The following is a 72,089-nucleotide window of genomic DNA, read 5'->3' as shown; positions in this document are numbered from 1 at the left end:
AGCGATTTTAGTTATCAGAATTGGGTCATATCCCCTTTTGAATGGTATGACATGCCATTACATTTATATACACTAAACTCATTATAATTTGACAAATAATAGCTTTGCAATTATGTTCATTCTTTATGGGATGTCGTCTGCTTTGGCAGTATTGGTCCATATAGTGACGTCATTAAAACGTCGATATTTTCCGGCGAATCTCTCGTATATCCCTGCTGCTATGGAGGTGGTTGTATTTGTATTTTTATTAATCACCCGATGTGTAGGTGACCTAAAACTTATACGATGGCCATCTGTTAGCTTACCAGTGTCTAGTGATACATTAGTTGACATATTTGTGATTTTCTTTGAATTTCACCTTTTAAAAAAGAAGTTTTGGAACCATTTAAGGCTAGTCAGCAACATTTGTACTTGCAAGCCATTAATCTACATTTGCCACTCTTTGTTGGTTTGTCCAGTTCCATTTGACACGTCATTACGCTGTTATGCACTCCGAATGTCAGTTCATCTCAAATACACGTACACACACTTTTGCCTTGCCTTGATTTGGACTCCGTAAAGATGAACGTACATATCGCCACAAAATCGACGACCATAAACATCCCCATGATACGGAATATGGTTGGGTAAGACCTAAACGTGTCATACAGGAAACCTGAAAGGAAAAATAATTTAAAACAAGAAGAAAAAAGTCAGTCCATTTTGGTGTTTAGTTTGGTTATCAATCTCGACAAAGCAAAATCTTGAATTACCCGGTACGGATCCTAAACATGTTTGGCAAAAGTTCTCTGAAGCAAAAAAACAGTAATGACTTAAGCTACACTATTGCCATTTTAAGAGAAGGTAGAGTTCTGGGTTGAGTTCTGGGAAGAGGTGAAACATAATTTGTGAGCGTTGTCTGGAAAGATGAGCGATAGTAAATTTACGAGTTAAATCTGAGTACATGAGCTTGTGTCCAAACCTTAACAAAAGTGAATCGCTTCTAAATAAAGAGTATGAAGAAAGGTCATGGTGGTAAGGGTATTCGTATATAAACAACACCACATCCCGCAAGTATTTGGAGGGCCCGTTTTTGAACGAATTTTAATTTATTGGTCTTATTACGGGTAATTGAAGTGTCCAAGGCAGGGAAAGCATTTTCAAGGATGTGTTATTATGTAAGTAGTGTAAACAGTTACCATATCCGTCAGGCATGCCTTTGATTTCTTGAAGATACATAGTGTGTACAGTCTTTGAGATGCCTTCGTTACAATATATGAGATTTCTAAATCCCATATTATATTTTTTCAAATTCTGACTGCAAGTAGTTTGAGACTTTGAAACAAATTCTCATTATTAGCAACACATCAAAGCATTACTGATAAACAGAAAACAATATTTTCATACCTCAGACAACTGCACGGACAACCTTGACAGCTAAGAAATCAATTTACGGACAACCACCCCCTGCTTTGTCATTTGTCTGAGGAGGGTAAAACAATTACAAATCTAACTCAGAGTGGGGGCAGTCGTGGAGTAGTCCTTTAGTGGGGACTTTTAGATTGAGTGGACGAGAACACGACGAACGCCGACTGATTATGCGTGTCAACGTACTTAACTGCCCATGATGACTACAATTAGAAATCTTTTAGATTTCTCTCGACGATATACATGCATGCAGGAAATAACACTATGAACATGACGGACCAAGAAAGAGGACAAAATATACAGTTCCTCATTCTACCCTCAACAATTGCGTTGGTAGACAAAAGAAAATCCCTTCACTGCTATTATGTAAAAATGTATAGAACAGGTGAATATATATGCATGTGATACCTGTTCTACAAATTTTTACATCATAGCAGCGAAGGGATGTTCCTTTGTCTACCTGAGGAAGTGTATATTTTTGCGCACGCGGCATACAAGTACCGTACTAGATATAGGAAAACCAAGGTTGACGCATTCTCGATCGCCGACTGAGACGACGTGACGCATGCGCAGTGCCTTAAAATGACGTCACACGTTGCAGTCAAAGCTGTCGACGTGCAAATCTAAAAGTCCCTAATGTTAATGGTATGTACGTACCTGTAAGAACTCCAGATAGAAGAAGGGAGCACCCACTTTGCACCATCAAGTACGCCATTGCTTTGGCGAAATTCTCCTTTTTCACTTTCAGGGACACAACACCGTATACACTGGAAATGGTATTGTAGAAGCCGAAGCCAGTGACGAAAGAACATATCATCAAATACATCAGAGAGGAACTAATGGGGTAAGCGAGGAGTCCGGCCGCTGCTATTCCGATGTTAGCTGCAAGCATTTGCGGTGTTGACAGCGGATACTTGAAGAGAACTGCTATGAGTACCGCCCGACCGGTAATACCACCAACAGATCCAATCATAACAAGATACACAGCTTGTTCAACAGACATTCCCACAGATACGCCGTAGGAGACTGAAAAGTATGCCCAACTGGTGTAGCTTATTTCGTATATGAATCTGCACGGAAGCAGCAGGTACATGAAAACGCGTTCGTTCTTTAAAAAACTAGCATTGATTGCTGATCGAAGATATTCCCGGATAGCGGTTAATTTCGATGACACACGACTCTTTTCTTCGCTTAATGTCTTTGCCTTCATATTGGCCCGACTTGGTGATTTCCTCTTTCCAATCAATGGCTGGGCCCTCGAATCCGGTTCTGAATTTGAGTAATTCTCATCGTTTTCACAAATACCTTCATCGTTATCCTTTATGTCAATTTCTTGAGTTACATCATTCTCGTCACTTTCACAAGCGCAAACATCGCTTCCATCTTGAAGCGGGTTAAGTTCTTGGTCATCGTTTTCGTCCCTTTTGTTTAAATCGCCGCCTATTGTTTCAGAGCGGCTCTGTTGACGTGGAGGGCGCATGATGATTCCAATCGGTACGCCATGAAATAATAATGCGCTTAGAAACAATAAGGCACCTCTTGTTCCATAGGCGTTAAGACACATCACGGTAAGATAAGGTAAGAGGAAACTTCCTAATTGACTACCCACGTGTGTAACAGTCTCGGCGAATCCATACTTGTCCCCGAAATGTTGTTCGAGAGTTATGCTTGAAAGCTGACGTAACGAGGATGAGAAAAAGCCTGGAGAGAACCAACAAATAAAACGCATTAATAAAACATCATTTTTTCTCTAGGTTACATGACGGGGTGATGTCTTTAAAATATCTTTAAAATCTGACATAGCGGATGTGCGAAAATGGCTGATAAGACCACAACTTTTCCTCAGTATTTAAAATTTTCCGGGCCTTGTGTTTTCCGATCGTGTTTTTAAATTATTCATGCATATCATGACAGGGGTGATGTCTTAACTCATATCCTGCCATAAGGCTGCATGCACGCTACTGGTATAGTGTTTGGTACATGCGAGCAAGCCATTGCTTCGGTGCTTCATGCATGTTTGCACGCATTCGTAATAGCAGTTATTGTTTATGCTCACTGTAGTGTGCTGTGTGTTTCGCTTACGTTATTCATAGAACCATCCGTTAATCAGATTTTCTTCAGATAAACTTGGCACGGGACGATTTGGGGTTTGGTACAATGGGGATTAGCCCTGTGGCATGATAAGATTTAAAAAATAGAGGACACATGATATTAATAAGGTGAGCTTAAATATGTTACCATTAACGTGTCTTGAATTTAAACAAGAGCAAACGTGTCATGAAGTAGAAATGAATTTTCTTTCATTTTTTCATGATACACTTTTTTTCAGTTTTCAAAGTTAATACCCCTTTATATCTGAAGGTGAATTTCTACTCCAAAACGAAGGAATTCCGAATATGCTCAAATTTCGTTGAACAAAACAACACAACGAATTGAAAATTAATTCCTTTTATGTTTGAACTATCATGTTTTTTTTCCTAAGAATAAAAAATACAGGAGAGCCTTAATTTTCAAAGGATAAAACATCTTTTAACAGAAGAACGCAAAAAACGTACCTCCTTATTTCTATCGAAGCCGTAATCACTATTTCCCTTTATTGAACTTTAAATAAACTTGATTACAACCTACCCTAATCATGTTCATTCTTCAGCTCCGCTCAACATGATTCGATCGCGGTCACTTCATGAGGGATACTCTCTCTCAATGCAGATTACTGGAAATCCATTTTTTTAGGCGTCACTTGCGCACAATTGTAGTTAAAATAACACTTTTCAAAGATGATACCACTTATCTACGCGTGCATTTTCACTCAAAAACAAAGTGATTTCTAATCCGCTCCTGAAAAGGATGGATTTCCACGTAGAGGGTAGGCCCTAAATACTAGTAAATGTATAAAGTTAGACGTAAAGAAGAACGAGCAGCTGGGGTAACCACTTTATGCCGAAAATTGATGCCGTGCGGAGCGGGACTCCCGCCTGAGAATCGTTGAGCGTAGATTTCCTCTACAAAATGGATTCATTTCTAATCAACTCCTAAAAGAGTGGATTTTTACTACGATTCATGAAGAAGAGTAAGGCCTAAATACCAAATTACCTGTGAAGAGGAAAGAGCAGCCGAGGAAAGCCGCTGTTTGGATGAAAAATGCTGCCATGAGTGAGATCGCCGCAATTAAACCACCAAACGTTGCTACCAGACGAGGGTTGAACTTCTGGAACAAGTAATTGCTGATCGGACCTGGATGAGAAAAGTTAAACTAATGATAGAAAGCGGTCTTCACCCCTTAATGCACTACTTTACCATTACAAAGACCTTCGAATAATCAACTGAAAATGTATATTGGATAGAAATCACGTTTAAATTTACGTAATACGTCGTTTTATTGTTTGCACTTTTACACAATTTGGTGGGTAAGTATCGCCAAACGTGTTAGATCTAAACTATCGGCTAGGTCGAACAATCAGGTATTAACTGTATTTATTTCCGCATCTATAATGGAATCATGTACCTTGAGCTTGGTACGTTGAACTCGTTGTTTTAAAACTCTTTTACAAGAGATAACATAGAAGTTAAAGACCGTCAATACTACTGGGCCAGAAGGGATTAGACCACCCAGCCAGGTCACTGACGTGTGGCTATCTCATCAACTCAGCTCTCAACTAACATAAGAAAAAGAGAATCATGGGGGACCAACAGGCACCGATTGGGGATGTTTTCTACACAGAGGGAGCAAGTAGCTACACGTAGGACAGTGGGGCTTTAATGTAGAAAATAACATTGGTCTAGAGGTCTTTTAATTATTGTTTATCTCTATATTTATACGTGAAATACATTAGATATATATTTCCTTCGTTTTTCCTATTTGGTTCCCGTGATCACTACAAAAGGATTCTGCGAATCTACAACTTTTGGTAGTAAACCAAACACAGTGATCCGCATCGAGGGTTGAAGTTGCCTTTTTTTTCTTCAGTGTAAATACTATCACATTTGTGTGCTGTATAGGGTTCAACACGCCTCGCGGCTTCAACCCTCGAGGCGGATCACTGTGTAAACACAGTATACAGAGTGAGTCTAAAAAAAGTTTACACCTAGAAAATTGCTAATTATTTAAAAAAATCATCGATGAACATTAAACTGTTATATGTCTTATGAAAGAATGTTTTATCCCAAATCATGAGGTACCATTTTTGTGTGGTATGTGTTCATGCTTGGATGAACAGGAGACATTGTTTGCGAGAGTGCAAAAATCAAATTGCGCCAAAGTTGCCTATGTGATGTTTGAATAAAACAATTGGGATTTGGGAATCAATTCGGTCTCTGCATGTCCAAATAACTCACCTAACAAAATTAATCATGTCACACATATCAAATATCGAATATCAAATATCAATGAACATTTGTGCGCGTGTGTGTGGGTGTGTGTGACTTTGCCCTTTCACTCCGCTAATCCCAACATAATACATACTGAAGGCAGCATCCCTTTGGCGCAAGTCGATTTTTGTACAATCGCAAACAATGCCACCTGTTCATCCAAGCGTGAACACATACCACACAAAAATGGTACTAAATTAGTTGGGATAAAACACTCTTTCATAAGATGTATAATAATTTACTGTTCATAGATGATTTTTTAAATAATTAGCCATTTTCTAGGTGTAAACTTTTTTTTGACTGACACGGTATATGAATAAAGTAGCTTTTCATGAAAACTTCAGTGACAAAGGCTCGAACAAAAGGTAGTGCGCATGAGGAAATTAGAGGAATGCCCTAATACTTGACAGTCAGATAAGAGAAGTAAATGACATGTTATATGATTGAAATTTGTATTCTTCTGCCGGTTCATACTTTTTCATTTTGTATATACTTATGTTTTCGTAAGTTATAGAAATTCTACAAATTCATCATTATTTTCCTCTTCTTCCTCCACCTCTTTTTCTTCTTCTCCTTCTTCCTTTTCTTCTTGTACTTAAAATGTCTGTAAATAATTATTAGTATTTTAAGTTATTAATTTTATACATGCCTGTAAGGGACCCCACTGGAAATAAGCTCTCGAGCTTTCGTGGGTTATCCTGTTCAAGCTGACTTATTTCTGATCTGTTATTATTGTATATTGTTGTATGTTGGAAGCTTGTCGAATAAAAATCAATCAATCAATCAATCAATCAATCAATTGATGATGCTCACTATAAAATACGCGCTATAGCTGAATGCGCTATCAAACACAACACGTGATTGGCTGAGGGTAAATTTTGAGAGTGATTCGGATTGGATAATCAATGAAAAATGGGCGTGTCGGGTGCGTAACCTATAAAATATAAAATATTCTTAACACAGTTTCAGTAAAGAGATTGTTAACTATGGGGCTTAACATAAATAGAAAATAGAAAACTTCGGCCCGCAGTTTAACTGATGACCCGACTATTCCTGTCTCCCTCAATACTACCTTCCTCTCTCTCTCTATCCCCATATATCTATCTATCTTTGTATTACTTCTCCCCTGTGTCTTTCTCTCTAGTCCGTCCTTTTCTTGTTACTCATCTCTGTCTCTCTTTCTCTCTTAAATATTGTATGAAGGCTTCCTCTTTTATCTCTCACTCTCCCATGGATCCTGCTCTTACTCTCTCTCTTTCTCTCCATCTCTGTTATATCTCTACCATCTTTTATTTCTCTTACATCAACTACTTACAAGCTAGGTAGTACATTCCGGCCTCCAGTGTGATAACGAACCCAACTGTTGTGTGGTCCAGGTCCAGCTGGTAGGCCAAAGATGGAAGAAGGACAGACAGTGATCTTGGAATGCCAGGATGAAGGGTATGGATGATAAACTTTGCAAAGGCCACAGTATAGCGCCATTTATCTTGGTCCTCCGACGCCTCTGATGCCGCCATTCTGGATCAAGTAAGAGTCCTTACCTATAGGAAAAATGTTATACTCTGTAAGTCCCGTGTTCTACAAATATTTAACCATGTTAAAAGTAGTAAAATACTATACATTACAAACTTGGAAAATACAAAATAAAAAAGATATACGAAAAGGTGAGAATAAATTACAACTTTCAAAATATCAACTATATCTTTATAAAGGCATTGTTTAACAATACCAATTCTGAGATGTCTGTAATATGGTGTTATATTGAAGCCCTAAACCTTTAAAATGATCATGAAGTGCCTCAAAAAGTAAAAATCTTTGAGTGACCGGTTTTACCATACTCTTTTCCCCCCCAATAGACTAGTGTTATAAAAACGTTGGGAAAACGGTTTTTAGAATACATCCCCTGCTATTCTGTCATTGGTGACATCACAGTATAGGATAAGGCATCATTTGACAATCTCGCAGGTTCTGTTCAAATTTAATTAAATTTCAAGGTCATATACAGTTAACAATTAAAGCTCATTGCTCAACTATCATCACCTCGATATCAGGATTCAGGCTTGCAATTTCACAATCAATTTATACACATTCTTCACTCCCTGTGAAGTTTTCCAGCCAGTCGACATTTTGCAGACGCTCACATTTAATGCTGAGGAAATTAAGATGACTTTGGCATCCCACCGTTTACCCTTAAACAACTGGATGGAAGAAGCAATAAAGTAATAGAGACAACTGTGTCATCAGCGCCATCAACAAACAAAATGAATTTAAATATACAGTTCAAATAATTACTCACCTAAGATTAGAACCATACACCAAGCACGTTTATGTTCTCTTACCTTTTGCTTCAGAACAAACCTAGTTAATCCATAGACACAAGTGCATACGTAATATCTTTATGAATAAAATTGTGCAGTCCAATGCAGAGTCCGATAATATATTATCACGAAGCACAAAGCAGGAATAATAGGTCCTAAAAAGACTATACCGCAGTCACACCACCAAATCGACTTTGAACCGACCTTTTTTTACCATTTGTGGTAAGTTCAAATTTTTGATTGGTCTGTTATCAATCTCGAACGTGTCGGTCTCGTATGAATGACTGAGGTAAAAGCAATCGAATGGTGAATATTTGTTTGTAGAATTGTTTGTATTGAACTCTGTCAAAGACCCTATTCACGCATGATCAACGTCAAGGCCATGGCGAAACAGGAAACGTATTGTGAACAAAAGATAACAAAGAATAAGAACGAAAGATAACAAAGGATAAGAACACCCCCACAAGCTTAGTTATTTGCTTATTTTACTATAACCTTTTGAAACTGCGCTGGAATTGCAAGAGTGGTTATAGCAGGCGCGTACGCAGGATTTTTCAAGGGGGGGGGGGTTTAACATTTATAAATCGGGCCGAAAATTTCGCAACGACTCGGTCAGCCGCTGAATAAGCAGGGGGGGGGGGGGGGGCGGGGGTAAGAGGACAGTTTTTTTTTGGCCTCGAAATTTGAAAATTTGACATTTTGTTCCGTTGGGGGGGGGGGGTAAGGTCACCTTTTTTAGGTCAGCCATGTGAATATATTTTTTTATTTGTTATATATAATTTAAAAAAAAATACAAAGGGGGGGGGGGTTAGGGGGTTATGGGAGGGAGGTTTACACACATAACAATACTAAAGGGGGGGTTTAACCCCCTGACCCCCCCCCCCCCCCCCCCGTGTACGCGCCTGGGTTATAGTATGGGGGAATGGGAGGGCGGGGAAGGGGGTGGGCCTAAAATATCTTTCGAACCGCCGTGAAATGCACATTCGTATCGAGAGATTGAGATCTCTCTTGAGATATAAGATAACAAGGGCAAGCAATTGCATGGGCTTTTAATCTTAAAAATCAATTTAAATCAGTTGTAAAAATCTCTTGTATCTCCAATCTTGCTGCAGTTAATTGCATCTTACCATGTATTGTATCTATCTTTAACCTAAAGTTGATCGTCACTTACTATTGTTAAGTTACGATTGACAGAGGTACGATTGCTTATTCTGGAATATAAATAATTAATCTGGATTATTCTGGAATTCGCATTGATATCGTGGATAGGCGGTATTGAACTCCTTCGATCGAAACTTATTACAAAGGTTCTCCTGGAGAAAAAAAAAATCTGATCAAAACGCTTATATCTAAATAAAAACATAATTTAATTAAACATGCTATAGGTCATTATTGATAACTCAAATTTTTGTCACATTGCAAGTCATTTTTGCTATTCGTATTCTTTGATTTCTTTATTGAAAATACTACATTATTTTGTTTCTACTCCACCATAGAACACATATAGCTACGTATTTATTTTATTTATTTATTTATTCATACATATTTATACAGGTACACAAGATCAGAAATAAATTTGTTTTACATATTGGACCTGGTATTAAAGGCATAGTATAAAAAGTAGTAACAATGAGAATTCAGTATTCAGAATTCAAGTATAACAAAGTAAAATACAGAATAAATACAAAGTAATACAAAATATGGTAACATAACAATTCAAGTCCATAACAAAAATTATTATAAATATGAATGGTGGCTACATATAACAATATCAAGTAGAAGTTAAAAGAACAAAAATAAAGTCATATATGGAAATGCAAGGTTTCAGCTTAGGGGTTGGGGTCATTACAATGGATTCGATTTTGATTTTTTGTACAATAATTTGAAAATATCCAGAGACTGAGCATTTTGAAAGTTATTTGGTAATAGATTCCAGATTTTAGCACCGGAATATTTTAAAGACTGACAATAGAGTTTAATGTTTGGTTTAGGCGGCACAACATGTAGGGAATTGGCATTACGTGTATTCAATCCATGTCTGTCGAAATACATTTCAATTTCATTGCATAAACGGGATGGTGCAAGACCGTGGACACATTGGTACCTTAGTGTAGATAGAAAATAATCACGTCGATCCTCAATTGTTTGCCAAGACAGATTTTTCATCAGATCAAGACCAGAGATATTAGTATAATCATGATTACTTGTTACATGACGAGCTGCCCTTTTTTGGAGTCTCAATAGGGGTAATTTTAATTTATTAGGACAGTTACCCCAAACTGAGACACCATAATCAAGACAAGGTTGAATAGTAGATTTATATATCGTATTCAAAAGTGTCATGTTTACGAATTTTCCTAATTTTCCAAGGCAATAAATCTTGTATGCAACTGACTTACATAACTGTCTTAAATAATCATTCCATTTCAGGTTTTCATGAATAATAATACCTAAGTACCTAATAGAATGGACTTGTTCAATGAGTTCATGGTCAATGTAAATATTTAGACATTCTGATGACTTAGTCGTAATTAACATTGTTTTGGTTTTACTTCTATTTATCTTAAGACGGTTCCTTTTATACCAACTATTTAAAACATTCACTGTATTTTGTAAATTAAGAGTAACATCATGAATATTATCACCAGTAACATAGATTACTACATCGTCAGCATAGATAGAGCATACTGCATTATTAAGACCTTCATATATATCATTGATAAATAATAAGAAGAGGACAGGGGCAAGTACACTACCCTGTGGAACCCCAACTAATAATTCCTTTATAGCTGAGTTCTTACCCTTGGAACAAACTAGTTGTTTTTTTCTAGTAATATAATTTGAAAACCATTTCAACTCTTTATCATATATGCCATATTTCTCTAGTTTAAATAAGATCATATGATCAACGCAGTCAAAGCATTTGGATATGTCAAGAAAGCATGACCCAACAAATTCCTTATTATTAAGGGATTCATGAAAATCGTCAATTACACGGTGTAGGCAGGTAATTGTAGAATGATGAGGGAGAAATGCATACTGGTCTACATTAATCATATCGTGTTCTTTTAGATAGTTAAGTCATTGTAACTGAACTTCCTCCTCTATCATTTTAGATACGTGGCAAACTACGGAAATCGGGCAATAATTAGTGATGTCATCTTTATTACCTTTTCCTTTATATACAGGGGTAGTGCGGGCGATCTTCCAGCCACTAGGTATAACACCTGACTTGAGGCTAGCATTAAAAATCGAACATAAAGATTCGGATATGAGGGGAGCTGCCAGCCTGAGTAATTTGGTGTCGAAATCTAAAATATCAAGATGACTAATGTTATCGAGACAATTTAGATAGTTCAAAATTTTGGAGGCTTGAATTTCTTGAATTTCAAAAGTATGAATACATTTAGGGTGTTTCCAATCTATATTATTTTTGTGAACAAAACTGTTCGAAATTTCTTTGCCAATATTAATGAAGTAATCATTGGTATCATTGCAGTCAAGGTTGCAGCTTTCTGTTTGATTATTCTGGTTTGTTACCTTTTGCAATTCTTTCCAAAGTTTTTTTCGAGTCTGCTTTGTACTTATTTGTGATATCATTAAAATGGTTATGTTTATTTTTATTTATAAGACCAGTAATACGATTTCTTAATTTGCGATATTCTTTAAGAATTTCATTTGATTGCAAGGAATCAGATTTAGCTTTTAAATAATCTCTTTTATAAATCATCTTGACAATATCAGGTGTAATCCAGGGACATGTTTTATTTTTTACTCTGGTCGATTTCACTGGAGCACATTTATTACAAATATTAATAAAGGCATCTTTCCATTCATTCCAAGCATCAATTACTGATCGATGCTGGCAGTTACTTTTACTGAGAGCATCTGAATTTCTTGTACATCTACCATTCGCTAAACACACGAACACACACGCATACACACACGCACATACGCACGCACACTCACACACACACACACACGCACCCTCACACATACATTACAATCACAAGCTCATACACAAAGATCGTATGAAAACATTTTCATTTAAATTTTACCTTAAGTTTTTTCTTTTGAGGCCGCCATCCAAGTCATTCATCGCACTTTTTCCTCAGAAAGTACATTGTATAAAGATTTACGTGAAAAAGAACGAGCAGCTATTATTAAAGGGAAGCCACTTTGGGCTGAAATTGCTTCCGTGAGCGGGACTCCCGCCTGAAAGTTAACTACCAATCATTGAGAGTAAATTTCCACTACAAAATGGAGTCATAAAAGAGTGATTTATACTCTCACGGCAAGTGCAATAAAAGAGTAAATAGGCGCTAAATATCAAATTACCTTTCAAGAAAAAAGAACAGCCAAGGAAACACGTTTTGGGGCTGAAAAATGCTGTCATGAGTGAGATTGACGCCAAGTATGCCGCTAAATAAAACGATGCTAACAGATGAGAATTGAACATCTGAAACACATTGCCGATCGGACCTAGATTACTTTAATAAAGGCAGTTTTACTCTCTAAAGCAAGGCTCCCACTTAGCCGACTTGGAGCCTCGAGAAGTGGCGAGCTGGTGCGAGCTTGAACACTGGTAAACTCGCGTGAAATTTACTTATGCTAGGAGTCCACTGGGCCAGCGCCAGTTGGTGCCAGTTCGCGCCAAAGATTATGTGATTGGCGCGTAGTGGCTCGCTGTGGCGCCGAATTAATGTACGCTCGGCATGTATCGCCAAGTGGAATAAACTGGGTGCCATATGTCGTGCTCCAAATGCCACCCGGCTTGCTCCAAAATGTTGCGCCAGTTTGCGCCAGTTCGCACCATTACACGACCATTTATTTCCAAAATTCACCCTGTTGGCGCCATTCGCGCCAATAGACGGTTACTTTGCGCCACTTGGTGATTAGTTTGTGCCAAAGGTCGCCAAATTGGTTTGAACTTGCCGCCGCTTGGCGCTACTTGCCGACTATATAAATACCGGCCATCGGCTACCTGGTTCAGACCCTCCTCAGATCAGCTGCTGTATGAACAACATCTCTACTAATGCCACCCGGCTTGCTCCAAAATGTTGCGCCAGTTTGCGCCAGTTCGCGCCATTACATTCCAGTGGATTCCAATAGGCGGATTGTTTGCGCCAGAGGGCGATATGTTCGTGCCATTTGGTGCCACTAATTAGGGGACACTTGGCGCTGATTGCTCGATGCAAGTGGCGCGACGAAAATTTCAAACATTTTGAAAATTTCTTGCCGCCACATTCAAATTTGGTGCCGTTACGGGCCACCACGAGCCAGTTGGGAGGCAGTTTGAGCCACTACACGCCACTAGGCACCTTATTGGCGACACTAGGTGCCACAGTAAATTGCATTGGCGCAAACTGGCACCAACTGGCGCCGGCCCAGTGGACTCCTAGCATAACGACGCAACATCGAGTTTCCTACGATGGATGGACGAGTGAACCGAGCGCATTACGAATCACGCGAGCTCGGTATGAGTTGCGATAACCTGTGTACGACTTGTACAGATCTACCAACGAGTTATCAAGATCTTCTAACGAGGGATTAGAGTTTTCTACGAGTCAAACGCGATTCTGGAGAGGAAAATGCATCATTTTGGCCTGGGGCGGCCAAGCGACATCCAAAGTGGGGGGGGGGGGGGGGACACCAACAAAAAAGGCACTTTTTGGAGAGAAAAACAAAGGGAATTCTCAAATCTTAAATATAATTGTTATTGTACGTTTTATTATACCCCTATATTGTGATTGAAATATCAGGAATTATTTCAATATATTGTTTCACTTTGCACACAGTACAAAATATTGCATAAGAATCATAGTTCGCAGTTGGGTGTGATGGAAAATCAATTTGCGAACGAGGAAAAAAATAAAGATTTGTGAGGTTGCAGTGCGAAAAATAATTTCTTAAAAAGAGGAAAAAACCCAATCCTGATTGGGTTTTAAGCACATTCTCATAACGGAAGACTGAAAATACCTTTGATAAGTAAAATAAGTTCATCATCAATAAATGAGTGAGTGAGCGTAGCGCCCGATCTTTATATAGTGGGAGGTGATGTTAGTCGCTTGAAATTAGGGGCGCGTTGAATGTTGAGAGGCAAAGGGGACGCTTATCAGAAAAGAAAAGAAGCTCGTGTCAAAGTACAAAGAGTAATTATCAGAGGTGAAAGTGTTGCACTTTTTACACCTTTAAAAAGAGGCACTCACTAGATATTAAAAAGGGCACTTATGAACATTGGAAATAGGCATTTGTCGACGGAAACGGGGCCCCGATCTGATTGTGACAGGGACATTTATAAGGTGTAAAGGGGCACGTATCATTGTTAAAAGAGAAATTATCAGAGGTGAAAAGGGGCATGTATCGCACCTTGAAAGGGACGATGACCAGATATGAAAAGGGGCACTTATGGGAATGAAAAACTTACGGACACTTAAATGTGCATTAGTTGAAAGAAAGAGGGTACCGACCAGATTTTAATAGGGGCATTTATCGGAAGTGAAGGGGCACTTATCAGTGGTCCATTGGAGAACAAAGCCATTAGGTTGATGGACTATCTAACCGTTTCATCATTCTATTACAGTTATATAAGTCTTTGATTTAGTTATATTGTGTTTTTTTATGATGATTCTCGGAAATAAAACAAACAAAACTTAGCTGGTGGGAAAAGGAGTAACTTCTCGTACCTAAAAAGGATCATTTACCAAACAAGAAAAGGGGCATTCATGAGAAGGGGAAGGGGCTCTTTTTAATAGGGGTAAATTATCATTAGGAATAGGAGCACTTATTAGAAAGGAAAACTTACGGACACTTAAATGTGCATTAGTTGAAAGAAAGAGGGTACCGACCAGATTTTAAAAGGGGCATTTATCGGAAGTGAAAGGGGCACTTATTAGTGCTCCGTGGAAGAACAGAGCCATTAGGTTGATGTACTATATAACCGTTTTATCGTTCTATTATAGTTATATAAGTCTTTGATTTAATTCTATTGTGTTATTGTTTTTTATGATGATTCTCGGAAATAAAACAAACAAAACTTATCTGAAGGGAAAAAGAGTAACTTCTCGTACCTGCAAAGGATCATTTACCAAACAAGAAAAGGGGCATTCATGAGAAGGGGAAGGGGCTCTTGTTAATAGGGGTAAATTATCATTAGGAATAGGGGCACTTATTAGAAAGGAAAAGGGGCACTTTTCAAAATAAAAGGGGCACTTATGTCAAGGAGGGGCAATATGCCAAGGATATTGGATTTGAGAACATGGTCTAACTTGAGTTATGTGAATGAAAAGGGGCACTTGTCAACGGAATGGCATAATTATAGTTTATTTAATCATTTTTCTAGGCAATAATACAAATACTTTTGATATCAAACGTCAATGTTATGAAAAGAATACTTTCATTTCTCTTTTTATCTTCGTATATTGTCTTAATGACTCTTTAAAGGTACATGTATGCAATTCGTACTTTTCAATGTAGGCTACATGTACTTTTACATCTTCCTATCTTACTTCTATTCTGTATGTTTCTCCTGTCCGTTTTCTAATTTGCGCTGCCCGAGCAATCTTACCAATTTTAAGCCATGGGGCTGCGACTCATGTTTTTAATAAACCTTGAATTGAATTGAATTGTGAAAGGGGAGCCTTCTAAAGTTGCGACTGTGCCCGGACGCGACTTTACGTTTTACACTGTAGTTCCGTCATTTTCACGATAAGTGAGTAAAACCGGGCTGCAGCAAAGACTACATGTACAACTGGGCGTTGTGGCGTGCGCCTGTAATCCAAGCTGCGTCACTATGGACATGCGGAAGATAGCTTTGCGCATGCGCCACTACTGTTATATTTTTCGGCACGCAGAGATTATTCTTCATTATTATTATTTTATTTCATTCATTTATATCCTGTATGTCATAACAATTGACATAATGTGAACATCAGATATATGGACTTACAATCAAGAGTCACATTTCACCCCACCACCTTCACTCTCACTCCCTTCAAATTTCCTTTCTTGTAATATATTTCCATACTTCTTTCTTTCTTTCTTTCCTTTTTTTTCTTAATTTTTATATATCACTCAAATAATTTGTTTATTTAATGTTATTTTGTACATATTGCTTTTTTAATGTACTTTCGATTTGCTTGTTTGAATATGTATTATTCAAATGCTGTTATGTAAATTATTCTAATGTATTTGTAATGGACTCCGATACCCACAATGGGTTGTCGATAAGTAAATAAATAAACTTTCAAACTAAACTTTCAAACAGTAAATATGATCAGTTTACGGATAATATATAAAAGGAGCACAATAATCACACAGAGCTAAGACGAAATAATTACTTCCTTATTGTTGTTTTGGGGCTTGCATGGGAAGGGGGAGGGGAGTGGGGGTGGCAATAGCAGCCCATCTAACCAAAATATAAAGAATAATAAAGGGGAGATCGACCCCACCCTAAATACGAAGCCGTTTTTTTTTTCTCCAGTTTTCTTGTGTGTGTGTGTGTAGATATCGACGCTGTATACCCAACTAGCTGCTCAAAAGAAAAGAAAAAAAAAATAAGATAAAAAAATATACAAAAAAAACCCCTAGAAAATTACTATTCTGCATTTGGAGGGGTGCATGGTGGGGGCGGTGTGTGAGGCTATTAATGATATCATTCATAGTCTCTTTTTGATCTGTGACAGTGTGGCTGTCAAAATATTTAATTGGTATTGCAATTTGGCACACATTGGCCGACAACCACACACACACACGAAAGCACGCACACACAAAAACATGCCCCCATTTTCCACATTTTTGTTTTTAAAAAATCTGTAAATTTCTATTTGTAAATATGATCTAGAATCCCTAATAAATGTTAGGCCTACATTTTTTTTTTTTTTTGGGGGGGGGGGGAGGGGGGGGGCAACTGAGTCTTAATAAAATAGTATGGGTTGAGAGGCTCCATACACCCCATTGGTGACAAATCTGAGTACCCCACCCCCTCCCCCTAAATAAATGAGTTTGCAAACAAAAGCAAGCATCTATGACACAATCGTAACATTCACAAATAGTACATGGCAATTCCACAATAAGCGACACACATATATCAACTTTGCAAATCACTGAATAAATGTATAATTCATTTATTACATTCAGAATGTTACAAATGTGGACGATCATATGGTTCAAACGCAGTTAACTTGTTATTGGTTGCACATGGTCTTTAAATGACTGAAATAATCAATATCTAGCCCACATTACATCGGAATTGCTCAAGTACACAAAGTGCACATATACATATTAATTGAATTCATACACAATTGACATTTAACCGGAATGTTAATATTTTGATTGACGTGCCTGTTCTGTATTATTTTCCGTATAACATTCAGGGTGTCCCCCAAAAATCCAGTTACTTCACATCTAATATACGCAAACTATGGATCACAATGGAAAGAGCAATCACAAAAGTTCATTCACTAGCTTTTGTTATAACACTTTTTTTGTTGCAAATTAAGGATGGTAAAAAGTAAATACCAGGCTGAATGAAGTTTTATAATTTTAGGGCGAGTTATTTCTGAATAACTGACCATAAAATCATAAAACTTCATTCAGCCAGGTATATTAAAAAAAACAATCAATGATTTTCCCATATTATACAAGAAGTGACCCCAGCCCTTTTTGTCATCCTATATTAAGCATGTACATTTATGAGATCAAAAACTGTTTTGCTAATAGTCTAGTCATAAAGGCTACAGCTCATACCAACTCGGAATTTATATTCTGAGTAATGTTGATCTATATCTTAACCATAATTTCTAAATTTATGATTATATTATTATGTAAATTGTAATTATTCCAAGAACCCTGTTATATCATATCAGGGTAGAAAAAACAAAGAAATTATCACATGAAAAGCACAGTGCTCTTAACTCCTTTCACAAGTTTTCAATTGCATGTATTTATTTGTGAGTAATTAACTATATTCAGCCCAAGGTATTTTGTCCATTCACAGGCCCAAAGAAGGGGGGGGGGACATATATTTGGCTTCACAGTGTCCCCCTCACTAACCCCTTTTATTATCTTCATATTTGGCATGCATGTAGAGTTCATAAAACTATACAATGTCACGGTGCCATGATACACAATAACCCTGTAAATTATTGCCTAAAATATACACACAAAAATCAAGGACAGTGCTTTTATAGGAACAGCACAATCTGAATTAACAGTGACAAAATTAAAAAAAGAGATGAAACCAGCAAATGATTTATCAACAGAAACTCACTTCATTGAACCTCAATTTTTATTTACGCGGACACACAATCTCATCTCAAAATGTATGACAGACTTTTCAACATCTTATAATCAGAACTTAGACTCAATACCAAAAACAAAAACAAAAAAACAACAAAAAAACGTAGTAAATTCATGCATATTTTAACCCTATTGTAACTGATGGAGGGGGGTTCGACCATTGATCATCAATGTTTTGCACAATAGTTATGCATTGTGCAATGGCCTTATCACACAATTTCACAAGTTGTTTTCTCAAAGTTTCAAGCAACTTTAACATGGTTTAAGACATGAACCTTTCAAACAATTTTGCCAAATAGTACATAGAATATCTGAACAAGATACATTAGTATTAAGTGATTTAGATTTTATATATATATATATATATATATATATCCTGTGAAGATGGAATACTTCAGTTGATCATGGCTACTGGCAGTTTCATGCAAGAGCAATCAATATATATATATTTTAGGATGCTTGCAAGCTGAGTTACTGAGTCCATTTTCTGCACAAAGTACAGTAGCATGGCATAACAATCAAGTTACATCAATTAATGAATTAACCCCAATGCACATGCCCATGAACGGTGAGTAGCTCAACTGAATAATATAAACATAACATTTAACACAAATCTGATTATCTAATCTTCGAGATTACAGATCTCATCTAGGATTGGCTCTAATTTCTGTACGTCGCCTTTTAAACCCAATACGAACCAGCAGCCTTGTATAGCACCACCTCAATTCCTCAACTACTCAAATCTGGCCCGGTTACTAATCCATAATGCAACATTCTGAGCAGTGTAGTCTTATGATATAGGCCCTCTAATTCACTACTCAATGCATGCATACCGTAATTATTATGTTACTAAGTAGCAAAACAAGTACTTATTTTCTCACAATGTTTCAGTTTCCCTGTAATAGGGATAACACCATGTTGCACTGTTGCAGTGCTGTCAGAGGTCACATGGTGAGTTCAAAGGTCGTTTGAGGTCATATGTTAAAATTTACCTGCAAGACTCTCTTGTGGCAAGAAATATTGGAGTCATCAACAAGCTTAAAAGCTTTCTTCCAGCACAGGCACTATCCATGTGGTATTGTGCAATAAATTTACCATATCTTAATTATGAGATTCTGGCATGGGAAATGCCTCTCACACGAGACTCAACAAAGTCATTCTACTTCAGAAAAAAGTACTGAGAATGATATGCAATAAGCCCTTTAGAGCTCATACGGATGAATAGTTTCGTCAGAAACGTATCCTTAAAGTCAGTGACCTCTACAACTATTCCATTCATTTATCAGCTAGATACAGATAGTATACCTTATGTCCTACAAAATAAAATTTATGAGAAATAATACTTTGCATTCCTATAATACTAGACAATCAAATGACTATCACTTAATACCTAAAAGCAGAACAGTATTTTCTAGCAAAACTGTATTTTTCACAGGAACCAAAATCTGAACCGATTTAGAATACTCATCAAAAAATTTCTTCTGAATTCTTATCGATTTAATCAAATATCTCGTGAACTTTATACTTATCCACGGTAGTGTTGATTATTTTAAAGTCAATATCTACATAATTTTGTATATAGTTTATATACATTCATGTTACAATGTTTATATCTATATAAATTTATAGAATTTTGCTGATTATTTTGCTAAATTTATATCATATTACCCTTGTATAAAATCTCGATAGGGGGTCTACATCTTACAAGCTATGCTTTTCAGTAGGCCCCTCCACATTTTTTCATTTTATTGGTACGTTTCAAATCTGCATATGTTATGCAGTTGATGTATTTTTTTCAATGGAAATGTTTTATTATGAAATGTACTTTGATGATTTGTGGAATATGAATATATGAATAAATAAATAAATCAAAATAAATAACTCTGCACATGTTGCTGCAATGGCAAACAAAATTTAGGATATATTCGTGCCTTCAGAGGTCACATGGTGAAGTCATAGGTCATTTCAGGTAAAACGTTTAAAGTTTACCTGTATGACTCTCATATACAATTCTCATGGATGGCAAGGGAGATCGCGATATTTCTAGTCATTTTCACAAGTGGTCGAGACACAACATCGCTAATGCCTTGTTATTAGGTAAGGTTCATTAGCATTTAAACCTTTTTATTTTTATTTTTTTTTATGGATGTTGATTATCATGAAAGTGAGACTAAAAAGGGAAAAAGTATCACAAAATCAGGCAATTGTTAGCAAATAAGAAATAGCTTTCAAGGTGGTAATTTGTTTGCAAAGATATGACATCAGCAGAATTGAAAAACAAAAGTCATAACTATCCCAAATATAGTCCAAATAATACTTTTTTGGGACACATCCAGTGCATAATGACAGCTTAGGTGACTTACCAAAAGATAAAGCTGCGGCCCACTGCGGGAAAACCGCAAAACAGCATTTTATACCGGATGTACTAATCCCCTCCTAAGTCTTTGGAAGAATTATAGAGGATCGGTATATCTGGCATATAATCCCGCTGTGCCTTATTCATGCAGCGGGCCACGGCTTCTGGTATATAATCTTCTGGTAATTCGCCTGAAGATGAAGGTGTTTGGTTGAGCATACTCAATTATTTTGCACTATGTGTCTTCCCTAAAGATTGGCACATAGTCACTGCATGTCCAAGGGAATGTGGTGCAGCAACATGCTTTTTCTTGGATGGAATTATGGCTGATGAAGATGGTCTAGAAAAGGCTTGCTTTTTCATGGCAGACTGTTTGGTTGGACGTCCCTTATTTAGTTTCCTCCTCCCTCCGAGTTTCAGTCGACGGCGTGATATGGCTGAGGGCTGAACAGGGATGCTGGGGCCAGATGACTGTAGCAGTCCACCCGAGACTCCTGCCTTCGACTTTACCTTCCTTTTTAGCAAGATTTACTCCGCTATACCTGCCAAACATTCGGACTGCTGATACAAGGGCACTGTCTGTTTTTAAACGACCATATGCTCTGAGCATAGCCTTGTACGATTCTACGTAGGTGGTTGGATCTTGTTTTAGTTTTTCCTCCATGTCCACAAACATATGATGGACATCCTCCAAAATCCTGTTGTCTCTCTGTGGAGCTGAAAACAAAAAGCAAGAAAAATTACCTAGTAAGACAAAATCTCACATAACAGTTCTTTTTGGTTACATACTCACTATCAGTTAACTAGCATTTTACCCTTTCCTTCATTAATTTAAAGTGACTGGCCACTGTCAAAGAAGTATCTACAAACAACATGTAAATACAACTCAATTCTATTTTGCTTGAGTTTTGTTTCAATTATAATTTTTCTCTGTAAACATGTTAGCCCTTAAATGTTATAATAACAAATTAACAATGGTAAGAAATATGTCCAAAAACATATAACATAAGAGGAGCACACATCGTCAACTTTTGTTGATGGCAGTATCCACTTGTTTACTACTGTAAGCAGGGAGTGCTGAAATGTGCGCCTTGGCGACATTCATTTACAAACTAGATATAAAATGGAATATGCTGAAAATGAAATAAAACTGTCTTATACTTACTTGTTTGCTACATCTGTATCCAATCATTAATAGACAAGGTGTGAGTTAACAGATGGAAGAAAAATAAAAAAAAACAAACAGAAGAATTTGTTATGTCATGAACATTAATAATCAAGATAAGACCCCCCCCCCCCCCCCCCCTCAAGGAAAGATGTTGAATTGGCATAACCTGACCTAACATAATAGTACCACATACCCTGGATTTGTTTTTTATTCCAAAATATATACAAGAATCTCTGGAAAAAATAAAAACCAAAAGAAGTATGGTCCTCATTTTGGCTTATCTATTTTTATCATGCACTTGTTAAGGTAGGGCAAGCAGCAAATATGGAATTACTCCCGAGTGAAAAAAAAAAATTGTAATTGTCAACCATATTTTTCAGTTGGCTGTTATGCCAATACAATTTTTTTTTTTTTTTTTTTTTTTTGGGGGGGGGGGTGGTTGGTCTGACATGCAACATGCACATTTTCTGAAAAATGTACCATGAACATAATAATTTATAAAATGCAACTTCTATTCAATATATTTTATCATTAATAGTAATAATTAACAGTAACATATAGATTCTCTGCAACATACATCATCATGAATATTAATAACTATAACATGCAAATTAGATTCAACAACTGTTATCATGAATATTAATAATTAACAATAAAATGCAACATGTATCATCAGGGATAAACAATAATGTAAATTCTCAGGAAATCAGGTGCGGACACAGGGTTGAACAAGGACTGGGGGGGGGGGGAGGCACAATTGGCTCCCTACTGCATCCGCACCTGTGTAATATGCAAATTTTCTGTAGCATGCAAATGTAGCCATTATTATGAAACAAATTTGATTTATTGCAATGTTGTAAGATATTGAAATGCCAAGAAAAACAAAAATTAACTCTAACCACATGGAGGGGGGGGGGGGGCCCCATCAACATTTTCCACGACCATTCTGACGCGCGAAATTTTGAACGCGGCGCTCGCTGACTTTTTACTTTCAAAAAAACATTTTCACGAAAACGGGCATACACCCTGTACCGTTACGACGTTGCACGATTTAAACAAATATCCGTCAAACCAAAAACAGCTCATTGGCTAAAATTATTTTATTTCAGCATAATTATGCTTCGAAAAGTTTCTACAATAAATTTTGCCCCAAAACAAACAAAAACAAAAGGTCGCGAAAGAAGATATACATAAGAAATTAATTTTGATACCAGGAATTTTCTTCAAGTATAATTTTTTGGAATGCTACAAAGAATATTTACACCAAAAATTAGAATTCTATGAGCTTTATTTAGTGATTTAGAGCAAAAAGTATGATTTCGTGCATAAATTACATTAATTAACATAAAATAAAAAGACATTATTTCGGAAAGACTAACTTTACATTCTTGTAGATCACATCGCACACTACTATCATGCAAATTTTCGTGGAGATTGCACGATTGGCGGTTGAGATCTGAAGGGGGGCAAAAAATGCCCCCTCCCCCCCCCCCCCCCCCCCCCCTCCATGGACTCAAGTGAACAAAAAAAAAATGGGATGAGGGTTAAGCGTAAATGGAAAAATAGAACGATCTTATAATGCATGCAGTAAAAAATGAAAGTCATTGATTACATTTGGTGGAGTAATGTCTATGCATTACGTTGGGCAAACTGGTTATGTAGATCTCTCTGGGCATGCAGGCTTTCTAGCCTGACTAGTTGAGGATCTTCGATTGAAGCATGGTCATCAAGATGGCTACTAGACATTGGCTCATCTACATCAGGCTCGGGCACATCCTCAGCTGAGGGCTCAGATGACTGGAGAGGGCCAAGCCATCCTGATGGCACATTGCTTGTTGCTGAAATTCAATAATTATATATCACTACCCAATTTAGAAAACATTACATTGGACAACAAATGCACTGCATACTGTCTTTAAAGTACAGTATTCTTCACAGGAGAGAACAACATCTACAATTCAGGAAGTTATTATTTGATTATTTGCTCAGGCTTGGTTTTTTCTATGTTCATTGTTAACCAAATGTAAGACATGACATGGTAGATCTCTTTCTGGTTCTTTTCAACCCTGTAAATACATCTTGTACACCCAATACTCTCTGAATATGAAAAAAAAAAACCAAAGTGGTTCGCGAACCACAGGGGCCCGTTCCTAGAAACCGTCATAAGTCTAACTTCTTGACTAAATCAGCGTTGGTGAGCAACTTGTCCGCTACGTGTTTCACCAAGCCCTCTTTGCCAAGATCAACGACAACATCCTGACTAAGGAGTTATGACACCTCTGACACCGTCGTATCTCTGTCATAACTATTTAGTCGATGGGCAGCGCCATCACATGTCATTTATTGGCTAGAGTATGGCTGGCACAAAAGGACAATAAATCCTCCATCTATGATTTTTCTACACATTCACTTAAACAGTGGGTTGTCGTTTTTTGTATTTGATAATCTGATAAAAATATGCCATGTTTGTATTTAAGGATATCCCCACATAAATAAACTGATTTTACGCCTTTATTTCCACATTGTAAACTTGTCGAAGGGATATGTATTTTGCCACGGCAGGCAAGCCATAGTTTGAAGTGTATTCTTTAGTTTTCAGACCCATATTGCTTTCGAGATAAATTCTATCTTCAAATGTGTAAAATGAATAGTTTAAAACATGTTTTTTTAACGTTTGGAATGTTGAAGTTTTGTCATTTGATTATTCAACTGACACCCAAAACATTGGACACAAACTTCATTACATCGTATTTTTCTAAGAATAATATATTGGTGTATTTTTATAAACTATCAAACGAAAATATCCGGGGGTTACCCATCTCAAGAACAAAACTGATTCACCGGTCATGTAATGAAATACTCACAATTATATTTTACAAGTATTTTTATTGTATAATCTACACAAATTTGGTAGTATATTGCATCTCTTATTTCTTGGTATCATTTTCAATCTTTTTTTATTACTAATTCATTTAAATAATTGCATTTCCCCTAATATTAATTTTGTAATAATCTGGTGGTATTGCGACTAAACGGACTAAGGCTAAGTCTCGGCTCCTATTCTCGCCGATAGTATCGATCTCACGAGATACTAGCTAGTAAGCTCTTCGTGAAACGGTTTAGGAAGATCAGAGACATCTCCGTAGTTGGCGGATAAAGTTATGACTGTCTTGTCGTTGGTTTCTAGGAACGAGCCCCAGGTCTCGCCTGATTTTGCGATCAATAAAACAAGGAATATGACCTTTTTACCCCTTGATAACCTTTGACATCATCATCTCTCTCTCTCTCTCTCTCTCTCTTGGTTGATCCCTCCACTTTCTTTGGAGATTTCTTGGGTGATTTCATCGTCTTACACTATAGTACAGTTACACTACAAAAAAATCCACATGTGGGACTAGTCTACATCTATCTACTATCTGTGAGACGTATGATAAAACGTTTTTTTTATTTTAAATTTATCATTTACATACCTGCAATGGATCAGGAAGCGTTGTTTGCGTAATGTCTTCCATGGCAGATTATGACATAAATCAACCATTAATGAAATATAACGTCAAGAATGCGAGAATAACCTGGCAAGTTCAGATCAGGCGCGCTGTTCATGAAGTACTAGTCTTTGCTGCAGCCCGGTTTTACTCACTTATCGTGAAAATGACGGAACTACAGTGTAAAACGTAAAGTCGCTGCCCGGACACGTCGGGGCGCGATGAATAGAACAGTCGCGTCCCAAGAGACGCATTGAGGCGCAAAGGGGCGCGAAGGGGCGCAATAGTCACCCTCCCCTGATTCTTGCATATGAAAAGAAACTGTCTATTGTTGGTATAAACCCGCTCTATTCTTCTTGCGCCCTTTTGCGCCCTTTTGCGCCCCACCAGGCGATGGAAGATTATCTCTCCTGCCATTGTTCTCGCTCGTGATGCGCGGTACAGCTTAAACCTGATATACAGAAAGTATTTGTCGGCCAAAGCCTGTCTTCCCCTCCTCCGGTTTTCGTTCTGATAAACATTCCATTGTTTGTAAACAAAATGATGTATTCTTCTCGCGCCGTTTTGCGTCGTAACGGGCGGGTTATTATCTTTCCAATCATTGTGGCGAAGCTTTGCGATGTACGTCTTTGTTTTGGGGGGCAATCAACATACTCGTTCATCTCGATCAGAATAAATTATGATTTATTGTTGTTGGGTTAAATACGCCTCCTCTTAATTTTTGTGACGACTGTAGGAAATGTGAAATAAAGATGACTATGTACGATTAATGGTTGTTTAATTGCAAGCTTAATTGTTCCCAACAACAAAAAATAAAAGACGAATGATGTGAATGACTACATGTATGCGGTTATAGTCGGCAAATTGATTACTGTTTTGGTCGCTTGTGTATGTTTGTAATTTGAATGATTATCAACATATTTGTATAATTCCCATGTCGCGATATGATTCTAGCGTCGTAATAATGGACAAAGGAATTATCCTTCTCTCCCGGCATTCATATTCACGCTACGCGTTGCACATCGCCACAGCCTGAGCTTGGAAGAATTTATATTTTGTCAGTCAAATCCTGTTTTTTGTTCTCCTCCCATGACTTGGTTCTAATAAATTGAAGGTTTGCTTATTAGGGATAAGAAGGATAACATCAAACAAACGATCTACTCAAGATGACGCTCTTTTCATTTCACCTCGCTGTTTGATAAAGTAGAGTTCTACGGAGCGAATACAAAAGAAAAGTTCGCTCTAAGGCCAAATAAAAAAATTAAAAAATGTTTTATTAGCGTCCTGTTTTTTCGAAAAATAGGAAGGAGGAGGCCCTCTTTTTTTTCTTTCAAAGTGGCCGCTCAAAATGGCCGCTCGGTACATTTTTCCTGACAGTCGGGCTAATTTTTAAGATGGCCGCCGACATTTTTTAATTTTGTTTAAAAATCAGAAATAGATCCATTTAAGCAGTCTTTTTCATGTTTTTTTCTTTAAAACAAAATAAAACATTATAAAAAAAAAAATTTTAAAATAAATAAATAAATAAAAAATTCCAAAAAAATAAAAATAAATAGGAGGCGGCCCCCCAAAAGGAAGCGGGCGGGGACGCTAAACATGTATATTTTGTTAAGTGGCCTCAGGGAAAAAACATAAAATGCCGTGGCAGGCTTTCACGCCCGAGATTTGCCTTCGAAAATTGCCCGTCCAAAAGGCGTTTTAAATCATAATAATTCCATAGCTCTTTTTAAAAGTGGAATAAATAAAAAAAAAGAGTCCGGGAACTATATCGAGATTACAAAACATGTGTGTCATGAAGATGTAAAAAAATGCGTAGCCTGATGGTGATAAAGTTGAGCAGCAATTGGAAATGCAATACAAAACATTTATCAGTTCATGGTGATAATTTATCATTCGACTTCTACTTTGCGCTATATGTACTAAATGATCGCAAAACGGGCAGGGACACAAATACAAACATTGATTTCTGCTCTAACATTCGAATCATTTATTCGTAGATTTGTATAATTAAGTGGCGAAAGTGAAATTTTGAAATCATAATGCACATATACAAAAACATACCAAACATGTTTTGATTCTTATTCTTAAAAAAAACGGCAAATTTTAAAAGATATTTTTAAAAGGAGGGAGGCGCTATAGCCCAGTGGTAGAGCAGAGCAGCTCGTAACCGGGAGCTCCCTGGTTAGAAACCAATGGTAAGGCATAACTCAACATTACATTTCGTTCGGAGAGGTCTTAAACCCGCCGGTCCCCTGTTTGCCTAATTCAGAGCATACACATGTTTCATATAGCAGTCAGGAAAAAAAAGCGAACGGTACAGGAAGCTACCTTTTATGGATAGGCCTAAATTGAAGGTTTGACTTAACTAGGGAGAAGAAGGATAACATCAAACAATAGATCTACTCATGATGACGCTCTTTTCATTTCACCTCACTGTAAGATAAAGTAGAGCTCTATGGAGCGAATACAAAAGAAAAGTTCGCTCTAAAGGTAAAAACATAGAATGCCGTGGTAGGATTTCACGTGGCGGGCAATGCCATTGTTTGATCGCTATAATTGTCCGACTTGCTATAGATTCTTGTTTAGCTACACATTAAAGCTGCGTATTGTGTGTGTGTGTGTGTGTGTGTGTGTGTGAGGGAGGAGGGGGGCGGCGAAGTGAACAGCCGGACAAAAATGGCAGAGGCCCATCAGGGGGGCTCCACTCGCTAGCTAGTTATAAGGACCGCTATTCATTGGACAACTATTCATGAAGACCGCTATTCGTAATTTGAGAACATGATGGTCATTATGTACAATGGTCATGAATTTGTAATACGACATCCCCCTCCCCAAAACTAAATAAATAAATAGAAAACATGAATAGATTAATAAACTTAAGTAATGATACAATAACAAATAATGCCCGGTAATTGGGAATAGCCGCCTATGAGCGGAACAATGGGCGCAACAACTGCTCAAAGCTGCTCAAAGAGCTGTCTTTTGTCATTGCGTTGCAATAACAAAGTGCTTGTAAAAGTTACATGTACTATAATATCCGTATGCTATATAACACCCAGTGTGAACATGACGTGTTCAGGCCTTATAACTATATACAGTGCACGTGAAAAAAAAAGAAGACTTTACTAGCGCTAGCTAACAAATATGAAACGTCAAAACGTCACGAACAATTGACGACAACAAATTGTTACGACAAATGCCACCACCAATACAGTTTCTTCGCGAAGAAATATTCGATCGAATTTCATGTTTGGAACAGATAGGCGATTTCGAATTGTTCTATCTACCGAAACGTTTTGATAATGCAGGCTCCCGACAATACGACTATCATTTTTGTAATATCTTTAATTTGCAGATGTTTGTTTGTTTCGTATGACATATTTATAAACGCCCTATAATCTTATTTCAAGCAGAATCTTTTAATCTCTTTGATTATAAGTATCATTTTTAAATCACGGGTTTTGAAATACAATAGCTGAATTTGCGAAGATTTAGAGAACCTACGTTTCTATTCTTTAAATCGATCTTGGATGAGAAAGAACAGATTGATGATATAGATATATGACCTATTTTTATCGGATGACAGAACAAAATAAATGTAACATGAAACAAATAATGTGTCAAAACAAACAGAAGGAATACAATATTATACAATATATTATACATATCGTTTTTGTTTTGTTCGTGAACAAATTAATATAATACAAGTATTGAACACATTAATGAACAGAAATGAACAATCATGCCAACGTCAATGCCTACACAACTTCGATGTTTGAGAGGGGAATAAACAATCAGAACAACAATCTAAATCAATGTCTTGTACGTAAAATAATAATAAAACATATCAGTAGCCAAAGTGAACATTTTAGAGTCAAATCTTTTAAGACGAGAGCGGACACACACGCGGGGATTACATGAATAACTAATGCGTAGGAACGGGCGCGAAAGCTTTTCAAAGTTTAAGCTCCCATTCACAAATTCACAATCCACAAAAAGCGCTTCGCCGTTAAGCGGACCGCCCCCCCCCCCCCCCCACCCCCCAATGAGTGTTATGTTGGGTACGCATATGCATTTTCCCTCCTTTTGAAAACAGTCCCCTAAGTCCGGTGTGCAAAGTCAATACGGGCCGGATTTGTGTGTACTAGACGAGCCGGACTTTGGTGCGTGAAAAGTACCCCTTTACCAGACAGTAACAATGAGTCACCAAACAATAGCCAGATTTGATATTCATATTGTGAGCAAGTGCTTAGTTATATCGGGATTCCCTGGTGATATTGAAGGCGTGGGCTAATATCTGTTTGCCCAGTATTTCTCCCTGATTGTTTGACCAACATTAAATTGCTATTGTCCAGCTGACTTTTCTATAGGCTTTTCTACCCTCAGCGCTAAAGGGATTGCTGAAAATTTCAACACTATTTGTGTTTCTTGCTGACCCAGTAGAAGAATAATAAGGGCTAGCCCCCCCCCCCCCCCCAAAAAAAAAAAAAAATAAATAAATAAATAAAAAATAAATAAAAATAAATAAATAAATAAAATGGCCCAAAACAACGCAATCATTATTAATTCCGTTTACTACTTGATACCAACACGTGCATGATGGATCCCCCGGATGGATCCTTATTTAGATAGTGAGACAGTTCTGTTACGAGAAGCAATTCAACGAATTACCATGGCTTGAATTTGTTCTAGAACGCACTACGCTCTTTCGATACCACGTGGCCCCAATTCAGCACAATATATATACGTATTTTAGTTCTTCTCAACAATGACCTAGATCTAAAACTGGCCGCGGATGTAATCCCCCCCCCCCCCCCTTCTTCGCAAAGAAATGTTCGATAAAATTCTTTGGAACAGAATCATAAACTAATTTCTTCTTGAGATATGTTCGAGGTGAAATTTCAAACATCATTTCCTGGTAACTCGCTCTTCTTTTTTAATGCATGCTCTATTCTTACGATTAAGGCATAATTTAATATGTTGATTTGCAATTGATAATCTCCCTGGGAGTTTTGCAAAATTCCCGATGATACGGGTACAGTGTATTTAATTTTGTTCGTAACATTAGTGTTTTGCTAAGAAAGAACATTCTGAAAATGAGCGTCTTCCTTTTAACGAAACATATTGATGATGTTCCCGACAATACGGATATCATTTGCATTAAAAAAAATCGTAATACAGATAAAACGCTTTTTAAATCCAATTCAAGGAGAAACTACGACATTCTTGATTAATTATCATTTTCAACATCACGGATTTAAAAATACGTTCTCTAATTTTAAGAAGATTCAAAGGATCTGTGTATTGAAATAACAGACTGATGATATAATTATATGATTTATAATGATCATATGACAGAACTGTTAACAAAACAAGAAAACCAAAACATGCGATAACATCGCTATAAGGAAATATACACAATTTTAATGTAATATGAAACAAATAAAGTGTCAAAACATGTACGAGGAAAACAATGTCAGAGAGAATGGGGTAAGTATAAAATAAAGTTTCTTTTTCGTGAACAAATCAATTTGTATTAAAATTGATATATTGAACACAATCATGAACAGAACAGGAGGAGATGAAATAATGAACAATCATGCCAACGTTAACGCCTACAGAACTCCGATGTTGAGAGGAAAATTAACAATCAGAACAAACATTGTAACCAATGTCATGTACATAAAATAATATTAAAACAAATCAGTAGCCAAAGTAATGCTTTTCAGAGTCAAATTTCGCAAAACGAGAGCGACACACAAGCGGGCACTACATGAATAACTAATGCGCCGGACCGGACGCGAAAGCTATTCAAAGTTTAAGCTCCCATTCACAAATGTCAAGTGCTTCACCGGGGCGCGCCCCGGCGGGGTAATTTCGTAACAATGAGACTCCAAACAATAGCCAGATTTTAATGAGCTGGAAACCAACTGAAGTCCTCTCGTATCCGACGCAAAAAGGCGCAAATGGGCGCAAAAAGGCGCCTCCTTTGTTCTCATATCCTGCTCTGCGCCCCGACGCGTCGCGGCACAGTCGCAACTTTGGAAGGCTCCCCTTAAACCGTGCTCGACTCTTAATCTTTGTCTGAATTCGGTTTACCCCTCCCGCACAAAGCGCGGAAGTTTTGACGTTTCATTAAATTATTAGAGAAAGCAGACGATTCGTTGTACCGTTTTCGACTCTTAATAAGCCCTATTTATCTGAATTCAGTTTCCCCCTCTCGCGCGAAGCGCGGAAGCCTTGACGTTTCCTTAAATTATTAGAGAAAGCAGACGATTGAGTGTACTGTTTTCGACTCTTAATTCTCGTCTGAATTCAGTTTCCCCTTCCCGCGCGAAGCGCGAAAAGCTTAGACGTTTGATTTAATTATTATAGAATTCAGTTTCTCCCTCTCTCCCGCGAGAAGCGCCGAAGCTTTGACATTTCATTAAATTATAAGAGAAAGTAGACGATTTGTTAAACCGTGCTCGACTCTTAATCTTTGTCTGAATTCAGTTTCCCCTTCGCGCTTGAAGCGCGAAAAGCTTAGACGTTTGATTTAATTATTATAGAAAGAAGACGATTCGTTGCACCGTTTTCGACTCTTATTAAGCCATATTTATCTGAATTCAGTTTCCCCCTCTCGCGCGAAGCGCGGAAGCTTTGACGTTTCCTTAAACTATTAGAGAAAGCAGACGATTGAGTGTACTGTTTTCAACTCTTAATTCTCGTCTGAATTCAGTTTCCCCTTCCCGCGCGAAGCGCGAAAAGCTTAGACGTTTGATTTAATTATTATAGAAAGAAGACGATTCGAGCACCGTTTTCGACTTTTAATAAGCCGTATTTATCTGAATTCAGTTTTCCCCTCTCGCGTGAAGCGCGGAAGCCTTGACGTTTCCTTATCGTGACATACTGTATACGTGTAGGCTATACAGTTATACATACATACACAAAAAAAAACTCATTTCTCATGCATTATGCTGAAATTGAAACAATCACATTTTTTTCTTCTTCTTCTTCCTTTTTTTTCCTCTCTTTTTTTGTAATATCAGGGGGGGGATGTTTGTACAGGCCACCCCCCCTACTTCAAGCCAGGGGGGATGCAGCCCCCCCCCCCATCCCCCCGGGATTTACGCCCCTGAGTAGTTGTATAAGTAGTAGTAGTAGTAGTTGCAGTAGTAGTAGTGGTAGTAGTAGGTATAGCACACCAAAAATAATTACAACAAACACATGTTATTTGATGATTGCAAATGATCAAGCTTTATGAAAGCTTCAAAAAACAAAAAACAGAATTGAAATCGGTCAATGCGTTGTGATTTTATACACAAATTATTCAGAAAAACCGATCATATGATAAGAATTTGCAGACTTTCAGCTACAATCACAGTATATTTTTCTTTTTAAAAGATGTCAGATTTGAGGATTTATGACGTTTTTCCGAGAAACCATTCAACAGGCCATAACATTCCACTTCAACAGGCCATAACATTTCACAAGGACTGAATTTTACAGAAAAACGAAATTTGGTGATCCCAGTACAGTTGTGGCTACCTTGAGTGTAAATAACAAATTGATTCAATGAGTGAAACACATGAGGATATTGCATTTTTGTAGGGGAGTTTTATACATTGAGGTGCATTTTTTTCACCACGCAGAATAGCAGCGCGAGTCAATGGGCGATCAGCAGGCCATGTCACACATGGCTGAAAAGACAATATTCTAATTCAATAATGAACATATTTCCCACATGCCTATAACAATGAAACAACACAGAATTGTAGTTAAAGGTATGCTTGAAATATATGTGAAATAAAAATTTAAAAATATTGTTTAGTTTTTTTTTTAAATACATTTACAAAAATTGCTATTTCTACCAACTGACTGCTGTTGTGTGTGTGTGTTCGCGGGGCAGACTGTTTGCAAAGGCAGTGTGATCACCCTAGTAGTAGTAGTAGTAGTACTTCTAGTAGTAGTAGTAGTAGTAGTAGTAGTAGTAGTAGTAGTAGTAGTAGTAGTAGTGGTAGTAGTAGTTGCAGTAGTAGTAGTGGTAGTAGTAGTACTTCTAGTAGTAGTAGTAGTAGTAGTAGTAGTAGTAGTAGTAGTAGTAGTAGTTGCAGTAGTAGTAGTGGTAGTAGTAGTACTTCTAGTAGTTGCAGTAGTAGTAGTAGTAGTAGTAGTAGTAGTGGTAGTAGTAGTAGTAGTAGTAGTAGTAGTAGTAGTAGTAGTAGTAGTAGTTGCAGTAGTAGTAGTGGTAGTAGTAGTACTTCTAGTAGTAGTAGTAGTAGTAGTAGTAGTAGTAGTAGTAGTAGTAGTTGCAGTAGTAGTAGTGGTAGTAGTAGTACTTCTAGTAGTTGCAGTAGTAGTAGTAGTAGTAGTAGTACTTCTAGTAGTAGTAGTAGTAGTAGTAGTAGTAGTAGTAGTAGTAGTAGTTGCAGTAGTAGTAGTGGTAGTAGTAGTACTTCTAGTAGTAGTAGTAGTAGTAGTAGTAGTAGTAGTAGTAGTAGTTGCAGTAGTAGTAGTGGTAGTAGTAGTATTTCTAGTAGTATTTCTAGTAGTAGTAGTAGTAGTAGTAGCAGTAGTAATAGTAGTAGTAGTAGTTGTTGTTGTAATAGCAGGAGTATTGGTTTATTGAAATACTCATTTGGAGCCAATTTGCGGAATTGCAGGATTTCTCACAAAGTAAAAAAAGAGCATAGTAAATAATCATTTAACATATCTTGAATCGTGTAGGTGTACTTAAACAAACATACAAGTGAATTACACAATAAATAGAAAATATGTCGAAAGATTAACATGATCAACGAATTAAGTTGTTTTTCAAAAAATGTATCTATTTTCAGAAGAGGAAAAAGATAACTATAGAACTGACAAAATGAGGAAGAAAATAAAAAAGCAGACGGGTAGAGAAATGGGAATAGTGGGTAAGAGTAGAAAGATGGTAAGGGGAGAGGTGAAGTGAGGAAAGAAGAGCAAATGTAGATTTATTACTAGAGTTTTGCTCCTTTTTCTTAGATCTCCATATTTTCGTAAGCATTTTCATTGTCGGCATGTCGTGGCGTTTCGTATGCTTTATCCTGATCACGTGAAGACCCCCCTGGTAGCTTGGGATGGACAACGTTAAGTTCCAAGTAACCTTCCTCATCAAGTTGTGGTCCGTTGTAACAGTTTTGTTCGACTGTCGGAGGATCCTTCCCTTGCTGCTGGCTACTAGCCTCATTTGCTGATCTCCTGTAGATATAGAGACCCAATTACACATGACAGAAAAATAGACCATATTTCTTCACAGCATTTAACAGGGACAACAAGATGAGAGTGAAAGAGAGGTAGCATTTCTCTAGATACCTATATATTCATTATGGAATTGATATTAGGGAGGAAACTATCTGGAAGTAAATGAAATAAGGTTGATTATGTAGAAGGTGGGAATCAGTGTATAAAACAATACAGGTTTTGAAATCACAATTTTTAATTTTTTGTTTAAAGGCGGGATGCTGAACATGTTTGTTTTGTTGTTGTTGTTGTTGGGGTGGGCAAAATATAATTGAGATATCTCAGAAACGTAAGAATTCTAGCCTAAATTTCAGCACACTACTGAGAATTTTCAAATAGGGACTATCGCTAAACAATTAGGTGCAATTCCTGTCATTACACTCTCCAATATGTTTGTATAAAATTTGGTGCGTTACGATTTTTACACGTAAATTGCATATGCAAATCGAGCTGCAGTCGTCCGAGTCGCTCGGCTGGACCAATATGGCTTTTCAATATTTCGTCATCAGGTCTTAGAATTTTGTCTGATCTATCGTCTCAGGCAAAGTATTTACCCTGTTTAGAATATGGCTAAGACAACCGATTTAAACTTGAAAACATTGACAATGTTTTTCTTCTTGGATTTGTCTTTGAAGTTTATTGGATACGGGCCGAGACTTTACAACCGTTTCTCGTATTGTTTAGAAAATAAGGGTTATTGAAGCGCAATCCCTTTCAGGTGACTCAAGTTGTGTGATATTCTTCCAACCTGATACCTAGAGAACGAGCAAAGCTCACAAATTAATGGTTAACAATACCAGAACTCAACCTTCTCTTTCAGTCTATAAACAAAAAGCTAAATGAAATCTCAATGTAACGTGCTTTGACGTGAGGCATACCTGTACTTCCGCATCATTACTGTCATGACGATACAACCCAAAAGGATACCAATAACTGCAGCAGAGAGGACGCCCATTAAACCTGGGTAAGAAATAATATTGGCATTTTTTTTAAAGGCAGCCACAAACATCAATTTAAAGAGTATATCAACGTGTACCGTATATAAAGGAATGTTCATGACTAAGGTTAGGATCGTTTGCCAAACAGTTTGGAAACCCTACGTTACCCACATTCTGATTGACCTGCAACAATGTGAACGTACATTTAACATAGGCCTATGTATTCATGGTATTGTTAATTAACATTATAAGACGGGTTCTAGAATCTAAGCAATCCGATTGGTCAATTGACATCACGTGGGCGTGCATTAGTTTTCCCATTGTGCGAAAAAAGCTCCCATCAAAAAATTGATAACACGCTCGATACCTGCCAACATTGCTTTCGTGTAAGGCAGCCAAATTGAATATGTGCATAATTTTCAATATCTAGATCTAGATCCAGAATATTCTAGGCCTAGATCTAGTTAGATCTAACTTAGATCTAAATCTAACATCTACCTATATTCTAGATCTAGGCTTTATTGTAAGAATGTATTGCCGACCCTTCTTATAAAACAAATAATGCACTGTTTCGCTCGTGTGTTAGGGCAGTTCCAGTGCACTCAGGTAATAGTCAGTACATTATCACCTAGTGAGCACTGGCTAAACTTGGTGCACTGGCCTTGCCCTAAAACACTCGCAACAGTGCATCATTTGTATATTAACAACTTTACAACAATTAAAACTGACTGTTTACGAGAATTAGAATAATAATTGATCTCAAATAATTAAATAAATCTAAAACAGACTGTGTGCCTCTAAATGACAGCACACTTTTGAACTAATTCTCTTCATATAACAACAATCTATCACTGTCCGGAATGTCCTAAAAAGCATTTGTTTCCTAATCCATAAAAGAGGTTTCATTGGAACTCTCCTTTTTTTCCTTCTACTTCAGAGTTTGTATAATGATCCTTTTAAAAACAAGTACAAAAACAAAAAACATTATTAAAAGAAGAACTCGAGTTTTCATCTCTATTTTGTTAAGTAAAACAGATCAGAAATAAACACAAAGAGTCTGAAGAAGACCAAACAACTGCTATGCCATTTTAAAGACGAACGTTACGGCAAACAATATCGAATAAGGGCGGGAAAATCGCAACTTGGTCACGACTTCGTGGTGGCATTTCTTTAGTATTGAACAATATCTCTTACATGTATATTTTTTATATTTCAAATGTCCCTTTAATCCGTTGTCAAGTGAACGTTCACTGTTTTGTCACTGATCGATGACAATGAAATGCACTGGACAAGATGGGAGAAACTAGATAACGCAATACGTCATTGTCATACCACACTCATCAATAGGTAACGAACAAGGCTATTGAAAATGTCCTTGCAGTGATTTATCGAAGTAGTCAAGATCGTGTAACAGACGTATAACTTAATACATTATTCTGGCTAAACCACAATGGAAATCAATAGAAATATATTAAATTTAGCAGAAAACATAATATAATCATTTCTACGAAGCGCATGGAATCGTTTTGAAGGTTAATTTTAACTTGCAACTAAACTTACCAAATGTTACAGGCTGGGATAGACCCATTTTACTGACATTCGTTGTAGAGAGCAATATATCCGTTGCCATAGTTGTAGATGATTCTTGGTCCACTTCTGTTGATTCAATAAATTAATAATTTGGGCATGAATTGTTAGGCCTGTAATTACATGCATATCATTAGTTAATCATAATACAACTCACTCGTAGATCCAAATCAAAAGATAGGTTAAATTCAGTTATGTGTGCTTCATTTACTGAAACTACATCCCACGTTCTTCATAAAAAAATCATGCGATTAGCTGCATTTACACTGCAAGCAAAAATTGTTGATTCTTCTCTCATTCCACAAAACCAAGACCGACAAATCATCCCGTGGAATGTGCTTTGTTTCCGTCGTGTTTGTCGGTAGTTGCTATATTCATTGTCATATTTATGGATTACTCAAGAGCTCTTCATGTGGTCGTTCATAATTCTACTAGAAAAGGAATTCACTTCCGGGGGGGGGGGACGATTTTGGGTTCCAGTGTAAATGCAGCTATCGGTTACCTTCACGGTCGTGTTGAACCATATGATTGCAAACCCAAAGAAAAAGTTTAGAGGGAAAACAGTCCTGATAAACGGTCCTGATACGAAAAAAACTACAGAAATTTACAATATCAAGTCACGTGAAAGACAGTCAAGAAACAAATCGATTGAGGTAGGGATTGACTTCTAGAGATATCAACATCGACTTGTATTGGAGCTGAGCTCGACAACAAACCGTTGAACTTGAAAGGGAACGTAAAATCTAGATCTTATGGTAGCATTTTACGGCCAATTTTGCGAAATATTGTCAAAATTTGCGAAAAATTGAACAACTTTTGCAAATTTTGAAGAATGAAAGAATCGTTACTATGTTATGGTCAGAAGACAAAAAGAGTTGTCCATTAATGATGTCACCAAATTATATAGATATCGCCATCTAATGACAAGTTATTTAGGGGGAAAAATTGTTATCACTCCGTAGTTCCTAAAATATGAAAACTTGTTTAATTCACTGAAGTAAAAAATTAGTAGTCATGTAACGGATTATTTCAAGTTCAAGGCTTCCTAAATCCGAATTCACAATCCTCTGGCAGTACGTTCGAATTGAAAAGAAACAATGTTTTGGGACATGTGTAAGGTTAATCTTAAGGTTTCTTTTGCATTTTTTTTTCTTCCCCAAAATTTGAAAATTTGGCCGATAGATATTTTGTTCGTTTGGGGGGGGGGGGGGGGGGGGGGGGGGTTGAGAGCACATTTTTTTTTTCCCCCCAAAATTTGAAAATTTGGCCTGTAGATATTTTGTTCGTTTGGGGGGGGGGGGGGGTAAGGTCAGCTTTTTGGGGTCACCCATTACCAAAATTTTGTTTATTTTTTCTTTATTATTATTATTTGTTTTAAATTGTAAACAACATACACATTAAAAAAGTTTAGGGGGGGAGTTCAACCCCCTCCCTTCCTGCGTACGCGCCTGACATATAGTATGATAGTTATACATGTATTTTTACCTTGACAGTTGTCAATAGGATCTAGCCGATACCCAGTGGAACATGAGCAGACATAAGAACCTTGAGTGTTTGTACATTGACCGTTGAGGGCGTCACATGGATATTCATCACCTGTGTGTTCACATTCGTCAATATCTGATGGAAAATAACAATTGATTGAAAATAAACAAAATGCAACAAGATGAATGCGACTACGTCTCGAATCTATTGAAATATTCTTCATAATTTAAATAGTATGATAGTTATACATGTATTTTTACCTTGACAGTTGTCAATAGGATCTAGCCGATACCCAGTGGAACATGAGCAGACATAAGAACCTTGAGCGTTTGTACATTGACCGTTGAGGGCGTCACATGGATATTCATCACCTGTGTGTTCACATTCGTCAATATCTGATGGAAAATAACAATTGATTGAAAATAAACAAAATGCAACAAGATGAATGCGACTACGTCTCGAATCTATTGAAATATTCTTCATAATTTAAATAGTATGATAGTTATACATGTATTTTTACCTTGACAGTTGTCAATAGGATCTAGCCAATACCCAGTGGAACATGAGCAGACATAAGAACCTTGAGTGTTTGTACATTGACCGTTGAGGGCGTCACATGGATATTCATCACCTGTGTGTTCGTCACATTCGTCAATATCTGATGGAAAATAACAATTGATTGAAAATAAACAAAATGCAACAAGATGAATGCGACTACGTCTCGAATCTATTGAAATATTCTTCACAATTTAAATAGTATGATCGTTATACATGTATTTTACCTTGACAGTTGTCAATAGGATCTAGCCGATACCCAGTGGAACATGATTTGCACGTCGAGAGCTTTGACTACAACGTGTGACGTCTTTTTAAGGCACTGCGCATGCATTACGTCGTCTCAGTCGGCGATCGAGAATGCTTCAACCTTGATTTTCCTAAATCTAGTACGGTACTAGTATATGCCGCATGCGCATAAAATATACAGTTCCTCATGTAGACAAAGGAACATCCCTTCCCTGCTTTTATGTAAAAATGTGTAGAACAGGTGTCACATGCATATTCACTTGTTCTACATATTTTTACATAATAGCAGTGAAGGGATGTTCTTTTGTCTACCACAGCAATTGTTGAGGGTAGAATGAGGAACGGTATATGTTGTCCTCTTTCTTTTTCCGTCGTGTTCATAGTATCACTTCCTGCATGCATGTATATCGTCGAGTGCAATCTAAAAGATTTCTAATTGTAGTCAACATGGGCAGTTGAGTACGTTGACACGCATGATCAGTCGGCGTTCGTCATGTTCTCGTCCAATCAATCTAAAAGTTCCTAATATCTGATGGAAAATAACAATTGATTGAAAATAAACAAAACGCAACAAGATGAATGCAACTGCGTCTCGAATCTATTGATATATTCTTCACAATTTAAATAGTATGATAGTTATACATGTATTTTACCTTGACAGTTGTCAATAGGATCTAGCCGATACCCAGTGGAACATGAGCAGACATAAGAACCTTGGGTGTTTGTACATTGACCGTTGAGGGCGTCACATGGATATTCATCACCTGTTCGCTCACATTCGTTAATTTCTGATGGAAAATAATAGTAATTTATTGAAAATAAACAAAACGCAACAAGATCACTGCGTCTCTGATAAGCCTCCGCCTACATTCATTAACTACTAATTTCTACTACATGTACCTATTGTATGATTTCCTAAACTGGTATTTTCACAATCATTTACCTCCATCAATTATTTGTATGAGTCTGTAATTCATGTTTAATATTGATCGTTATCAATGATTGTCCTCTGTCTTTGTGGCATTAGACCATTAAAAGTTGATGAGCACGGGAGGGCTCCTTTTGGTCCACGATCTTTGGTGGAAAGAAGAGGCACCTTGACCGTGCTTGTCAAAACCATACTCCTCACTTTTTGTTTTCATTTTTTAACAATAGTGTCTTACAGATGCACATGTTCGCTAACATTTGAATGACTAATTGCTCTATTTTTGCCACTATCTTTGCCAGTAGTCATTCGCAGAATGGTCGTTACTCCAACGCTTCCCCCCCCCCCCCGAATGTCGATGATTTCAAGGCTTCCTAATTCCGAATTCACAATCCTCTGGCAGTACGTTCGAATTGAAAAAGAAACAATGTTTGGGACATGTGTAAGGCTATCCTAAAGGTTTCTTTTGCAATTTCCTCCCGATAATTTGAATATTGATATATTCTTCAAAATGTAGTAGTAGTAGTATGATATAATAGTTATACGTGTATTTGTTGTACCTTGACAGTTGTTATTAAGATCTAGTCGATACCCAGAGGAACATGAGCAGACATAAGAACCTTGAGTGTTTGTACATTGGCCGTTGAGGGCGTCACAAAATAATAATAATAATAGTGGGTTCTTGTATAGCGCTCATGTCAGTCAGATTTGACCCTCCTGGCGCTCCCGATTATTACCCTGGCTTTAGCGCGGCTGCCATACGGCGCTCTAGCATTTCAAGGAATATATTCCTACATGGATATTCATCACCTGTGTGTTCACATTCGTCAATATCTGATGGAAAATAGTTATTGATTAAATATCAACAAAACGCAACAAGTTGAATGCGACTGGCTCTCGAATATATTGATATATTCTTCACAATTTACTAATAGTATGATAGGTATACACGTATTTTACCTGTTTTGGGACATGTGTAAGGTTATTCTTAACGTTTTTTTTTTGCATTTTCCTCCCGAAAATTTGAATATTGATTCACAATTAACTAATAGTATGATAGCTATACATGTATTTTTACCTTGACAGTTGTCAATAAGATCTAGCCGATACCCAGTGGAACATGAGCAGACATAAGAACTTCGAGTGTTTGTACATTGACCGTTGAGGGCGTCGCACGGATATTCATCACCTGTTCGTTCACATTCGTCAATATCTGATGAAAATAGCAATTGATTGAAATAAACAAAATGCAACAAGATGAATGCGACTGCGTCTCGAATATGCCTCCGCCTTCATTCATTATTACTAAAAAAAAATAACATGTACCTACTGTATAATTTCCTAAATTTGTATTTTCACAATCATTTATGATGAGAACTGTCTCCATTTTTCAACTTACTGTACCTCTCTCTGATGCTGCATTAAATTTGATTTACCTCCATCACTGATTGTTATGAGACTGTAATTTATGTTCAAGATTCATCATTATCATTGATTGCTCTCTGTCTATGTGACGTTTGTCCTTAGAGCTACTTCCCAAAAAATATTTGTCAGTAGTATGTCTCTCTATAATTTGATATATACATAATTTGATGCATACCCAGCCTTCTCTATTGCTGCTCCCGCCATGCAAAGAGGCGCTAACTTTTGCAGTCAAAAGAAAAATAAAGGCAATTAGGAAATGACAGGAGACAGAGAAGGAAAAAGGGATAGGGGAGCATTTTAAAACAATAAATAGGCTACCATACGAAGCAGAGTTAATTCATACGTTTTAATTTAGCAAAGGTCTCAATGATGTGTAGGCCTACCAAAACGAAGGCCTATTTCACGTCGCACAGTTTAGTACTTTGTTTTTAATAAAGCTTAGTATTATTCAAAACTATCTTCCCACATTTGTCTTATGTCTGTGTCCATGGTTAAGGTATTCTTTACATAATATTGAAATATGGCCTCGAGTTGTACGCCAAGAGGTTATATCGCACGTCGAGCTATAAACATAATTTCACGAGTCGGCACGACGAGTAAAATATTGTCAAAGCAAGTGATTATACACCTTTGTTTACTACAAATATATAAAACTATAGTACCACTGACCAGATTCGACATTACATCCTTGAGTTTTTGTATTAATTTGCAAAGTAAAAAGAGTAATAAAAAACAGTATTTTGACATTAGCTTACCCAAAGATATTTTACTCGTTACGCGCATACATCTGTCTTAGCCTTGGCGTTTTAAACGCGGGTTCACAAGTATCCGAGTAGGCGTTCTTTTGAGCTATTCATCATGCATTAATTGAGAGGTTTCATTTTCCTTACTGTTCCCATTATCTAAATTACCCTGATTCCATAGCACTGAACATATAATTTCTCGCAATTTTGGGCGTTCCAGAAGGATAAACCTACACCTACATATATGTTTGGGATGAGTAGAAGCCTGATAGGTGTAAAAAAAAAAAAAAAAAAAAAAAGGAAACATATTTTTGACCCTTTCTACTTTTAAGTACATTTCGCATTGTCTACACATCGACTGCGGTTAAACTATTGCCCAAGGTGATCTTAAAAATGTACTGTGACCCGAGACGAAGTAACCTGTCTTATATACCTCATCCCGCATTTCATTGCTAACAATATTTATACATATCAACAGCATATGCCTACCAGCATGTATTTGCATGTGTATCTGTGGCACTGTGCGCATACCCATTAATAAATTCACGAGGAACCATTGCGTCCTTGTCTTGCTTAATACGCGCATGTAGAGCTATGCCCAATAAATATATTTCGCTTTATATTACCCAGCCTTTAATAACGAATTTCTATCCTGCCTTTTTGATCAATCTGATACCTAGAGTCTTCTTATAGGGTTTATAAAATGAACAATTTAATTCAGAGTTAATTCCCTTACAAAAATGTACCATGGTAACCATGGTACTTTTGTCCAAATTACCATCCACCATGGTAACCATGGTTATCATGGTACCAAAACAATGAAATACATGGTTTAATGACCCAATGTATTTCATTGTTTTGGTACCATGATAACCATGGTTACTATGGTGGATGGTAATTTGGACAAAAGTACCATGGTTACCATGGTACATTTTTGTAAGGAATACCACCCCCACCCACGGCCCCTCCCTACCCTAAAACACACACAGCCTCGAAAGAAAAAAAAAGTATACAGTTACCAATGCCGTCACACGTGACCCCAGCATCTTCAGAATGCACACAGTTGTGAGATAGGTAACCGTTGTGTTGACAGAAGGCGAGGTTTGACTCAGATCCAGTGCACTGCACATTATCCAGGATAATTTCCCCCGTGCCTTGGCCAAAGTTTGCGCTGCTGGAATAAGCCGAAGCATTTGGATATCCCAATGTGTGACAAACTACATGGGCGTCATCTAAACCCCACAGATCGTCACACACTGTACCCCATGCACCTTGGTAGTAAACCTCAACTCTCCCTTCAAAGGATCCACTTCCACCAACCAAACGGGTCCTCAGAGGTTCTGTATTTAATAGAGAATAGTCATTGACATTAGCGTGTAAATCAAATGATTATTTTTAAAATACCATAGTCACACCAACGATACCATTCGGTGTCGGTTTGGTATTTGGGTTGGCGGTGTGACGTAAAGTATCCAATGGAGTCACTTTTCAGCTGTAGAGATGTCGTTGTCGACTGGATACGTCACCGGACTGTGGATCACAGGGTCCACGGTTCGAGTCCCGCCGCATCACTAATATCCTTTGGCAAGACATTGATCTACGTTTGCCACACTCAACCCAGGTGATGTAAATGGGTACCTGGCAGCTATTAATTCATTGAAATGCTGGAGCGCCGTTATGGCAGCCATGCCAAAGTCAGTTTAATAATCTGTGAAGTCTGACCGCTATACAAGAACCCAATATTATCACTATCGGACTCGTACGTCAAAGGCAGTATATATTCGGAATTTAAGAAGAATGATAATATACATTAAAAGTTCAATGCATTCTTTATGAGTTGTCTTGTAGTGCGCTTAAATTGTTACCGACATGCCCTTGTTTTCCAGCATGCCAAGTGACACTAGCGACACTTGCGACACAGATGTACGCATTTTTTAATCAGGCGTAGAGGCGTGTTCAAGGTTTCCTGAAAATATAATTTACTAAATCCTATTTTTCGTCAAAAGGGCTGTTTTTGGACGCCCCCTCGGATTTAGGGGTGACCGGTACAACAAAAACAAAAAAAAGCTCTGAAATATTGTGTATTATGAAGAAAAAAAAATCTTTTGAATAAACAAGGTTTGCTTAGTTTGTTAGGTAGTGGCAGGTAAACCCCTCTTTTCTTACTTTGGGCTCTCCGCTCTATACATCCATCAAATTTGATTTGATTTTTTTTTTTTTTTTTTTTTCATTCGCAAAGGACTCTTTGTACTTAACCATTGAGGGTAAATATTTTTTTTTTCATTCGCAAAGGACTCTTTGTACTTAACCATTGAGGGTAAATATTTTTTTTTTCATTCGCAAAGGACTCTTTGTACTTAACCATTGAGGGTAAATCATGTGCTGCGGGCCGGGAAAAGGGTATTGACTTGATCTATTTATCCATTCCAGGGGATCACAAACAGCTTTTCTGAAATACCCCGCATTGCTGCTAGACAAGGGCCCCGTTTCATGAAATAGAGTTATCAGTTACAAGCTACAATAACTGCTACAAGCTCTTGAAATGTGGGTATCTGATTGGCTGAAAGCTAATTTGTCATAAGATTTTAGCATTTGTTATTGATAACAAGTTTCGTGAAATAGGGGCCCTGATGTTGTAAAGAATAAGGTTTTGAAGACATTCAAACGATACCATTTCTGTATAGACTGTGGGCTAGCATGCAAAAACCGAGTAAGAGCCACAACACATAGCATAACGTGCTCTAAAAGACACACGATTTTAACAGGCCCTCGAAAAATGACTTGAAAACATATTCACTGAGGTTGAGGCTGGAAAGAACAGCTTGATTTTCTTAGCTGTACTTCCTTTTCCTCAGCTTAAAAAAACTATACGTAGACATTGGTTTAGATTAAATCTCCTTTGTGGATTCGGACCTCAGTGTAGTCATGTGTGCTCTGAATTATGGAATTCTACTTCTCATTACCAGAACCGTTTTAAATATGTAATGCCTCTTTTTATAAGCATTAATATTTACACGTACTTCAGAAAGAGTTCTCCTATTGAAGTGGAAAAAAGAATTTGAGGGAAGAGAGAAGTAGACAACAGAATTCCCAATAATATCCCTGAAACGTTCCTGCACTGAATGATTAATTATTTTCACAAGATTCTTCGATATACGCTAGATATCATAGGCAAATCATACTCTCATGGACAGTCAAAACATCCACACAAACGTTTGTCTGGATTTATGATTTAATCATGACTGATTGACAAGAATAGATATGGGGGCGGGGTTACCGCGGTGAAAGAGGATGAGAATGGGAAAGGGATAGGGAGGGCAATAAAGAGAACATAAAAGAAGAAGGGTGGACGGAGATAAACAAAGAGGAAATAAGGGCAATGGGGAAAAGAGAAAGAGATGGACAGAGACAGGGGTAAGAGGAAGAGGGGGAGGGGCAATAGTATAGTATTAATGACTGCTTTGAGAGAAATAGTTGTTTTATTACGCTCAAGGGAAGGTTAGAATTGTGCTATTCCCCGAGGCTTGCCGAGGGGAATAGCCCAATATTGTAACCTTCCCGAGAGCGTATGAAAACAACTATTTCTCGAATATTAAAGCAGTCATTAATACTTTTATATGCCGAAAAAAAATAGACTAAAAAATGAAAAATTAAAAATATTTATCATTTTTGTCGAAGACGGGATTCGAACTCTTGCGTACAACAAGAGGTGTACCGAAAACCAACGCTTAGACCACTCGGCTATGGCCCGCCGTTAACATGCTTGGCAGTTTTCTCCAATATATACATTAAAATGGATTGAAACCGGCTTCGCGTGTGATGAATGCTTCGCAAAAGCTCCATATACGGACTCTTCTTTTACTTTTGCAATGCATATTGGCACGAACTTAGATCAAGATCTATCGGCAGATGTTGTTTTTTTGTTTTTGGAAGTTTATTTTCGTCTTCATGTCAACAATGCAAGATAAATTTGTCGGTAAGATCGATCGAGATTCAATTGTATTGAAATTACCGACCAATCCTTCGCACACATACGGCATCCTCCATCGCTCAAACCATTTTTTAACATGTAAACCTATGGGGTAACCATGGAGGCTGACCAACTTTTTTTAATAACCATGGTTATTAAAAATAGTGAAATGTTTTATGCATGGTTACCGAGAATTTTACAGGAACAGTTGAAGTTTATGAATGCAATTCGACCAATCAGATGGCTGGATTTCTTAAGTGAGGTATATAATTGGAGATAGAACACAGGGGAGGCAGGGGAGGTAAGGACAGAAGGATGAAGAAGAGCTAAGGAATTTAAGAGGGTGATAAAAGAGGAAGGGAGAGACGGGAATGGTTAGGGACTGAAGAGAGAAAGAGAGAGAGAGAGCTAAATGCAATGAAGAAGCGAGTGACAGAGCAAAGAGAAAGAGAGAGGGGCATGTAGTGAGGGAGAGCAGATGGGTAAGGAGAAACTTAAGGTTGTATAAATACAGCAGGGAGATGTGAGTTTCCCCTATGTAGAGAGAGGAAGATAGATAGTAAAAATGAACTGAGAGACAGGACTATAGTTGGTAGGAGAAAAACAGGGATATTGAAATAGAGAAGGAATAATAGAGAAAAGGGAAATATGTGGATAATAGGGGTAAAATAGAGAGAGAGAGAGAGAGAGAGAGAGACAGGGGTGGTGGAAATGGGGCATATAGATAGAAAAGAGAAACAAGACATAGAGAGAAGAAATTCAGCGCACCATAAGGATGACAAGGGTGGAAAGAGAAAAGAAAGTAGGAGAGTGAGAGAGAGAGAGAGAGAGAAGAAATAGAGAAATAGAGAGAGAGAGAGAGAGAGAGAGAGAGAAAGAGAGAGAGAGAGAAAAAGAGAGAGCAGAAGCAAAAAAAGGGGGGGGGGGCATTAATGAGGGGGAGGTGGAGGTTCGATCTGCTCAAATTATTTCAAATATTTTATAATTATTTTAAATTCATATTTGTGAATGGAACTCTTAATACAATTAGGAATGCATGATAGTTTGCTTTTTAATTTTTTACCGGCAACAAAGAAATAATTATCAGTACTGAAAGAGAATAATGGGGATCATACATAGGAGTCATCATTGAAAACAACATACTGATCAGTTATTAAGAATGAAAATATCGTTTTGCATGTTTCTATGTGAGCATCTAATCAACAGATAAAGTAGAGAAAATAATAAGGAACAATTATAGGGAGTTATCTGCTTGGAGGCGGCCCGAAAGTTTTGAAATATCTAGTAGTTGGTATTGGTATTTATTTTCCATATCACAATATTAAAAACAATACAAAGTAAATGCATGTACATAGTAAAATCAATAGTTTAGTAAATGGCTGGATAACCCATTCAGCTTTGTTAGTATAACAAAACTGTTCTTCCCTGGGGTCCAGGAATTAAGATACCAACACTTATTATACAACATACAATACAACATAAAATTATATACTTTGAATACATATATAACCTAAAACAGATAAGAGAAGCATAAAACACCCCCCCCCCCCCCCCCCCACATCCCAAGCATGTTCCATTACAGATCAGAGCAAAACTGATTTCTTAAATTTAAAAGTTTTTTAAATTGTTGGATAGCTTAATAGTTAACGGTAGGTCATTGTACTCACGTGAGCCTTTATACACAAACATTTTACGGCAGCATTCACTCTTTGGTTTGGGAAGTTTAATATTTCCTTGCGATCGTAGAGAATATGGATAGTTACAGTATTTGAAGGACTCCTTTAAATAAGGAGGAGCCAAATTGTTCAGGGATTTATAGACCATTATATTTAAACGCAATTTACGTCTTGAATGGAGAGATTTCCACCCTAATTTAACATGACCCAATGTATTTCATTGTTTTGGTACCATGATAACCATGGTTACCATGTTGGATGGTAATTTGGACAAAAGTACCATGGTTACCATGGTACATTTTTGTAAGGAATACCACCCCCACCCACGGCCCCTCCCTACCCTAAAACACACACAGCCTCGAAAGAAAAAAAAAAAGTATACAGTTACCTATGCCATCACACGTGACCCCGGCATCCTCATAATGCCCACAGTTGTGAGATAGGTAACCGTTGTGTTCACAGAAGGCGATGTTTGACTCAGATCCAGTGCACTGCACATTATCCAGGATAATTTCCCCCGTGCCTTGGCCAAAGTTTGCGCTGCGGTCATAAGCAGAAGCACGTAGATATCCCAGTGTGTGGCAAACGACGTGGGCGTCATCTAAACCCCACAGATCGTCACACACTGTACCCCATGCACCTTGGTAGAGAACCTCAACTCTCCCTTCAAAGGATCCACTTCCACCAACCAAACGGGTCCTCAGAGGTTCTGTATTTAATAGAAAATAGTCATTGACATTAGCGTGTAAATCAAATGATTATATTTAAAATACCATAGTCACACCAACGATACCATTCGGTGTCGGTTTGGTATTTGGGTTGGCGGTGTGACGTAAAGTATCCAATGGAGTCACTTTTCAGCTGTAGAGATGTCGTTGTCGACTGGATACGTCACCGGACTGTGGATCACAGGGTCCACGGTTCGAGTCCCGCCGCATCACTAATATCCTTTGGCAAGACATTGATCTACGTTTGCCACACTCAACCCAGGTGATGTAAATGGGTACCTGGCAGCTATTAATTCATTGAAATGCTAGAGCGCCGTTATGGCAGCCATGCCAAAGTCAGTTTAATAATCTGTGAAGTCTGACCGCTATACAAGAACCCAATATTATCACTATCGGACTCGTACGTCAAAGGCAGTATATATTCGGAATTTAAGAAGAATGATAATATACATTAAAAGTTCAATGCATTCTTTATGAGTTGTCTTGTAGTGCGCTTAAATTGTTACCGACATGCCCTTGTTTTCCAGCATGCCAAGTGACACTAGCGACACTTGCGACACAGATGTACGCATTTTTTAATCAGGCGTAGAGGCGTGTTCAAGGTTTCCTGAAAATATAATTTACTAAATCCTATTTTTCGTCAAAAGGGCTGTTTTTTGGACGCCCCCTCGGATTTAGGGGTGACCGGTACAACAAAAACACAAAAAAGCTCTGAAATATTGTGTATTATGAAGAAGAAAAAAATCATTTGAATAAACAAGGTTTGCTTAGTTTGTTAGGAAGTGGCAGGTAAACCCCTCTTTTCTTACTTTAGGCTCTCCGCTCTATACATCCATCAAATTTGATTTGATTTTTTTTTTTTTTTTTTTTTCATTCGCAAAGGACTCTTTGTACTTAACCATTGAGGGTAAATCATGTGCTGCGGGCCGGGAAAAGGGTATTGACTTGATCTATTTATCCACTCCAGGGGATCACAAACAGCTTTTCTGAAATACCCCGCATTGCTGCTAGACAAGGGCCCCGTTTCATGAAATAGAGTTATCAGTTACAAGCTACAATAACTGCTACAAGCTCTTGAAATGTGGGTATCTGATTGGCTGACAGCTAATTTGTCATAAGATTTTAGCATTTGTTATTGATAACAAGTTTCGTGAAATAGGGGCCCTGATGTTGTAAAGAATAAGGTTTTGAAGACATTCAAACGATACCATTTCTGTATAGTGTTAGGTCGGGACAATCAGCTCACATTGGCCCTAACCATAACTTATTATTATATCAATTCATAAAGGAAATCAAGACGATTTGGTTACCTTTTGATCCGATTCTTCGTTTATTATTCTCGACTCGAGCAACAACTCCAAAATTAGCATATTCATAAATCATCTAATTTGCATATTCGTAACATATCTCCCCCCATAAAAGAAATTTTCTATCAGTAGTTAGAACTTTCTTCTGAACAATAATCGTAAGATCTTAAGGTGATAAATTAACCACACAAAAAGTATTTAAAAGCTAGCATGAAGATCATCTTTCTAATATCAAAGACAGACTGATTAGTCCTTTCATTCCAACATTCAATAACAAAACACAAACTGCAGAAAAAGGAAAACAACTTTGATAGATCAACATTATACGATCTCTTCCTGAAACCTGTAAGTATCAGGACATTAATCAAACACAATGCCTGTGTTTTGTAAAGAACCACAACCTGTAATGGTCGGAACACATCTCTACACATCACACATAATGAATATATGAGCGTAATAAGCATGCGCGATAAATGAAACACTGAATATTCAGCAAAGGCGCCGATATCCAACATGCGCAAAACACAATTCGCATAACAAATGATTGCATATTCATAATGAACGCGTACAACGTAGTCACATGACGCGTTGCTATGACGACACCTCATTACTATGTCGGAATGCAGTGTCTCATTAAATATGTGGGTCAACAGAAGCAATATGTTATAATGATCCACATAACTGTGCACAGCTCGATTTGAAATATTTCTGACATGAAATGCAAGAGTTACTGCTGCAAGCTATAAATTGAAACTTGTTTAAATACAAACAAATAAGCAAGACTTATCAAGTTAAATCACACACACATACATATGCAATACTGGCAGTCAATAATCTTTGAAATCTGTGTAACAACATTACGCAAGTTGTGATGCTACACCTTTGTTTTGCTTTCAATTTGTTTTACACCTGTAATTTTTGATGTTGTTATGAAATGGTAAATGCATTAAGCTTTGCGTTGCATAGCTAACAATGCTGGGTATTATTATTAACAATAACTATTCCCTTTTTATCAAAAGAAAACTATTCTAATAACGAACAAACAGAATCGAGAAAAGACATGAAATCATTATACATGTAGGCACAGGTAAGGAAACAATGACATACATGTATGGTGCACATTCTCCACAGAATATACCGTAGTCCACTGTCCATACTGGCAATTCCCTGTTAATAGGTGAAATGTTCATACATGGTCATTCATATCACAGTTATCACAGTTCAGAATTATTGAATTATCTGATCCATCAGTTCACAGAGTTAAAAGACATGTACAGATACAAAGCAATAAATCGTGTGTAGCTTCCTTATGACAAATAAAGACAAAATATTCTAGTTTCTTCACAATTTGTCGAATGTTTAGTAGGCTTGTTTAAGCTCTAGAAAGCGTGTCTGCGATTATATTGTCCTTTCCTTTGATATGAGTCACTTTCAGTCCATAAGGCTGGAGAAACAAACTCCAACGAAACAGTCTCTGGTTTTTGTTTCTGAAGCGCTCAAGAAAAGTTAATGAATTATGATCTGTGAATACAGTCACCTCTGAAGAGTTGCTAATGTACACGTCGAAGTGCTGAACTGCCAAGACGAGACCAAGGCACTCCTTCTCTATAGTAGAATATCTTCGCTGGTGTGGGTTGAGCTTCTTGGAAAAGTAGCTAATGGGTTTCAGGAGACCCATGTCATCCATCTGTAGGAGAACAGCACCAACTCCTACATCACTGGCGTCAGTGGCAAGCTGAAAAGGCTTCTGGAAATTGGGAGCATCCAGCACTGGTTTTGACATTAGAACTGCCTTTAACTTCTGAAATGCTATCTCACATGAGCTTGACCACTCAAACTTAATTCCCTTCTTGAGAAGGTCAGTGAGGGGTGCAACAAGGTCACTGAAGTTTGGAACAAACTTGCGGTAAAACCCGCACATCCCAAGAAATCTCATCACTTCCTTCTTGGATGAAGGGGCAGGAAATTCCACGATAGCTTGGACCTTTGCTTGCCGCGGGACAACATGTCCCCGTCCAACCTCATGACCCAAGTATGTGACGGTGGCTTTAGCAAATTCACACTTGGCCAAGTTCACAACAAGACCAGCCTTGGTCAGTCTGTCAAACAAGTCTCTCAGGTAAGCTAGGTGATCTGACCATGTATCACTGAAAACCAGGATATCATCAATATACACCACTACATTGTCAAGTCCCGCAATGACATCAGTCATAAGCCGCTGAAATGTTGCTGGGGCATTTCTCATGCCAAAGGGCATAACTCTACACTGAAATAACCCTTGGGGAGTCACGAAAGCAGAAACCTCCTTCGCCCTTCTTGAAAGGGGTACTTGCCAGTACCCTTTCATGAGATCAAGCTTTGTGATGAACTTCGCACTACCTACTTGGTCTATGCAATCCTCAATACGGGGTAGGGGAAACGAGTCAGGCTTAGTCACAGCATTAACTTTCCTATAATCAATGCAAAAGCGCTGACTTCCATCAGGCTTGGGAACAAGGACTACAGGTGAACTCCAGCAGCTCTGACTTGGCTCAACGATACCACAGTCTAGCATATACTGAAGCTCTGTCTGCACCTGATGTTTCTTTCTAGGATTCAATCTATAAGGATGCTGTTTGATGGGCAAACTATCTCCTACATCTACATCATGTACCGTTCGCAGAGTACAACCTAACTTATCTGTACACACTGCAGGGTACTCACACAGAATCTCTATCACATCATGCTGTTCCTGCTCAGACAAATGACCCAATACCTCAGCAGGATTTGCCATCACCTGGGAATTGTTCACCTTACCAGACATCCCAGATCCAAAATCTGCTTCCTCTGTGAATTCAAGCATATCTGGATCACTGTCAACTGTTTCTTCACACACAACAGCAACTGGCACTCTATCCTCATGGTCATAATATTTCTTCAGCATGTTAATGTGACAAACTCTCTTAGTCTTCCTCCTATCTGGAGTGCTCACAAGATATGTCTCCTTACCCAACTTTCTCTCCACCATGTACGGTCCACTAAATTTAGCTCTGAGTGGTTCACCTGGCATTGGTAACAACACTAGAACTTTGTCACCATGCTCAAAGGAGCGAGATTCTGCCTTTTTATCAGCACGAGCCTTCATCACAACCTGAGATGACTTCAAATGTTGTCCTGCCAACTCACACGCCCTCGATAGTCTTTCACGGAATTGTGATACATAGTCCAACACATTCTCACTTTCCTCCTTCATCTCAGACAAGAGTTGCTCTTTCACTACCTTCAATGGTCCTCTTGGTTCATGACCAAACACCAGTTCAAAGGGGGTGAACCCTGTGGAGTCATTAGGAGTATCTCTGGAGGCAAACAACAAAAATGGGATACCCTTGTCCCAATCTCCACTATTCTCCAAACAGTAAGACTTGATCATTGTCTTCAAGGTTTGGTGGTACCTCTCAAGAGCACCCTGTGACTGCGGGTGGTAAGCAGATGAGTTAATCTGCTTGATTCCAAGTTGATACATCACTTCTTGAAATACATTTGACGTGAAATTTGAGCCCTGATCTGACTGGATCTCATGTGGGAGACCATAACGTGTGAAAAACATCAGGAGGGCATCAATCACTGTCTTGGCCTTGATATTTCTCAATGGGAATGCTTCAGGAAAGCGAGTCGTTGTATCCATGATAGTCAACAAGTACTGAGAACCAGTCCTAGTCTTGGGTAGAGGGCCCACACAATCTATCAGAACACGACTGAATGGTTCCTGACTAACAGGAATGGGAATAAGTGGTGCTGGCTTGATTCGATGTTGAGGCTTCCCCACCACTTGACAGGCATGACAAGATCTATACTCAGATACATCTTTGCGGAGTCCCGGCCAGTGAAAATGAGCCTCAATTCTGGCAACAGTCTTTCTCACACCAAGATGTCCTGCCACTGGAATATCATGAGACAACCTTAAAATCTCCTGCCTATACTCCGGGGGAACTACAATCTGATTTACCACTGCCCAGTCTTCATCTGCTGGACGCCCAGCTGGACACCACTTTCGCATTAACACATCACATTTTGTGAAGTAGCACTGTGACACCTTTTCAGCTTCTCCTGCTGGTAGAGCAACATCAAACAACTTCTTCAAGTCCTCTGCTGCTTTCTGAGCCTCAATCAACGCAGGTTGACTGAAGATAGGCTTATCATGAATCTGGTCATCTAATTGGCCCTCACCCAACATTCTGAAAAAAGTGTCACCCAAATTGACTTCACCATCATTGTCATCTTCTTCTTTCTCTTTCATAGCCTGGGCTCTAGTAACTACACATGAAGGAAAAATACCAGGAATTTCATTTTTTCAATTCCTCTGTCTCTGAACTCACCTCAGGAATGTCACACACAACGGGTGATGGGAACACCTTACCTCCGGCTAAATCATTGCCGAGCAACATTGAAATTCCTCTCATAGGCAACTTAGTAACAATGCCAACAGTCACTGGTCCAGATACTAATCCACTGCTAAGCTCGATGTTATATAATGGAACCGGTTTGAAGCCATCATTCACATCTTGAATCAAAACTTTCTTGCCTGTGAAATTCTCTGTGTCCAAGGACGACGCATCAGCAATAAGCAGAGTCTTCATAGAACCACTATCCCTTAAAATCGTGATAGGCAACTCCTTATCATCAACACTGAACCTAACCGTGCCATAAGAAACAAAATCTAGAAATCCTTCATCAATCTCCTCATCATGTCCACCATCTCTTACTTGATCACTTCTTTTTGTTTCACTGTGATCATTCATTTCATGTTTTTGCATGTCAACCGCTGCAGGGCGCACAAAGCCACTAGGCTGTGTAATTTCTTGTTCAAGTTTTTTTTCTTTAAGTCTTGTACATTGAGTCTTAAGGTGGCCCTCTTTCTTACAGTATGCACAGAAAAGTCTGCCTTCAGTTCTAACACCGCTATCCTGATTTGTACCTGTATTACTGGACTTCCTCTTAGCAGTAGGTGACCTAGATTTGTCGCCATTCCAACTAGAACTACTAGTAGCCTGGGTAGGGTTCCAACGCCTAGGAAGTGGTGACCTACTCCCTTTATGTGTCAATTCGTACCCATCTGCCAACATGGCAGCCTTTCGCACATCAGCAACTACATTATCATTTACATACCTCTTGAGACAGACATCGTTTAAGCTCATCAATGAACATAATCTCTCGAAGAGAATCATATGTGGCATCTATTTTCAAAGATCTGATCCACTGATCGAAGGCAACCTCTTTTCTACGAGCAAACTCTACACAGGTCTCTCCAGTTTCTCTCCTGAGATTGCGAAACCTCTGACGATAGGCTTCTGGAATCAACTCAAATGAATGAAGAATAGCATCCTTCATTGTCCAATAATCAAATGCTTGCTCATAACTCAGTGCAGAAACAACCGACTGAGCTTTACCAGAAATCACTTGTTGGATGAGCAATGCCCATTCATTTTCCGGCCACTCCATTCTCTTGGCAACCCTCTCAAACATAAGAAAGAATGAATCTAACTCATTTTCATCATATCTCGGAACAAGCTTAACCCTAGCAGAGAACCCAGCTTCCATCGACCTCTTGTCTCTCTCACCAGACTGACTGCCCTGAGAAGTCGCGTTATTATGACGCATCATTTCAAATTCCAACCTCTTTCGTTCCATTTCCCTCTCATGCTGGGCAGCCTTTATTTTATCTCTTCTCTCCTCTAGCTCAATCATAGCTAAATCAAGGTCAACCTCGTCACTGGTAGCTTTATCTTGGTTATTAGTACCACCATTATCATTAGTTGTAGTCGCGTCCGCTCGGGCCGCGGCCGTCGCAGCGCTCAGTCCTGCATGGGCTGTAATTGCATCAACTATTTCTGCCTTGCTTTTGTGACCAGTTAGATTTACCAATAGCTTTGTTCCTACAGCTGTTAAATCAACATTTCGTAGCTGACGTAACCGGCCAATGGTCAATGCCTGACTCAAAAACTTTTCAACATCAAAGTCATCCATTGTATAAATTTATTCTGTGTAAGTAATACAAGTCTCACAAAGTAGGTCAATTGTCCTGACGACTAGACTGGAAGAAAACTCCAACAAACAAAATGTTGAATGTGAACCAACACAGAGTATAGTACAACAACAGATCAAACAACGACAATTGATCAACAGACCAAGCAAAACAAAATTGATCAAGCATCAATCTATCACCAATTCTGTGAAATTGCCACAGCTACACAGCACAAGCCAAATTTTGTTAGACTTCATCAACTCACACACTAGATCTAGAATCTATTATGTAACACATGGAAATAATTTCCAGAAAGTCCAGTACACACAGTCCCACACTACATCAGATGTGTAGAAAACTAGATTGCATGCAAACAACTATAATCTAGGCCATTACCCTAGAAGTAGAAACAAAGCCGAGGCAAAGTTTAAGTCAAGTACGTGCAGACACTATTCAGAAGGGAAAGAACGTACTTCCCATAGGTTTAACACGCGCCATGCCCCAATCTGTGCCGCATAAAAAAATAACGCTTCCCGGAGTTACAGTACAGACAGCTAGTCCACAGTCATTAAATGTGTGCGCGAACCACACCAAAACCCATTAATGGGACAAGAGGCGAACTCCAAACGATACGCATTTCGGATCGGAAAAGCAACAAAACAGCAAATGTTACTATATCTAGCTCTGTGGGCTAGCATGCAAAAACCATGGACTTACTTAGTAAGTCCATGCAAAAACCGAGTAAGAGCCACAACACATAGCATAACGTGCTCTAAAAGACACACGATTTTAACAGGCCCTCGAAAAATGACTTGAAAACATATTCACTGAGGTTGAGGCTGGAAAGAACAGCTTGATTTTCTTAGCTGTACTTCCTTTTCCTCAGCTTAAAAAAACTATACGTAGACATTGGTTTAGATTAAATCTCCTTTGTGGATTCGGACCTCAGTGTAGTCATGTGTGCTCTGAATTATGGAATTCGACTTCTCTTTCCAGAACCGTTTTAAATATGTAATGCCTCTTTTATAAGCATTAATATTTACACGTACTTCAGAAAGAGTTCTCCTATTGAAGTGGAAAAAAGAATTTGAGGGAAGAGAGAAGTAGACAACATAATTCCCAATAATATCCCTGAAACGTTCCGGCACTCAATGATTAATTATTTTCACAAGATTCTTCGATATACGCTAGATATCATATGCAAATCATACTCTCATGGACAGTCAAAACATCCACACAAACGTTTGTCTGGATTTATGATTTAATCATGACTGATTGACAAGAACAGATATGGGGGCGGGGTTACCGCGGTGAAAGAGGATGAGAATGGGAAAGGGATAGGGAGGGCAATAAAGAGAACGTAAAAGAAGAAGGGTGGACGGAGATAAACAAAGAGGAAATACAATGGGGAAAAGAGAAAGAGATGGACAGAGACAGGGGTAACAGGAAGAGGGGGAGGGGCAATAGTTGGAGATAGAACACAGGGGAGGCAGGGGAGGTAAGGACAGAAGGATGAAGAAGAGCTAAGGAATTTAAGAGGGTGATAAAAGAGGAAGGGAGAGACGGGAATGGTTAGGGACTGAAGAGAGAAAGAGAGAGAGAGAGCTAAATGCAAGGAAGAAGCGAGTGACAGAGCAAAGAGATAGAGAGAGGGGCATGTAGTGAGGGAGAGCAGATGGGTAAGGAGAAACTTAAGGTTGTATAAATACAGCAGGGAGATGTGAGTTTCCCCTATGTAGAGTGAGGAAGATAGATAGTAAAAATGAACTGAGAGACAGGACTATAGTTGGTAGGAGAAAAACAGGGATATTGAAATAGAGAAGGAATAATAGAGAAAAGGGAATATGTGGATAATAGGGGTAAAATAGAGAGAGAGGGAGAGAGAGAGAGAGACAGGGGTGGTAGAAATGGGGCATCAAGATAGAAAAGAGAAACAAGACATAAAGAGAAGAAATTCAGCGCACCATAAGGATGACAAGGGTGGAAAGAGAAAAGAAAGTGAGAGAGTGAGAGAGAGAGAGAGAGAGAGAGAGAAGAAATAGAGAGAGAGAGAGAGAGAGAAAGAGAGAGAGAGAGAGAAAGAGAGAGAAAGAGAAAGAGAAAAAGGGAGAGCAGAAGCAAAAAAAAGGGGGGCATCAATGAGGGGGAGGTGCAGGGGGTTCGATCTGCTCAAAGTATTTCAAATATTTTATAATTATTTTAAATTCATATTTGCGAATGGAACTTCTAATACAATTAGGAATGCATGATAGTTTGCTTTTTAATTTTTTACCGGCAACAAAGAAATAATTATCAGTACTGAAAGAGAATAATGGGTATCATACATAGGAGTCATCATTGAAAACAACATACTGATCAGTTATTAAGAATGAAAATATCGTTTTGCATGTTTCTATGTGAGCATCTAATCAACAGATAAAGTAGAGAAAATAATAAGGAACAATTATAGGGAGTTATCTGCTTGGAGGCGGCCCGAAAGTTTTGAAATATCTAGTAGTTGGTATTGGTATTTATTTTCCATATCACAATATTAAAAACAATACAAAGTAAATGCATGTACATAGTAAAATCAATAGTTTAGTAAATGGCTGGATAACCCATTCAGCTTTGTTAGTATAACAAAACTGTTCTTCCCTGGGGTCCAGGAATTAAGATACCAACACTTATTATACAACATACAATACAACATAAAATTATATACTTTGAATACATAATATAACCTAAAACAGATAAGAGAAGCATAAACACCCCCAACCCCCCCCCCCTCCTCCATCCAAGCATGTTCCATTACAGATCAGAGCAAAACTGATTTCTTAAATTTAAAAGTTTTTTAAATTGTTGGATAGCTTAATAGTTAACGGTAGGTCATTGTACTCACGTGAGCCTTTATACACAAACATTTTACGGCAGCATTCACTCTTTGGTTTGGGAAGTTTAATATTTCCTTGCGATCGTAGAGAATATGGATAGTTACAGTATTTGAAGGACTCCTCTAAATAAGGACGAGCCAAATTGATCAGGGATTTATAGACCATTATATTTAAATGCAATTTACGTCTTGAATGGAGAGATTTCCACCCTAATTTAACATGACCCAATGTATTTCATTGTTTTGGTACCATGATAACCATGGTTACCATGGTGGATGGTAATTTGGACAAAAGTACCATGGTTACCATGGTACATTTTTGTGAGGAATACCACCCCCACCCACGGCCCCTCCCTACCCTAAAACACACACAGCCTCGAAAGAAAAAAAAAGTATACAGTTACCAATGCCATCACACGTGACCCCGGCATCTTCACCATGCCCACAGTTGTGAGATAGGTAACCGTTGTGTTCACAGAAGGCGATGTTTAACTCAGATCCAGTGCACTGCACATTATCCAGGATAATTTCCCCCGTGCCTTGGCCAAAGTTTGCGCTGCCGGAATAAGCAGAAGCACGTGGATATCCCAGTGTGTGGCAAACGACGTGGGCGTCATCTAAACCCCACAGATCGTCACACACTGTACCCCATGCACCTTGGTAGAGAACCTCAACTCTCCCTTCAAAGGATCCACTTCCACCAACCAAACGGGTCCTCAGAGGTTCTGTATTTAATAGAGAATAGTCATTGACATTAGCGTGTAAATCAAATGATTATTTTTAAAATACCATAGTCACACCAACGATACCATTCGGTGTCGGTTTGGTATTTGGGTTGGCGGTGTGACGTAAAGTATCCAATGGAGTCACTTTTCAGCTGTAGAGATGTCGTTGTCGACTGGATACGTCACCGGACTGTGGATCACAGGGTCCACGGTTCGAGTCCCGCCGCATCACTAATATCCTTTGGCAAGACATTGATCTACGTTTGCCACACTCAACCCAGGTGATGTAAATGGGCACCTGGCAGCTATTAATTCATCCAAATGCTAGAGCGCCGTTATGGCAGCCATGCCAAAGTCAGTTTAATAATCTGTGAAGTCTGACCGCTATACAAGAACCCAATATTATCACTATCGGACTCGTACGTCAAAGGCAGTATATATTCGGAATTTAAGAAGAATGATAATATACATTAAAAGTTCAATGCATTCATTATGAGTTGTCTTGTAGTGCGCTTAAATTGTTACCGACATGCCCTTGTTTTCCAGCATGCCAAGTGACACTAGCGACACTTGCGACACAGATGTACGCATTTTTTAATCAGTCGTAGAGGCGTGTTCAAGGTTTCCTGAAAATATAATTTACTAAATCCTATTTTTCGTCAAAAGGGCTGTTTTTTGGACGCCCCCTCGGATTTAGGGGTGACCGCTACAACAAAAACAAAAAAAAGCTCCGAAATATTGTGTATTATGAAGAAAAATAATCTTTTGAATAAACAAGGTTTGCTTAGTTTGTTAGGTAGTGGCAGGTAAACCCCCTCTTTTCTTACTTTGGGCTCTTCGCTCTATACATCCATCAAATTTGATTTTTTTTTTTTTTTTTTTTTTTTTTTCATTCGCAAAGGACTCTTTGTACTTAACCATTGAGGGTAAATCATGTGCTGCGGGCCGGGAAAAGGGTATTGACTTGATCTATTTATCTACTCAAGGGGATCAGAAACAGCTTTTGTGAAATACCCCGCATTGCTGCTAGACAAGGGCCCTGTTTCATGAAATAGAGTTATCAGTTACAAGCTACAATAACTGTTACAAGCTATTGAAATAGGGGTATCTGATTGGCTGACAGCTAATTTGTCATAAGATTTTAGCATTTGTTATTGATAACAAGTTTCGTCAAATAGGGGCCCTGATGTTGTAAAGAATAGGGTTTTGTAGACATTCAAACAATACCATTTCTGTATAGGCTGTGGGCTGGCGTGCAAAAACCGAGTAAGAGCCACAACACATAGCATAACGTGCTTGGTTGCTCTAAAAGACAGACGATTTTAACAGGCCCTCGAAAAATGACTTGAAAACATATCCACTGAGGTTGAGGCTGGAAAAAACAGCTTGATTTTCTTAGCTGTACTTCCTTTGCCTCAGCTTAAAAAAAGCTATACGTAGACATTGGTTAAGATTAAATCTCCTTTGTGGATTCGGACCTCAGTGTAGTCATGTGTGCTCTGAATTATGGAATTCGATTTCTCATTACCAGAACCGTTTTAAATATGTAATGCCTCTTTTCATAAACATTGATATTTACACATATAGAGACTTCTCCAATTGAAGTGAAACTTGTTTTGAGGGGAAAGAGAACCAGACAACATAATTCCCAGTAATATCCGTGAGACGTTCCTGCACTCAATGATTAATTATTTTCACAAGGTTCTTCGATGTACGCTAGCTATCATATGCAAATCATACTCTCATGAACAGTCAAAACATCCACACAAACGTTTGTCTGGATTTATGATTTAATCATGACTGATTGACAAGAAAACATATGGGGGCGGGGTTACCGCGGTGAAAGAGGATGAGAATAGGAGACAAAGAGAAAGAGATAGACAGAGAAAGGGTAAGAGGAAGAGGGGAGGGGGCAATAGTTTGAGATAGAACACAGGGGAGGCAGGTGAGGTATGGACAGAGGGATGAAGAAGAGCTAGGGAATTCAAGAGGGTAATAATAGAGGAAGGGAAAGACGGGAATGGTTAGGAGCCGGAGAGAGAGAGAGAGAGAAAGAGAGAGAAAGGGAAAGAGAGAGAGAGAGAGCGAGAAAGAGAGAGAGAGAGAGAGAGAGAGAGAAAGAGAAAAAGAGAGAGCGGAAGCAAAAAAAAGGGGGGCATTAATGAGGGAGAGGTGGAGGTTCGACCTGCTCAAAGTATTTCAAAATATGTTATAATATTTATTCATTCAAATTTGGGAATGGAACTCTTAATACAATTAGGAATCCATGATAGTTTGCATTTTATTTTTACCGGCAACAAAGAAATAATTATACTGGAAGAGAATAATGGAGATTATACATAGGCGTCATCATTGAAAACAACATACTGATCAGATTTTAAGAATGCAAATATTGTTTTGCTTGTTCCTATGTGAGCATCTAATCAATAGATTAAGTAGAGAATAAGGATCAATTATAGGGAATTACCTGCTTTAGAGGCTGCGGGGGAAATGCTAGGGGCTGCAGGCCCGAAAATTTTGAAATATCCAGTAGTTGGTCATCTTATTTTCAGGCAAGGAGGTGGTGTATTAGCAATGAAAATTCAAATCATACAACGTGAATTTTGTGCCAATCAATTATTACCACAGCACACAAGTCAGTTGTGTTTCTTTTCTTCTTTTTTTACTATCTGATGAATAGCATACATGTAGGAATCATCAAATAGTCCAATAATGCATATTCCCTGGACCCATACAACTATATATCTCTAATTGCCAGTTTCAAGCTGTGTCTGATCCCAATGAAAATATATTCCCATCTTAGACTAATGAAATGGTCAAAAACTATGATGTCGTATACAAAATGAAGTAAAGGTATAATTTAATTTCAAGCATTACTGTATGTTTAAACATGCCAATCATATTGGTATCTGATTATCTCAACAGTACTGCCCCTTATATATAGAAGTCTAGATGATATTTCGCACACAATAGTCAATGGGACTCAGTATATGCATGAAAGCCGCTCTTTTTCTTAACCTGAGAGAGAGAGAGATCTTTATTTTGCTGGTCGTACGGGTACCATTTTGCTATCATATGTAAAACTTTGTATATAAGAACAAAGATTTCGGTATTATCGACATATTTTAGCAAAACAATGTAGAATGTTATCATTTCTACTATTTGAAAAACAAAGTAGGGAAAAGACGCACGATTTTTAGGGCAAATTTTACCACTGTGTATAAGTTTTGTGGAACTACGTAAATCGAACCACAACACTAAATGCCTAAATCAGAATAGTTATCAATTTCATACATTCTTTCATGATGTTCAGTTCGATACATATGCAAATTATGGGATTTCAACAGGTATCCAAACGGGCTGCAAAAAGACCCTTTTTAACCCAGTGGGACACCATCGACAATGGGAACTAGATACTTGAGGCATTTCTAACAGCTGGGATAAAGAAAAGGTATTGATTGTGCATAAGGACCCCTGCTATCAATTAGATAAGGTAATGATATACATGCACAGGTAGTTTGTTCGGTTGGTCGTAAGTTTCGGGTTAGTCCCATGTATGTGACTGAGCATTAGAACATTATTTATGGCAAAGTTTTCTACCCCATTAATCTGGGGAGGATGAAAAACAGTTCAGTTGAAACGAATATAATTATTGTAAAATACATATGTTTTATTTCTTTAAATCGCTTATAGTTTTTATTTTTCAGATTTTCACTTGCCAACTGTAATAATTGACAAATTTATGTTAGACTTTTTAAAAACATCATATTGTGTCTTCTTCTGCCTCGCCCTCCCTTGTAAATACAATTGTATTTAACTTAAATAAAAAGTAATAGGCTTCATCTTCATCTGATTAAAAACAAGAACAACACGTGAATTTTAAAAGAAAGAGACCATAAGACTGTACTAAACGGTGATCTGGTATCCTGGGTATGCTGCAACACAATATGAAGAAGTTACTGTGTACATACGCACCTATTAATAATACACATGGGCAAACCATGTACCAGTGCTTTGTAATCCCCCTTAAGAATTGCAAGATTGATAAGCTTTGTACCATACTTTACAAACGAAAATATTAAATGTAACTCACCAACAGCATTTGCGGTTGTCATCACATGCATAAACAGAAGAAAACCAATCATTTTAAGTTTGTCAGGTTCCTTCATCTTGTTACGATTAATTGAAGAAAATCCTGGTATACCAGATCTTCGAGTATCTAGAATTATGTGCTTGCTATTTCCTCGTTATTGTTATTATTCCAAATTCTGACGCGCGATTGATTTCTATTAATGCTTCGAAGCAATGACAACAAACGGGCATTTCGACTTTCTATGGGAGGCTAATCTGTTTCAAAGTTCAATAGAAACCATGCATATTACTGCAAATGAATGCACAGTCTCATCGCTTTCTGGAGTCTCTTTTATGTTTGTTCATGTCTTGAACTTAAATTTTCGTCCGTTTCACATCAATTCAAAAGATATTCTAGGGGGAAATAAGCATTCTTAAAAAGAATCGTCTTCGCGTGTTTACCAATGACCGTCGACATTTTATTTGGAATGTCAAAAGCACACATATCCCTGCAAATTTATGCGAGGTCTGAATTTATGTTTTGGTACTCCCGGCCGGCTATTTCTTCAAATTTCATATAAGTCATAATTTACGCAGTTTCAAGTCAGAATTACAACCATTCTCAAGAACCTCTTTTTCCCATGTTTTATAGGGGCCGAGTTGTTTCTCTCCAATGAATGTGCATGTCACTCCCCCCCCCCCCCCCCCCCCCCAAACCAAAAAAAAAAGAATCGCCTCGTGAAGGGTTTGAGAGGGCAAAAAGGAAGCAAAGCTCCACCAAATTCTTGAGCCTCAAATTTCATAAAATTCTTATTTCGCATCATTTAATTGAGAAGCTCGAGGGGGAGAAAACTCATTCTTAAAGCTTATCTGCCGTAGTTTATAGGAGGGCTTAGACTGCCCTGCAAGGTCACTGGACAGGTGGTTATCTCATCAACTCAGCTCTCAGTTAACATAAGAAAAAGAGGATCATGGGGGACCAATGGTCACCGATTAGGCATTGTTTGTTATATAGAGGGCGCAAGTAGCTACATGTAGTGCAGTGGGCCTTTAAAGGACTTATCTATGCGTCTTGACCTTATTTGTGCTCACATTGTTTCTAAGGTCATGTAAAAGCACCTTAATTTCAGAACCATTAATGCCCTTGAATCTATTCATGGTCTCTACAGCTTTGTAAACCTCTGTGAACATTAGTCCATGCCCTCAAAATTCACATTACCGCAATTTCATACAGCGAAATATAATGGGAATAATATCCTTCTCGTTTCTTCAAAGCCTTTCTCTGACAAAGTTACATTTTTCATTCCTGAAAATATCCTCCAAAAAATTTAGATTGAAAACTTGACGTTCGGGTAAAAGACGTGGCGAACATGTCTTTGTATGAAGGAAGATATTTAACGTTCAAATATTTTAATCGGTGGGGAGTGTAGGGGAGGTAGTGCCCTGAGAGCTAGGGTCCTTGAAATGTTTGGCAAGACTATAAAAAGTACACATCGATTACACAAGGGAAAAACAATAATGAAAATATACATCTTATTTTTTTCTCCCATATTACTGTTGGGACCCTGTTTATTTGGGTTTATTTGGGTAACGTATTAGGACAATGTCTTCTAAATAGGGAGGGTTTATAGTAAAAGAAGAAGGGAAAAAAAAGAAGACAGGTTATTCAGAATTGGGAAGGGTGAAAACGATTTTGTTAGCTTTTTCATTCTTTTTATGTTAGTGAAATATGACAAGAAATAGCTGAAGTGATTGGACCAAACTTTTATGCCAAACGTTTGTGCACAGTAATGTATAGGCCTACGGTGCATGTGACTTTCAGCAAGACTAGTACACCCCTCCCTCATTCTCTCTCTCTCTCTCTCTCTCTTCCTCTCTCTCTCTCTCCCTTCCTCTCTCTCTCTCTCTCTCTCTCGATCTCTCTCGATCTCCATTCCTTACTCCCTTCCCCTCTCATTCTCATCGTTCTCTCGTTCTCCTTCTATTTCTTAAACTATGTTGCCTGCCTCCCATATAGTTTAAATCTCACTTTCAACCCCCCCCCCTCTCTCTCTCTCTCTCTCTCTCTCTCATTCTCATTCTTATTCTCTCACTATCTCCCTGTCTACCACAGTTTCGTCTCCCATCTGCCTATATCCCTACTGGCTAACTAGAAGTGTAGTCATTACGAACCTTTTCACCCATGCAATAAAATGTTTCACACATTGATATATTTTTCCCTCGGTTTTTTTAATTATCTAATCAAAAAATGTTGGTTTGGTTAGGTTTGGTTATATTTTCTGTATTAAAAATAGGCCTATTCCATTTTACCCCGGCCCCCAACATAAAAACATCCTCTGTACGACCATGCATTATGGCTCAAGGCATGGGCACACAGAATTTTTTTTTCTGTTGGGGACCGGGGGAAATTCAATGAATTATTGAAAATTTATTGCATTTTCTTTGTTTTTTTTTATTTGTAACTTTATTTGTAACTGCCCCCTACCCTATAGCCCCCGCTGCGTACAGTAATGGTTCAGTGGCATAGCAATGGCCTCGTAACTGTGAGGCCCCAGGATAAAAAACGTGTCGATGTGCCATATTAGTGCCCTTTTGTGGGGCATTAATCCTCATTACTGTCATTTATGACGGTATTTTTTCACTCCAAAATGTTTCACTCTAAATGTCTCTCTAATGACGCCTTTAACTGAAGGCGTCATTAGAGAGACATTTGGAGTGAAAAAAAAATTAAGTAGACATTGTCATTAGGAGGACAATTTGGTGTCCTCTTAAAGGGATAGTTGAGTTCTGTTTTCAGACTGCGAATTCATTCAAAGTGCATGGTTATTGCTCTTATTCTTATCTATGACATTTCTTCTAGTGCCCTTTTAGAACCTAAAATTGATACGAAGGTAATTTTAGACCCCAAAATGTGTGAAATTTAGTCAATACGAGCATACCAATTCAGCTCCACTTTTAAAAAAAACACGGTGACCGTTAAATAATTATTTGATTAAAAAATAACAATACATGGGCCGGCTGGTTGCGCGTAATATAAGCAACAAGAAAAAACCAACAAAAAAGCCAACATCGGCATTTGCTGAAATACGACGTAAAAGACGTTATTTCATTGTTTTCAACGGTTTTTTCAAATTTTTCAAAATATCTAATATTTGTGGTGGTACACAAGTATTGGAAATCGTTATATTTCAGCCGTCTCTGAACCGATTTTGATCAAAGATGATTTTGTCATTTAAATATTATGTTCTTTCAAATTTGACACTCAGTTTTTCATTATCTCACAAAAAAAAACTGTTTTTGTGTAGCGCCCTCTGCAACAGAACTCAAATATCCCTTTAACGTTTTTTATAATTTATTTCTCATAGAAGGCCCAAATTGTTACTAAAGACGTCATTGGAGGGACATTTGGAGTGAAAAAAAATGAGTCATTATGTAGACATTAGGGTTAGGGTTAGGTTTAGGGTGAGGTTTAGGGTTAGGTTTAGGGTTAGGTTTTAGGGTTAGGATTTCTATGATGTCCACTTAATGTACCATGTAGGGTTATTTATATATATATATATATATATATATATATATATATAAGTACAGCTACGTCTCACGTTCCTAGACCTTTTTCTTCACGCCTATATATATATGTGTGTATATATATATATATATATATATATATGTAAAACTCATTCATATATTGGTATATTGGTTAAGGCATATGAGTGACCTGGGTTCGATTATAGGCGGAGACATTTTCAACCTTTGCAAAATACTCGAAAAAGGAGGACTTTGATTTGAGCTACGCAACCATTATTCTCCCATTTCCTTTTGGATTGTATTCCATGAGATTTAACTTGAGGTGTCCCATTTGCAGGCCAAAAAATTTTGCGTTGTGAAATGAGACTAAACCGAGCAATATGTAAGCATACAAATGTAAGGTAGATGGATAAAAAAAAAACTGTTAAAACATTCGAGCAAAACGAGACGCAGAGAAAACAAATCACGCGCACAAGTCCTTTTTAAACACACTTTAATATTCATTAATCCATTGTATATGACATTTATTAATGACAATATGCTCCATACTATGTATATAACTTTAGTCTCTGATAATATAAGGCAATCGGTAAGATTTTGGGCATTCGCGATAATTGCGATGTAACATTTAGTTAGACAATAAAACCACAATCAAAATATGTTAACAACTATTTATACTAATTAACATTTTCAATTCAACTACTGTATGCTTTTTTCATTTAATGCGTAATATATCAAAAATAGATTTCAATTGGCTAACATGTATTTCATTGGAAAGAGGCGTATCATGTGTCGAGGCATTTAAGGGACAATGGCCATCAATGGAAATAGGCGCTGGTCCCACCATGTCGATGGATTGCAATGGAACAAAGCGACAGAGCCGAGCAGAAAGTGGCTGGTAGGTTCCTTTTCACCCCTTTCCTGCGTCTTTCACGCCCTTACCTTCCCATTTTTCCTGGTTGGGGGGCAGTTTCCCCTCGTACCCCACCCATAGCTACTCCGTTTATGTAATTGGTATCCGAGAAAGAGTGTGAAAATACGAAGCCTTAAGCCCATCTGTACTATTTGGCCGGGAGGAATTAGACCTCCCTGCATAGTAACTGACAGGTGGTTATCTCATCAAATCAGCTCGCAACTGACATAAGAAAAAGGCGACCATGGGATACCAATAGTCACCGATTAGGCATTGTTTGATATAGAGGGCGCAAGTAGCCATAAGTAGTGCAGTGTAGCTTCAAGAAGTTGCACCAGTGAGATGAGATACCACGCAAACCAATCATTAATGGTTTTTCCGATGGGCATGAGGCGTAATTTGGATCGTGATTACATGCGCTAATCACGCCTGTAAAAACAATGAGCCCATTCATCAGTAACTTGAAGCAATGGTTGAACTTGTTTGGTATCACGCACACATGCATGGCGTGTCCGAAAAGGCCACATCAGTGACTTACGCAGTCCTCCGTCACCAATAGGGACTTTTAGATTTGCGTGGACTGATACGTGTGACGTCCATTCCAGGCAGTGAATTAAAAGGAAGTCGATCGTAGCAATCCACGTTGTCGTTGTGCAAATCTAAAAGTCCCTAGTATGACGCATCGTGCACAACGGGATTTACAAATCGAGTGGGAAAAAAAAGACAAAATAATGACGGATCGTTCATCAACTTGCTAGAATACTTTGCATTATTCAAATTGATCAAAACAAATTTAAATCAGTGTAGATTATAAATATTTTAGAAACAAGTTTTATGAACAGAAAAAACATAAATGACTATATAATGATAAAACAAAATAAGAATTAGCAACGCCCATCATTAGCTATCTTTGACAAGCAAAAAAAAATATTTATACCACCATAAACAAATATATCCTAATATAATTAGGAGTTAAGGAATTTTAGGGGAAAAGTGATAAAGTAAAAGTAACCTCTAAAGAAAAACAAAATGCAGCAAAGTGTCTAACTATCATTGAAAGGTTCACATTTGACCCCTTTGACCCCGAGGCCGGTGACCCGGAAGATGGATCCAGCCAATGGCTGTGTTCTCTTTTGTTCTTCAGTGAGGAAATGTTTAGCGCTGGTCACGTAGAGCTCATCAAAGTTTGGTCCTCCCCAACAGCAGCTGGTGATGTTGGTGGTCGGGAAGCGGATGGTTTGCAACTTTTCTCCTGAAAAGAGAAAACAATTGAGACATGAAGTGACGATTATGAAGGGTGACATGATATGCCTTGGACCTATAGGACTTTCTTTGTCAGTGATGGAACAGTACTTACATACATTATTCTGCGAGAGAACGTGACGACCGAGCGAAATGCCTTTTGAAGTATTGAAACTTGAATTAGTTAATGATAGTTGGCTTATCTGTTCAAAGATTTTCGTTGGGCAACAATAAGTCACACCCTTGGCTACATAGCTAGACATGACTGAAGAAAGCTCATAAAAATGTTACAGTTATATAAAAACTTGGATAATTTTTTTTTCAGATGAAAGCTTGTCAAAGGTTTAACCACCCAAGCAGCCATCGATCTCCGCCGGCAAATCCATCATGATTTGTTAAAATGTGTAAAATTAAGGGACACATTCTTGTTATTATTATCAGCTCTTCGGTACGTTTGGTCTACAAGCCCCTCACCCCTTTCCCTGCCCCCATCCCCCACGAACATCACCTCCCCATTCGAATTTCTTTTTAATGTTAGTATATATCTGATTATGGTTTGGCAAAAGATTATGAGCGCCGCTCCTCTATTTTTCAGGGAAAATAACGTCTATCTAAATACATAAATATATATATTTAAGAGATCAACCTAAAGTAGTAGGTGACCCCATTTATATTTACCAAATGCATCTCTCAGATTAGACTTTTTGAAAATCATAATTCTGGGCGAAATTAATCATCTTGACGATCTTCAAGCATTTAAATTATTCTGAAATATTTCTAACAATCCTGGACCCGCCCCTCTATTTAACTTCCAATATTGATATTGGTAATCACCTGTTTTGGGGTTGTATCTGTTGATGACGTCGCCATTGAACAGTGCAACCCACAGCATACCCTCACTGTCAATACACATACCATCTGGGAGGCCCTCTTCGTCAGGAACCTTCACAACTTGACGGCGGTTAGCTGTGAGGAGAGAAAAGTAATTAATTAATGCTAAACTTTGTGGTTGGTTCAGAAATATGATTTAGCTGGAGCAGAACAGTTCCAGTCGTAAAATCAAGGGTAACGTTTTTTTAACTTAGATATTTATCTCCGACTATTTAAACCTGGGGGCGTTTCACAAAACTTGTCATCGGTGACAAATAACAGTTTTTATTATAAGCTATTGAAATCCTTGCTTCTGATTGGTCATCAACAGTTTTGTCACTGATTTTTGTAATTTGTCATTGAAAAAAGGCTTTGTGATACGGGCCCTGAACTCAGGTCAAGAACATTACATTTTTACGTCTCCGTACAACACCGCCATCCACTTTGGCTCTGCATATGCCTGCATATTATTATAGTAAGTGTGTTGATTAGCCTTATGAGACAAAAATGGCGATGGAATATAAAGAAAAGTTTTATTAATAGTCATTTAACTTAAATTTAAATTGTTAAACCTCCATACCTAATAAAAACGTGTTTTGATAAAGCCCTTTATTTTCGGCGCCCGTTCTGAATCCTATAAAAATATGATTAATAAGGACTTTCTTTTTATTTTTACGAAATTCAGTCGAAAACTTAAATATGATATTTAGCATTATTTATTAATTTTGGATGGGCACAATATTCGGGCAGCCTAGTTTCTAAACACCAATCAATTCATATTTGAAAATAAGAGTCAATGTTGATGTTGCTGCTTTAACTTGTTGATTGCGATCTAAACATGTAAGTAATTCTCAATTCTTGACGCTGTTCTGCGCTTGCTCCTTTGACTTTTCGGGCAGAGATGGTAACATAAAATGATTTTTTTATTTTTCTATTTAAATTTTAATATATATAAAGTAAAAGCTTTTACCAAGTTCGGCGGTTTCGTGGTTATAGTCGAAAGCATCGACGCCATGTCTGAGAGTATCTATGTAATACAGGGTTTTAAGATCAGACGTCCAGGCCATGCCGTTAGATATATCCACCTAGATGAGGAAAAGATTCAGAATATATAAGGTTTGAGATATTTTTCTTGTTTTTATTTTGTCAATAACTATTTTTCTCCGCTTCTGTATTACCTCCGTCTGTGTGTTTGCTACAGTGTGTTATCTTTACAACCCTGCATCTTGCCAGTCGATAAGGAAATATTTGGTAATGGGGAATATATTGGGTAATTTTAAGGCACATTCTTTTATTTTCTTCCGAAATCAAGATGACTTATATATAATATATTGCATCTGTCTTTACACTGTCTTGTTAATTATAAACATTAGATTCCTCTTCTTTTCTTTTTTTTTTTTCGAGTCGTTTTTTTTTTTTTTTTTTTTTTTTTTTTGGGGGGGGGGGGGTGTAGAGGCGTAAAGCGTGGCAGCTTGAAGGTTTGATTTGAGCTGCAATGCAACCCCTCCCCCTCCCTTAAAGGGATCGTTTAACCATGATAAATCTGAGATGCATGACCCTACGTGTAATCAGTGTCTGTGATAATATGTTACATTGAAGCCCTATCGCTTCAAAATGATAGAGAAGTGCCTCAAA

At 37.9% G+C, this 72,089-nt stretch overlaps 2 protein-coding genes and 1 long non-coding RNA gene across 3 annotated transcripts in view; all 3 read right to left on the bottom strand.

Annotated features, from left to right (window-relative positions):
• Window positions 1-21,291: 21,291 nt before the first annotated feature.
• On the bottom strand, window positions 21,292-25,605 carry LOC754453. The gene is made up of 4 exons (XR_971059.2): window positions 25,387-25,605; window positions 23,529-23,754; window positions 21,914-21,926; window positions 21,292-21,465 (listed from the first exon to the last, which is right to left on the bottom strand). It is a non-coding gene; the product is annotated as an uncharacterized LOC754453 (long non-coding RNA).
• Window positions 25,606-42,580: 16,975 nt separating this feature from the next.
• On the bottom strand, window positions 42,581-54,451 carry LOC763830. The gene is made up of 5 exons (XM_030983650.1): window positions 51,776-54,451; window positions 50,566-50,581; window positions 48,592-48,912; window positions 43,577-43,897; window positions 42,581-42,663 (listed from the first exon to the last, which is right to left on the bottom strand). The coding sequence occupies exons 1-5, from the start codon at window positions 54,449-54,451 to the stop codon at window positions 42,581-42,583; spliced, it is 3,417 nt and encodes a 1,138-aa protein (XP_030839510.1).
• Window positions 54,452-67,905: 13,454 nt separating this feature from the next.
• Window positions 67,906-72,089, bottom strand: part of LOC575038 (regucalcin) — a 12,823-nt gene continuing 8,639 nt past the window's right edge. The window contains exons 5-7 of the mRNA XM_030983246.1: window positions 71,425-71,539; window positions 70,419-70,550; window positions 67,906-69,594 (exon numbers count right to left, since the gene is read on the bottom strand). Coding sequence (XP_030839106.1) covers window positions 69,386-69,594; window positions 70,419-70,550; window positions 71,425-71,539 — 456 coding nt within the window. The 3' untranslated portion in view covers window positions 67,906-69,385. The remainder of the gene's footprint in view (window positions 69,595-70,418; window positions 70,551-71,424; window positions 71,540-72,089) is intronic.

The sequence above is a fragment of the Strongylocentrotus purpuratus genome, unplaced genomic scaffold, assembly GCF_000002235.5.
Source record: "Strongylocentrotus purpuratus isolate Spur 01 unplaced genomic scaffold, Spur_5.0 spur5_scaffold_13, whole genome shotgun sequence".
In the NCBI taxonomy this organism is placed as follows: Eukaryota; Metazoa; Echinodermata; class Echinoidea; order Camarodonta; family Strongylocentrotidae; genus Strongylocentrotus; species Strongylocentrotus purpuratus.
This window is presented reverse-complemented; position numbering and strand designations above follow the sequence as displayed.

Coding starts and splice junctions, on each gene's coding strand:
- LOC763830 (XM_030983650.1), bottom strand. CDS start 54,451: ATGTTGGGTGAGGGCCAATTAGATGACCAGATTCATGATAAGCCTATC. Junction 43,898..48,591: donor GGTCACGTGTGATGGCATAG/GTAACTGTATAC, acceptor TATTAAATACAG/AACCTCTGAGGACCCGTTTG. Junction 42,664..43,576: donor GGTCACGTGTGACGGCATTG/GTAACTGTATAC, acceptor CATGATGAATAG/CTCAAAAGAACGCCTACTCG.